At 48.7% G+C, this 69,246-nt stretch overlaps 3 protein-coding genes across 9 annotated transcripts in view; 2 read left to right on the top strand and 1 right to left on the bottom strand.

Moving 5' to 3' along the window:
- The window catches only part of BANP (BTG3 associated nuclear protein), a 115,158-nt gene extending 110,892 nt beyond the window's left edge, over positions 1–4,266 (bottom strand). For all 5 annotated transcript variants that reach the window (XM_053987149.1, XM_053987150.1, XM_053987152.1 and 2 more), the window contains exon 1: positions 3,825–4,266. The gene's annotated coding sequence lies outside the window, so the exon portion shown is untranslated. The remainder of the gene's footprint in view (positions 1–3,824) is intronic.
- Positions 4,267–12,076: 7,810 nt separating this feature from the next.
- CA5A (carbonic anhydrase 5A) lies at positions 12,077–31,405 on the top strand. 2 transcript variants are annotated; one of them, XM_053987157.1, is made up of 7 exons: positions 12,077–12,228; positions 19,025–19,222; positions 23,021–23,139; positions 24,124–24,219; positions 24,674–24,736; positions 25,979–26,134; positions 27,063–31,405. In XM_053987157.1, exons 1-7 carry the CDS (start codon positions 12,105–12,107, stop codon positions 27,195–27,197), a joined length of 891 nt encoding a protein of 296 aa, XP_053843132.1. In that variant the 5' UTR covers positions 12,077–12,104; the 3' UTR covers positions 27,198–31,405. The 2 variants fall into 2 exon arrangements, with proteins under 2 accessions (XP_053843132.1, XP_053843131.1); XM_053987156.1 differs by lacking the exon at positions 12,077–12,228 and adding an exon at positions 17,841–17,967.
- A 3,798-nt stretch (positions 31,406–35,203) lies between these two features.
- On the top strand, positions 35,204–67,579 carry SLC7A5 (solute carrier family 7 member 5). 2 transcript variants are annotated; one of them, XR_008438779.1, is made up of 11 exons: positions 35,204–35,868; positions 46,462–46,587; positions 54,306–54,411; positions 54,788–54,832; positions 56,266–56,389; positions 57,489–57,592; positions 58,193–58,289; positions 58,726–58,875; positions 59,688–59,865; positions 61,560–63,553; positions 63,586–67,579. XR_008438779.1 is itself a non-coding variant. In XM_053987148.1 (10 exons), the coding sequence occupies exons 1-10, from the start codon at positions 35,286–35,288 to the stop codon at positions 61,613–61,615; spliced, it is 1,569 nt and encodes a 522-aa protein (XP_053843123.1). In that variant the 5' UTR covers positions 35,204–35,285; the 3' UTR covers positions 61,616–67,579. The 2 variants fall into 2 exon arrangements, 1 of the variants encoding a protein (XP_053843123.1); XM_053987148.1 differs by having other exon boundaries at positions 61,560–67,579.
- Positions 67,580–69,246: the final 1,667 nt, after the last annotated feature.

Below are 69,246 nucleotides of genomic sequence, written 5' to 3'. Positions count from 1 at the left end.
GGAAAAAATTCCTGATCCAGCAATTCCAGAGGAGGCAAGGACAGCCCCCGGTGTTGGCACAGGCTGCTGCTACTACAAAAGCCAACATCAAATACAACCTGCTCACTCCAAAGTCTTCTAATGGATTTTCCTGCTGCAGGCATCAAGGAAAAGAAACCATTCCAGCTGCCAAACCAGACCTTAGCACTGCTGTATAACAGAGAGACACCAGGATCTTCAAATTCTTGCCAAAAATAGGAATGAAAATAAACTGAAGAGCATCATTTCAGCAGGGAAACATGAACGGAGCAGTTCTTCAAAATCTGAATTATTTTCATAGGATTTCTGAGGGTAGGAAAGAGCTCTGGGATCGTGGAATTCACCCTGTGACCAATGCCCACCTTGTCCCCAGCCCAGAGCTCTGAGTGCCACCTCAGGAATTCCTGGGACACCTCCAGGGATGGGCACTGCAACCCTCCCTGGGCAGTTCCAATCCCTGACCCCCTTCCCATGGGGAAATTCCTGCTGCTGCCCACCCTGAGCCTGCCCTGGCCCAGCCTGAGGCCGTTCCCTCTCCTCCTGTCCCTGTTCCCTGGAGCAGAGCCCGACCCCCCCCATCCTGCCTCCAAATTTTGAAATTTTCATTTACACCACCTGATCCTGGCTTGGCAGCTCCCCTCCCCGTAGTTAAAAGAGAAATCCCAACTAAGTTCAGGTTTAAACTCCCCAAACCTCCAGTTCAGAGGGTGCTGGAGGATCAGCTTGGTGTGTTTCTAGCTGAGGGGCAGGGATGGAAAGGGGAACTCCCCAGCTGCCATCAGTTCCCTCCACTCTTCTCTCCATGATAAAACTCAGCTTTTCAGAGGTTTGAACTGAATATTCTTCCCTGAAGTGCTCTAAGTCAGGGGTTACAAACAGGAAGCAACATCAAATGATTCTGTTCAACAGACACCACCACAAATTATTTTATTTCAAGTCCCACGTACCAAGGGTGTGATGAAGTTAAACCTTTTGTATGTTTTTTTTCAGTCTAACTGGTTGCAAAATTCACTATTTTCCAGCACCTTTAAAAACCTAAACCTGCAAGGAAACAAGTGGTTTATGTGACTGTGAAGATATTTTATTCCTTTTATTTAACTTGGGAAAGAAAAAGGAAAAAAAAAGTGATAATTAACCTTTCAGTAAGTATGGATAAAACAGAAAATAAGGTTATTTCAACTGTCAATAACTAAATATCAAGTTTCAAACTAAAGGAAATCAACCTGTGACCAAAATTTTATTGGCAAAGTTCTGCATATAAAGACATTTTGTGGTTTTAATTCCAACCACTGGCTTTGCTCTGTCTCCTCCTACACGTGGCTCAATCCCAGCAATTCCAGTTCCAGGGTTCCTTCAAGGAAAGAGATGAAAACCCTGGAATTCTGGCACAGTAAAGGAAAACCTGGAATTCTGATAAAATAAAGGAAAAGCCTGGAATTCTGACAAAATAAAGGAAAACCCTGGAATTCTGATAAAATAGAAGAAACCCCTGGAATTCTGACAAAATAGAAGAAAACCCTGGAATTCTGACAAAATAAAGGAAAAGCCTGGAATTCTGACACAATAAAATAAAAGAAAACCCTGGAATTCTGACAAAGCAAAGGAAAACCCTGGAATTCTGATAAAATAGAAGAAAATCCTGTTAAATAACCCTGTTAAATAAAGCTGTGTGTTGCTCCTGCACCTACAAAGCTTTACAAGATGAGGGGGAAGCTCAAGGGAAAAACCAGAGGCAAACTCCAAACAGGAGAACACCTGGAATTCCCTGGGTGGGAATCCCATGGGACACCACCACTCCTTCCCAAGGCAAGGGAACTCCACAGTCAGCAGCTCTGAGCTCTGACTAAAAGCTCATTTTTCCTCCCCTGATTGCCCAAAATTCCAAGAAAAGGATGGTAAAAGCAGCACAGGCAGGAAAGGAGACTTTTCCAAACTTATTTCTTGGAGCAGGTGCCTCTGGAAGCTGCAGCTGTGAGCATTGCTAATTAGCACCACACCCTTAATGGTTTTATTAAATTACTCTGGATGTTATTAATCAATTAGCCCTTTAAAAGAACCTTAATTAACACCTGCTCTGGAAGCACACAGCTTTCACATGGCTGGGTGATTCAGGCAGAACACCCAGCTGCAAAAGATGATCAACTGAAAAAACAAAGTTATAAAATGTTTTTGTCCTCTGGAGAAGATGGAATGTTTCCCAAATCCAACCTCCATCTTTTTATTCTCTCAATAAATTAATTAATCTTTCCTCCTAACATCTATTACTGAAAATGAAACTACTTCCATTTATTGAGGGGAAAATTTGCTCGAGGTTTCAGAATCAAAGTCTTGTTATTCTGGTGCATTTCTATAAACAACTATTTAAAACATATATAATTTTATATATATATATATATATATATAAACTTCCTAACAGAGAAAACCCTCTGTTTCAAGAGTCACTGCTATGAAATTCAGACACTTTTTTTTGTCTGATATTTTAAAATCTTGGTTGAAATATTTAAAGCTACACAGATGTCAGGTTTGCCTCCTGAAATCTTGCTATCTGTTGGGCACCACACCTCAGGTATCCTCACACAGAAGGCAAAAAAAGTACCAAAAAAACACTCCAAAACACCATTTTAAAGCTGCTTCCACCAAAGCAATCTCTCAGTTGCTAATAACCCTTGTTTACTTCAAAAATCTTCCCTGGAGAGCTCCAAAAATAAACTGATCCATAAACTATCCGTGCCATAGCAGGATAAAATGACTATATTTGGTGAAGTATACACAACTTGCCACTGTGGATGGATTTAAAAATAAAACAAAAAAAAAAAAAAAAGCTGGGGGGGGGAGGGAGGAAAAGGAGGCAACACTTGAATTGCAAATACGGGCATAGGGATACGAGTGTGTTGAGAGAATCCTGGGGTAGTTTGGGTGGGAAGGGACTTTAAAGGGACTTTAAATCTCGTTCCACCCCCTGCCACGGCAGGGACACCTTCCACCGTGCCAGGCTGCTCCAAGCCCCGTCCAGCCTGGCCTTGGGCACTGCCAGGGATGCAGGGGCAGCTGTGCCAGAGCCTCAGCACCCGCACAGGGAGGAATTCCTTCTCAACACCCCACCTAAAGCACTCTATGTCAAACAGCTGGCTGCCACGGAGGGGACAGAACCCACCGAGCCTGCTATGGATGTGAAGAACCCTGCCAGGCACTGCAGGGCCACACGCGGGGCTGCTCCCTGTCCGTGCCCACCAGGGCAGGGCGCGGGGGAGCGCTCGCAGCCCAGCCCGAGCCTCGCCCGGCTCCCAACACATCCCGGGGGGACAGCGGGACACCGAGCCCAGCACTGCGGAGCCCAGCAAGGGGGTGAGCCCCGGAGCGGAGCGGGGAACAGCCAAACCTCTGCGTGGAAGGGACATTAAAGCTCATCCCGTTCCACCCCCTGCCACGGCAGGGACACCTTCCACCATCCCGGGCTGCTCCAAGCCCCGTCCAGCCTGGCCTTGGGCACTGCCAGGGATCCAGGGGCAGCCCCAGCTTCTCCGGGCACGCCGTGCCAGGGCCTCAGCCCCCTCACAGGGAGGACTTTCTCCCCGCTATCGAATCACGGGCGACCCCCGTGAGAGCGATGGGAGGGGGGGGGGGGGTGAGGCGGAGGGGGGCACGCGGCCCCCCCGCCTCGGCCGCTCCCTCCCCGCCGGCTCGCGGCCCGGCGAGCCCGGCGGGTGCGCGGTGTGTGTGTGCTCGGTGTCCCCGTGCGGGGCCGTGCGGGCGGCCGTGGGGGTGGCCGCGTAGCGGAGGCTCCCGCCCGCGGGGCGCCGCGTTACCGTGTGAGGCGGGCGCCGAGTTCTCGTGGTGTTTTGTGCGGCGGCTGCGATAATGGCGTCCTTCCTCGCGAGAGATCCGGCCCGGGGCCCCGCGCCGCGCACGCGCCGCGCCCGCGCGCGCGATGCCCCCGCCCTTCCCCGCCGAGGCGCCGCAGCGGGGACCGGACTACGAGTCCCAGAGGGCAGCGCGCGCGCCCCCGCAGGAGCACGCCGGGACCTGTAGTACGCGCGGGTGGCGCGGGGCGTGCCGGGAGATGTAGTCTGGGAATCACGGAATCCCAGGCTTTATCCCGGGATCGCTGAGGGTGGGAAAGAGCTCCGGGATCATCGAGTCCAGCTGTGCCCCATCCCCACCTTGTCCCCAGCCCAGAGCTCTGAGTGCCACCCCAGGAATTCCCGGGACACCTCCAGGGATGGGCACTGCAACCCTCCCTGGGCAGTGCCAATCCCTGACCCCCTTCCCATGGGGAAATTCCTGCTGCTGCCCACCCTGAGCCTGCCCTGGCCCAGCCTGAGGCCGTTCCCTCTCCTCCTGTCCCTGTTCCCTGGAGCAGAGCCCGACCCCCCCGGCTGTCCCCTCCTGGCAGGAGCTGTGCAGAGCCAGGAGGGCCCCCTGAGCCTCCTTTGCTCCAGGCTGAGCCCCCTCAGCTCCCTCAGGATCCTCCAGCCCTTCCCAGCTCCCTCAGGATCCTCCAGCCCCTTTCCTGCTCCCTCAGGATCCTCCAGCTCCCTCAGGATCCTCCAGCCCCTTTCCAGCTCCCTCAGGATCCTCCAGCCCCTTTCCTGCTCCCTCAGATCCTCCAGCTCCCTCAGGATCCTCCAGCCCCTTTCCAGCTCCCTCAGGATCCTCCAGCCCCTTTCCTGCTCCCTCAGATCCTCCAGCTCCCTCAGGATCCTCCAGCCCTTTCCCAGCTCCCTCAGGAATTCTCCAGCCCTTTCCCAGCTCCCTCAGGATTCTCCAGATTTTTCCCTCTCCCTCATGAATTCTCCAGCCCTTTCCCTCTCCCTCAGGAATTCTCCAGCCCTTTCCCTCTCCCTCAGGGTTCTCCAGCCCTTTCCCTCTCCCTCATGAATTCTCCAGCCCTTTCCCTCTCCCTCAGGAATTCTCCAGCCCTTTCCCAGCTCCCTCAGGGTTCTCCAGCCCTTTCCCTCTCCCTCAGGAATTCTCCAGCCCCTTCCCGGCTCCGTTCCCTTCCCTGGACACGCTCCATCCCCTCAATGTCCACAGCGCTCAGCCAGCAGAGCCGGCAGATGGAACAGGAATCTGCGCCTCCAAAATCATTCACACCTTTCCCATCATCTGCTCCTTCCATCGGATTCCTCCTGGATGTCACTGTCGTGCTAAGGACAGAAATGTCACCGTGCCCAGAGCACGCTGAGCAGCAGGCAGCAAGTGGGGATTTGCTAAATTGGCTCATCAGCCTCGCTCTTCTGTCACTCCTGTGTGTGCTGTGAGAACAGGAGGGCTGCGCCAAGGTGGGGAACGCGCCGTCAACCTTCTGGGCATGATAAAAATATGCAAAAAAGCCCCCCAAAAAAGAAGCACGGAGGAAGCGTATGCAAATGGCTCTGAAAGAGGACAAAGATTAGACGATTTTATGTCTTTATATAGCACAGTGCTGCCCAATAAAGACCAACCACGCTTCACTTTTCAGCTTCACCAAGCAGCGACTTTCAGACTTCTGCATTAAAACATTCCCTAAATAAGATAAATAAAAATTCCTAAATAAGATTCTTATTAAGGTTGTGAAAAATCCATATTTTATGATTGGCTTTACGCAATAGTTACAATGAATATTATATGTGTAATGTTGGAAAGTTATGCTGTATTAATTCTCTCAAGTAGTGTGTTGAATGTATTTTTAGGTTATAACACAATGTTAAAATAGAAGCTATACTATGTAAGATACTTTTTAACTATCTCAAGAAAGAGATGAGATAATCAAGGAATTCTTCGCACAAGGATAACAATTACAGAAACCCCTAAATTTTCCAGAGGAGAGGAATTTATGGCTTTCCTCATCAACAGAAACGAACTTCTTCAAGCCTGACTTAGACTCAAAGGCGCCTGGGAATTAACAGAAACTTTTTGACAAGTACCAGATGAATTTCTTGTTTTAAATAAAATATATGCATAATCATGAAGTGTTTTGTATATGCAACAGGCTATTGTTTTTAAGGTGATTTCTTTGTTCACAAGGCATGCTTGTCGTGGCTTAAGTGCCCGAGAGCATCCGGACGTCCGTAATTCTTTGCTTTTTATTGTCTTGTAATTGTCCTACTTCTAAATTTTTATTACTCTAATTGTATTACTATTTTTATAACCATTTTATTATTATTAAACTTTAAAGATTTTAAAAACCAAGTGATTGGCGTTTTTCACAAGGTTCTTATTGTTCCACTCTGGTTCAGCTGTAAGTGGCTCCCCAGACACCTGCAGGCCTCGTGTGTTGGGAAATTGCTCCCTCATGCAGGTTTGGGAGTGCTCAGCTGAGCCTGTTGATTTATTTACCGTGTTCTCCCCCTTCACAAGCAGATTAGGCAGTTCAAAGGTTAAAGTACTTAGAATCTGACTTTTCACACCGGGTTATTTCACGCTTTGCTGCACCAATTTGCCCTGCAATGGTTTTGCTATAGGGTTTCTGCTGGACTCAAGCACTTGCAGGTCCCAGCTGGAAATACAGGGATACAAATATCCGTGTTCCAGCTGCTGTGGGAGCTGCTGGTAAAAGCTTTTGCCATCCTAAAAGCTGCCCTGTTTTCTCGTATTTTCATAATCTTGCCAGCCCAAAGATTGCTAACTCCTGTTTGCTGGAGGTGTGAGGTGCTTCTCCTCTGGAGAGCCATGAATCGTTTCCCAACACAAACACAAAAGCTGTCATTGTCATAAACCAGTTATGGTATTTACCCAAAGTTAATTTAGCTCCAATTAACTGTGGAAATAGTGGCGGGATCCGACTGATGTCTGTGACTCTGATCAGAGATAACAGCAGAATAAACAAATAAAACAATTTATCCCCAAGGGAGGCTGCAGCACCTCCTCCTGCCCGTCCGCTCTGATCCAGCAGCTGAGAATCCACAGTTACCTCACCCCTTGGAAGAGTTTTTCCCCCTTTACCAAGGAAATGAGTTTGGATTTTTTTTCCAAACCAGAAAGCATTTTTTTTAAATTATGGATGACACCAATAAATCATGGAAAGACTCCTTTATGGTGGTTTACCTCGTGTTTCCTTGAGACTGCAGAGCCAGAAATCTGTGTTTTCTGAAACACAAGGAAAAGGATCTTTCTGTTAAATTTGGAGGCCCAGATTTGGCTTTTTAGTCTTTGACTCCCAGTACCAATGAGTGACTGACCAAAGGGTAATTGCTTCCTGTGCTTCACAATCTCCTGAGCTTCAGCTGCTGCCAAAACTGAGCTCCTGTAACTATTTCTGCAATAATTGAAAAAAATTCAGTGTAATCCCCATTTGGTGAATGAGGGTTTCACTTTACCCTGGGATAAGTCTGCCTATGAGCAAATGCCAAGAACAACTTGATACACTGGAAGGTTTATTCTGATTTAAACCATGATAATTTGCTCAAGTGCCTACATCAAATCCATTCTTAATTTCCTGTCCTCATATAAAAGCAACTGAGAACTTCAGGCTGCAAATACATCATTTAATTTTTTAATTTTACAGCAGAAAATACCCCCTGTTGCCCTGTTAGTCTGTTGTCCCAAATAAAACAAGGGATTTCTTTGTTGTTTTATTTCCTCACATTTTCATGCTTTTTTTTTTTTTTTTCAGTCTCTTGCATTTTATGTCTGTGCTTTGCCATGTTATGAGGAGTAATTTGCTTCCAGGAAGTATCCAGCTTATTCCACCCTGGTCTCAGCATTCATTTACTATTGTTTACTAAGGAAGTTGCTGCTTTCACATGTTTTGTGTGGATCAGGAGAGATTGGGATCTCATTCATTGGTTTCCTTTTTTTTTTTTTCATTAAGGAAAAAAACCCTTCCCATAGCATCAAAGGTAAAAAATTAACACACTGTGCACACAATTTTGCAGCTGCAGCAGAAAAATAAAGGTTGCCAAACAAAGCTTTTGTTTAAACAAGTGACAGACATCCATAATTATCCTCAGTGCTGAGCATGAGGACACAGGAAAAAGGGATGGGGAAGATGTGAGCAGGGCACAGAAGTCACTCCAGAGTATTTGCTGGAAGAATAATTTTGTTTCCAAAGGATAAAATCCTCATCCAAGTAAAAAGAGTACTTGAAGCTCCCCTGTTTATTCATTTCTTTCTGCTTGGGTTTATTAATTTTCTCTATAATATCTCCTTGTAACTGGAAAGGGAAACAAACCCAGCCTTATGAAAACACAGCCTGTCCTATATTGTGACAGTGATGCTTAAGGAAAAGTTACATAAAATACCTCTTTAACCAAGAGAATATTGGTATTATTTGTAAATGTGCTGTAGCAGCATATGAGGAGAAGCTCATCATTTAATTTTCAGGTGCCACATCCATTTTCAATCCCCTGAGATTGTTCTGTGGTTTGTAACACAAAACAGGGCAGCATCAAGTGGGTTTTGCTCCTGGACCTACTTCAGCTACCTCTGTATCAATGCTCTGATCTCATTCTGGTTTCTGCAGAGCAAACTCCATTTTATTCAATGAAAATACTCCTAATTCTCATGAGCAGGGATGGAAGAAAAGGCCCTGCATCCCCTCAGCAGAGACAGAAACATTGTGACATGTTTTGCCACCCGTCTGGTCAAAGTCCATGGTCCTGTAGGGTCACTTCTGCCAGTCTGAGGAACAAGGTGAGAAGGGTCAGGCACGATCTCGATGTTCTCTTATTTATTTACAGACTCCTCCATCTCCCTGGACACATCCTGGGAAAAAAGAAAAAAAATGATGGGAGGCTCCTTCCCTTCTGAGAAATGTGCCCCTGGCACAAGCCCTGTGTTTGCACTTGCCTGGCTGGGATCTCCAAGGATCTCTCACAGCTTCTTCTCTGCCCTTTTACCTCCCCCACACAGCTGAGGTTTGCCCAGTTTGCCCAGTTTTGCCCCAGACCACTTTTATTTGGTCAGGTACCATTATCATCTGAGTACTTTTGGGGGGATTATCAAAGCCTGAAGGGCATTCATTCCACCTACAGATTTTAGAGGATTTTATCCTTCTATGACTCTAAGCAGAATTTCACCATCTCCTCATTCTGGACGTGCATCCATTTCGACACATCCAAAATTATTTTTAGCTCTAACATTGCAGGTGTGAGAGGTAAAATAAACTGAGTGGAGATGTCCAGCTGTGGCCAGGGTGGCAGAATGTCCCTGAGCAGGTTTCCACACAGCTCCACGTGGCAGAGGCAGGAGGGCAGGGCTGCTCTTCGGGGCAACCCAGGTCAGCCAGAACCTCGTCCAGAGGCAAATTCCAACCCTTGGGATGGTGAAATCCTGCATTTCCCTACAACCTGGGCACTGAAAAGCTCTGGAGACAGAGTTTTTCTCCCATTCCAGGTGTTCCTCAGTAGATCCTGGAGTGCTCCTTGGCAGGGATGAAGGTCCATGGCTGTATCAGACAGAATTTCCCAGCACATCTCAGGAATTCCCCCTGCTCAGCATTTATGGGGACGAATCTGGAATGTTCTGTCCTGTTTGGGGACTCCAAAGCAAGAGAGAGAATGAACAAGCAGAGGTGGTTCCCAGGCTGCTAAGCTCAGCTGGATGAATTGTCCCAGCAAAATGTGGGCATCAAAAAAAAGCTTCCCTCAAGTGAAAATCTGCCATGGGAAGTGTGAGCCAATCCTCAGGGAAATGAGGGGCAAAGCCTCCCAGGGATGGCCTGGCTCCTGTCACACTAAGTGACATTTTTTAGTCACTCCATAGAGGTTTCCACTCCTCAACAGCAGAACTCCCAGGCAGCTTCCCACAACCTGAGTGTCCTGCCAATTAGACAATAATTAGGTGAGGAAAATGTTCATTAGTAAATCACTTCCATGATATCTAATTACAGTAAAGCTGTAACAATGTTTTTTTGTGTTTTTTTTTCTGAATTACTGGGTTTGACCTACAACACTGGGGCAGGAACACCCTTCCAAGCAGGATGCCTGGGGATCAGATTCCTTGGACACACTGCAGTGAGGAGGTGACTTTCCCTCTGCAAGTAACACAATTAATATGAACAATGGTAATATAAAAACCACCAAGGGCTGGCAATGCTCTAGTAAAAAAAACCCCTCAATTATTGATCCTCTCTGCTCAGACTGGAGGCACTGACAGCAAAAGTCAGATGGGTGACAGCAAGAAAATTCTAAATTTTCCCTCGTTTCATTTCTGTGAAGAAAAAGAAGCCCATTTTGATTGTGTACAGTCACATTACCCAGTTGTGAAGAACAGTTGATGTTTCAGTTCTTTGGGCAGAACTCAGAGCTGACAATACAGGCAGTGCTGGCAGCTCAGGGAATAAATGACAAGCAGGAAGGAAGACTGCTACACAGGAGGGGTTGGAATAACAAATAGCACAGCTCAGCTGGCCACTTCAGGCTACCAAAGAGGATTCCCTGAGCCTGAGCCCTGCCCTGACACCCTGTGTGGTAAGAGACAGGCAGATGTTTCATGAAAATATCATCAAAGAGTTTCTAATTCAAAACACCAGTTTGCTAAAAACAAATAAATAATAATAAAAAAATTTTAAAAACCCCAGGACACAAAGCAAAGCCATAAAAATATTTCACAGGTTAATTTGCTTAATTTATGAATTAAGAAAAGAGGAGGGTTTAATGGCAGAATGTTAACACTCTTTTCATTATCACTTCTTGCTCTGTCATTGATGGAGTCTGGAGTTTTTGAAGTATACACATTCAGGTATTTAATGGAGAAAAAGAATCACATGGGTTGTGTAAATGCTTTCATTTTGTCATGAGCCTGAGGGATTTTTAAATTAAGTTTTAATGACCCCCCCATAATCCTCACCTGCAGCCTCCACCCACCACGATGGGCCAGGAGCCATTTAAGCCTCAGCTTTGGGGCTGGGCTTCTTGCCTTCAGGTTTGTCTCTATTTTTGTCTCTGGGAAGGAATTGGGATATTTTTTGCTACTTGACTTTGCTGCTGTTTCTTTGTGCTCCTGAGTTGGGCCTTGGACCTGATTTGTCACTTTGTCACTCACAGGGGCTGGAAATGCCAGGGGACCCTCTCCTGTGCTGGGTTATCCTTGACTCCTTGTCCTTAGAAAGGATAATTCCATCTTCAATGGCTCTCTGTGTTCATTCCCATTGGACTGGTAATAATCTAAAATATTGGGAAACTTTTATGGGAATAATTCCTCTCTGTGCTTGGCCTGAAAAATTGCAGCTCTGACTTGGATGTGTTTGTGCCATTGATGTGGATTTTTTCAGTCGGAGGAAGAGCAACCATCTAAAGAAAAATAAAGTGTGGGATTTCCAGGCTGGATTTTCACATAAGGTAACAAAGTTACTGGAAGTGCCCCTGGAGGAACCAGCAAGAGAGTAACATTCTTGTTCTCATCTCTGAGAAATATGGGTCAGGAAAACATCTCTGTCCTCTCCCAAACTAAAATTTCAGCTCTGCCTAAGTGTGAGGAGAGGAATAATTATGTGTCCTTATGGTACTGTTTTTAGTCTATACAAAATCAGGGAGTGTTTTTGTGACAAAACTTGTTGGCATCCCTTGTTCTGCAGCTCCTCACCTGCAGGCTGCAATGCTGCTGTAGTAAATGCTCAGAGCTAAAATGTTTCCTTTCCTGGGCCCAGCCTTGCATAGCTGCTGGATTTTTGGGAATTCCTCAGTTTGAGCCCCAGCTCGGGGCATCTGAGCTGTTCCTGACAGCACCTCTTGGCTATCAGTACTCAAATATACAACTATTCAAATTCACAGCGTGTATGCACCGAGGAGCGATAAGAACTTTCTCCTTGCATGCCAAAGAGGAGTTTTGTGCAATCCTTCTGTGTTCTTAGAACCAGCTGAGGGGGAGAAAACACCTCTGGGAAGCACATGTGGAATAATCATCAACTAGCCAGCCTCTGGAGAGAATGCAGAGCCAATGAAGAAGACAGCACAGGGACAGGTTGAAAATTAACTCCTGGGTTGGCTCCACCTCTTAAAACCGGCAAAGGGTGCTCTCAAAATTATTTATAAAGAAGCCTGGCGACCCCTGAGTGGGGCTCTGCACCCATGTGGGGTTTGACTCTCTGTGATGCTGATGCACTGTTAGGCTGCGGGAGGCTCTGCTGAGGGAGCAGTGAAGGTTTGGAGTGCCCGGTGGCAGCGATGAGTGGGGTGAAGGTGACAGCCCTGGGGCGTCTCTCCAAGCTGCTGAAAACCCTCCGGGCTGTGCCAGCACGGCCCTGCAGCCTGGCTGCCTGCTCCCGGAACAACGCCAGGAATGCTGCCTGTAAGTCACTGCAGCTCCTCCAAATCGGTGAAAAATGGGAGAGGCTGGGGTGGGAAGAGAGCTGGTGTGGGTGAGTGTTGTTCTTATTTATTTAGCGAATTAAAAAGGGGGATTCGGGAATGTGGCTGAAAGATTGAAGAAAAAAGACTGGATAGAATGAAAGTCAAAATACTCTGTGGAATTTCAGGGTTCCACCTTGTTTTTATTTCTGCTGTCAGTGGCACTGGGATTTTTGTGACTCTAACCTGTGACAAAAAGCAGTCGTTACTTGGGAGGCTTGGCTGCTTTCAATGAAAACTGTTCATGAGCATAATTCAAAACACATTTAGCACAAATTGATTCTGACTTGGAATTTCATAGCCACTGCAGTGTTTGATTTGGAAAATGAGGCCTTGAACAAGCCACAAGCCCCTCCAAATGTGCTGTACAGACCTCCAATAAATCACTTTGAAGTGCAAGACACTCCTGGAGGATGTTAAAGATTTAGATATTTAAAATACTGATTAACTTGCTTTCAGATAATATGGGGCCAGCCAGAGATTGTGTCTATTCACTTCTGTGCAGATAATGCCAGCTGGAGAATAACAAAGAGCAATTTCTTTTGGCTAGAAAAACCTTTTGTTTCTTATTTTTTTTCTCCTCTGTAAATTTGTTCAGCATAATAACTTCTGCCAAAGAACAGAGCTGGGTTCCTCTTTTAACACTTCATGGTTAGCCAGGGTAAGAGGGGATCCCATTCCAAGAAGAGATCAGACAGTTTGTTCCATCCAAGGAGCACTGCTGACTGAATGAGCCACAACTGGTGTCTATTTTTACTCACATTCCTCTTTGCAATTTAAGACAGATACTGTTTACTCCTTCAGCCTTTCTCTCCTCTGTGCCATTCGTGCAGGAAATGCCAAAACAAACTGATTTGGGAAATCCCTGTCTTTGGAATGGCTGTTTTTGGCAGGCAGGGCGTGGACAGGAGCTCTGAGGGAGGCAGCCTGGGGGTTACTCCACAGTTACTCACACCAGGTTTAAACAACTCAAAGGCTGACAGTTTCTGGAGCTTTTGGACTTCCCTTGTGACCCTGCAAGGACAAAGGGCTTTTCCTGCACTTCACTGTAGAAACAGTGAGGAGAATTGTGGCACGGATGTCAAAATTCCCAGTGGTGTGGAGGACCTGGGAGTGTCTGTGCCAAGCTCTGAGGTATCTTGTAATGACACATGGAGGTGGAGGATTCAGACATTCATTTTTCAGAATAATTGCTGGAAATGCTCTCCCTGGGGATTTCAAAGCCTAATTTAGTAATTATTAGCAGAGCAGGTCTGAAACTAGTTTTTCCTTTCTTGCCTTTTTAGAAGTAGTTGCAAGAAAAACAGAATACTTCAAGTTTTGGGTTTTTTTTTTCCCAAAGAATTGTACAAGTCCTGCAGAGCCACAAAATCCAGGTGTGCCATCTCCAGGCCTGCACATACAACTGCAGTGCCTCCCCAAATTGTCCAGGAGTTCTCTTCCAAGCCCTTTCCCCGCTGAGTTCCTAAGCCTGCATGCATAATTTCAGCAAATGTTTTTTATACAGGAGAAGATAAAGCCTCTGTTTGCTTTACCTTGCCAGCTGCAATTACCTCCCCCTTATCTGGGCTCAGCCACTGCCTCCTCAGCCAGGCTCCTATCTCAGCCAAACAATGTGGAGGCAGAGGAGAACTCAGCATTTCCCAATCTGCTGTGCTCCCCTGTCGAGCTGGGAGCACCCTGTCAGCTACATCTGTTTGATAAAAAGCTCTGGGCTGTTTGGCAATAAACTGGCCTAAATCCCAGCCCCCATCTGATATCAATCCAGCAGAACTTTCAGCACCTTGTCACCATGGGCCTGAGCCAAGCAGCGCTGTTATCATCCAAAATCTTGATTCAGACCAAAAAAAGCTTCAAGGAAATCAACCTGTCTTGGATTTCCTCTGCAATATTCGGTCCCAGTGGCTGAAGCAGAACTGTGGTCCTTTAAAGTTTAAAAGGGCTCTTTACTGAGTTTCAGCAGCATTTATATTTTATTTTCTTGTTCAGAATGTGTTGCTATGGCAAACAGGGCTTTATTTCCTTCCTTTGGGTGGGGTTTCTCACCTCTTACCACCACACTGTTTGCCCTGGTTTATCTCATTTATAAAGAAATCAAAGCACTTGATTCAACAGGTATTTTTCCTTTCAAGATTAAAACTTCTTTTTTCATCTGTATCATGATTCCCACTCTGAAACTTTTGACGCTTACACCAATCCTAAATGGACTTTAAAAGAACTACTTCAAAAGCTGCAATTAATTATGGAAAATTATCCGAAAGATTGGGACTATTTGGATGGCTCTATATAGCTGGGTAAAGTGGGAAAAAAACACAGGGCAAATGTAAGAAGCCCCCAGACACGATGAGATTAAATGGAGCACCACTGTGTCTGATGGGGATTTATAAAAAAAATAAATCAGGCACAGATTAGGTCTGTTTGTGGCAGATCCCTTTTCACAGGTGATTCACATCTTGGTTGGGTTTTTGTATGACAAAATTCAGTTTACCAGTACCAGAGATGTGTGTGTGACAAAGCCAAATGCCAGCCCAGACCCCTCAGTGAGCAAAGGCTGCAAAATGCACACTTGGTTCTAATTCTCACCTTTTTAAAAATTAACTTCGGCCATTTGAAAACTCGAAGGTGAGGTTTCTATTTCTCTTCCCACACAAATTCTGCATCACTTGAGCTCATCCCTCAGGCTCTTCCCTCTCTGGTTGTGGGAACCACTCTGGGTTCAGGAACAAGAGAGAGCCCAGCTGGAACCTCGCAGCTGGCCCAGAAATGTAACAATTTGGGGGAAACAACAGGGATATTGTGATCCTGCCTGCTGCTGCTCTCTCCAGCTCTTGCTGCCGGAGAGCTGCGTCTCTCTTGCATAAATCACCACCCTGAGCTGGGGCATGGCCAAGGGAGAACTCGTGTCTGGAATGGTCTGGGAAGGATTCTCACTACCTTGGTTAAGTGCTGGGAACAAGGTTTAGGGCTCTAGGATTTTTTTTTTTTGCACAGGTAGTTTTGTCTTTCTGTCTGCACTTTTGAAACCAAACCAACTCCCTGCCACTGAGCTCCTGTTTTGAAGGGTTTTCTTTGAAGGATTTTTAAAATTCAGTGCTGGAGTTTTACTGAACTTCATGCTCAGGAAGAAGTAGCATGTGCAAAACTGGATGGAGATTCTGCGAGTGATTCAGGAGGGAAACAAAAGTGTTGCAGTTATTTCTCTTTAGTTTTGTACCTCACCAGCCCATGATTTCTGTGAGCATGCTGGAAACTTCCTTTTTGTTGTGCTGTGCAGCTCACAAGAAGTGACTTGCTCTATTAGTGAAAAACTCTGGGGAAAAAAACTTCACGTTTTTCAAAACCTTGCAGGATCAAACCACCAAAAAACTTCGTGAAGTTGGGTTGTCTTAATGGTGGCACAAGGTAAAGCAGTGGAGCTTGAGGCTTTTTATTTCATCACCTTTAACATACAGAAAAGGGATGGTTGTGATTTTCTGTAATTGCACAACCAGGTGCAGATGTAATTTCTAAGCTGCCCAAGATTATCAGTTGTATTTAGAGGACACATCCTGGAAGAATGGACAGAGGGAGAATGGTGGAGGGATGACAGCAGTTTGTTGGTAGATGAGAATAAGCCCCAGCACCTCTTGTTTATGCTGAATATAAAACCCCTGAAGCCCATCTGGGCTGTCCTGTTGTCCATCAGTAACTTCAGCAGGACACATCTGTGCTGAAGAGTTGCCCAACCATGATCAATAGGCTGGTAAACTGTGATTAAGCCTGACTGAATCATGATGTTTATGGGCAGCAGGTCTTTTCAATCTCATTGATTATCCATCTACAGGAAGCATTCTGTTGAGAATAGTAAATTAGCCACCCTAAAAAAACGTTGGGAGTCAAACCAAAAATTCATTTGCTTGCAGTTTTGCTACACAAAAGAGACTTTGCAGGGAGGAAGTAAAATGAAATTTAAACCCAGTTTAACATCCTGACATCACAAGTTGTTTGTACATCTCCTGATGATCTGTTTGTGATTGTGCAGCCACTCAAAGCAAATCCTTGGTCAGATTTCAACCTGCTCTTACTCAACTCAGGAGTTCTTTAAACACGTTGTACTGTGAATGCAATGGAAACTTCTTATGCAATGTGGGTAAAACAGGGCAAACACTTCTTGGTTGACTCTGGTTGAGTAGCTGGTCCTGTCTTCATTTCAGTAAAACATTCTTAGTGTTACATCAGGTTCCTTGTGAAAATCCAAAAGTACAAGATAAAAATATCCCCAAAAGAGAAATGCAGAATTTCAAAATGATTTTAAGAGAGTAACTAGGAAATACAATTGTGCAGCAAGATGAAGGTCAGGAGCTAAGGGTGGTCTACTCCTGACTGCCCAAGAGAACGGGCAAAAATTGGAATTCTTGCTTTATCTCTGTGCTTTCACTGATGCTTTCAGCTTTATACAGGCTTTCCTTTTTTTTTTTTTTTTTTTTTTTTTTTTTTTTTTTTTGTTATGTGTTCATTACTGGCAGCTGGAACAGGAGGACTGATGACAGTTTTAAGCAGTTTCATTGAGATTTCTCTGCCTCAAGCAGTGTCAGGTGTGTCAGGTGAATACTGAGCTCAGTTGAGTTGAGTTGACCCTTTCACCACCCAAGGTGAGACTGTTTTGGCCTCTTGCCTTTGTGAGAGCCAAGGAAAGTAAACATAAATATTAACTTTTCATAACTTTTCCAAATGTGGCTTGGAGAGGGCACCCTGCTGTGCCAGGGCCACCCACCTCTGTGCATGTTTTTTGGTGTGAGGGAATAAACACTTTTTTGGCGTTAGGGGATGCACTTGGTGTGAGGAGAAATACTTTGGTGTGAGGGAATAAATGCTGTTTTGATGTGAGGGGATGCTTTTTGGGGTGAGGTGATGCTCATTTGGTGTGAGGGGATGTACTCCATGCAAAAGAATCACTTTTGATGTGAGGGACTAAATACTCTGTGTGAAGGAAAACACTTGATAAAGGAGAAACGCTTCGATGTGAGGGACTAAATACTCTATGTGAAGGACAACATTTGATAAAGGAGAAACACTTCCATGTGAGGGAGTAAGTACTATTTTGGTGTGAGGGAATAAATACTCTGTGTGAAGGAAAACACTTGATAAAGGAGAAACGCTTCGATGTGAGGGACTAAATACTCTATGTGAAGGAAAACACTTGATAAAGGAGAAACACTTCGATGAGAGGGAGTAAATACTATTTTGGTGTGAGGGGACACTTTTTTTGGCTGAGGCGATATTCTTTTGAGGGGATGCTCTCGGTGCGGAGGAATCCCTTTTGATGTGACGGGCCACGCTTGCTGTGAGGGGACGCACTGCTGACAGGGCCGTGGGGACCACCCTGAGCACGGGAAATGAGCATCCCCACGCCGCACCGAGCTGCTGCCGCTGCCCCGGGGCTGTCACGGCGTGAGGAGCCGCCGAGGGCAGGGCAGGCCCAGCCCGCCCCCGGGCCATGGCGGGGAGGCCGTGCCGGAAGGGGCCGCGCCGGGCCGGGCCGGGCTGGGCGGCGGCTCCGCGATCTCCGCCGCGATGCTGCCGCTGCTCCGCCGAGCTTGGGCGGCCGCCGTCTCCTCTTCCTCCTCCTCCTGCTCCTCACGGCGGGGCAGCCGCCGGTGCAGCCTCGGCGCCTGCTGCTCCTACCGCCTGCGAGACGCCCGTGAGTGCCGCTCTCCCTCAGCCCCCTCCTTGCCCGCCCTGCCGCTGTCCCGCCATCGCTGCCAAACTTCGTGCGGGAGCCGCGGGGCTCTGCCTGGCTTTGTCCTCGGCTGAAACGTCAGGAAGTGGCAGTGCTTCAAATGCAGGGAGTGTTTTGCGCCGCCTTTGCCTGAGTTGACCTTACGGAGCTTCGTAGTTTGCACCTCACTGAGGGGAAACCGAGGGGAGAGGGTGGTGGTGGTGGGGAAGTTATTCGGCCCCCCTCGTGTGAGCGGTTTGAAGGTTTAATTCCTCTCCAGCTGCTCGTTTAAAAGACCTTGAGCAGTGGTATCTAGTGAAGTAGCCTGTAAAGTGATGCTCGAAGCATCACGATTTGGGGTTCAGCAGAGGCACTGTGTGCGGGTTACCGGCTGAACAGCTCCACACAGGCGGCAGTTCTGGTTTTAAGCAGAATAAAGTCCTGTGGAAACCATTCATGTACCTGACCTGCTTGTGCCCGTTTGAGGGCTCCGGGCTGCCCCCAAAACTGCTGGGTTTGGGTTTGACAGGAGTGGGGTCAGCAGGAGCTGTCTGCACGAAGCAGTTTGGTCAGGATTGCTGTGGTTAGGGTTAGCTCCGGCTGCAGGAGCTCTGGACCCCCCCTTTGTGGAGTAACCCCGTGCTTGTGTTTTCTTTTAGAGAATGTTTTGCTTCCCAGTGGGAATTATCCCATGTCTGGAGCGCTCCCAGCTCAACTGGTGGTGCTGGTGTGGAAAGAAAGCTGTAAAACAAAGCCACCTTAAAATCTGTCAATAATAGGAAATTGTTGTCTTTTTCTGGGAAATAAGGGGACGGTTTCTTTGCAGAGCATTCTGCAAAGGCAGAAGGTACTGACACGGTTCTAAGTCAAGTTACTGCACTTCCCTGTATGGCTTTGAGTCATGCAACTGGAATGTTTTATTTTTCTTTTGCTTTCCTGGGCACCAGCTGACTCGAATTAGCCTTTGGTGACACAGCACCTTCCCTTGCCAGAAAGTTCTGTATCCTGCATCAGCCTGACTCTCCTCCTCGTCTTGCAGTGCATCCGCTGTGGCAGAGCCCGCTGACAATTCCCGGAGGCACCCGCCAGTCTCCCATCAACATCCAGTGGAGGGACAGTGTTTATGATCCCTTCCTGAAGCCTCTGAAAATCAGCTACGACCCCACCACCTGTCTTCACATCTGGAACAATGGCTACTCCTTCCTGGTGGAGTTTGATGATTCTACTGATAGATCAAGTAAGTGAAAACTCAGGGGGAAAAAAAATCTATTTAAAAAAAAATCATCTATTTAATGTCTCAGTAAATGCTCAGAGAGGAGAAATACTTGTGTGATGTAAGACCTGATGTTGAAAATGAATGTACAGTTAAAAAAAGCTGGGTTTACAGTGGTAAGAATCATGATGAAGAAATTCTACACAGGCTTCACATTTACAGTGTTTTTATTACCATGGGCATTGTGCACAAATCCCCTGCTGTATGTTGAAACTCCTTTCACAAGCCTCAGTGCCCTGTCTTGTAGGGTTTGTAATGAACTTTACCCACACGAGTCAATCTTCAGTCATTTCTGTGTGTACCTACTCAATTTGAAACCGATTCCCTCACTGCTCTTTGTTGAGGTAATCTGCCACTTATCTTTTGTGGTGTTAATAAAGATATTTACTGCGCTTGAAATAATCAGCAGCTAAATGAGTTGCAGATGTAAAGCACACAGGCTTATCTCCGTGGGGTTTTAGGGAATGAAATAACGCTGAGCTCTGCCCTCGGGAGCAGGTGTGTGTGTATCCCTGTCGTTTTAGGGGAAGCAGGAGTGCATGGAAAATCCAACCGTGCATTCCAGCAATTCCATGTCAAGAAACCTGTGACCTCAGCGGCTCAACCTTTTTAAAGGTTCAACAGAGTAAAACAAATTACTTAAAATCAAGATATTGCTCCCAAATCCCAGATTTTCTGTCCACTGTTCCTTCTAAAAGCTGCCTTTACCAAAGGCTATTGCAGAATATGAAGATATTTCATAAGGGTGGGTGAGCTGGTAGCAATTGTTCAGGGCTGTTGTGAAGCACATGATTACCCAGCTTGTCCTGCAGGAAAAAACTGAAGGACCCTGAGCAAGTTTGAACCTGTTGGATTGGAGTAATTCATGTTTTAGATGGCTGCTCACCGTGAGAGCTCCTCCAGCTTCCTGAGGGATTTAGCAATGCCCTCGGGGAGGGAGCCTCCAGCACGCAAACACTTTGTCTTCACAACACCAACATTTCTGGATGATGTTTGGAAAGAGGCTGATAAAACAGTGCAGCAAAAGCGGTGGTGGTAGAATGCAGGGAGCTTGTGTGATGTCTGGGGCTTGTTTTGTTTTTCTTGTTTCTAGCTGTTCGCTCTGGAATAATCCATTTCCAAGAGGGAATAATCCAAGAGGGAATATCCTTGCCCTTGCTCATTTAAGCACTGGTTTCATGAAGAATTGCTGATTTTTTCAGTGAGGTTGGGTTAGAGGACAGACATCACTTGTTACCTCATCAGTGATTTTAATTTACTAACTTTAGATTGGCTTTGCTTTTCATTGAACAGCCTCTTGCTTTATAAGCCACACCCCACTCTTAGTTAAGGATAAGATCCTGAAAAGTGTTTAGGAAAGGGGAAGTGCCTGTAGGGAGTCAGAAAGATGCAATATTTAATTGCACAGGAGCAGTTTTTGTGACATAAAGGCAAGGCTGGAATCATCAAGCCTTTGCGGCTTGTGCTCACCTCTGAAAGATCTTACCTGCTTTGTGTGTAAGACTTCCCTTGAGGTAAATCTTTCCCTGTGAGCATTTGCTGCCTTTTCATCATCCTCATCTTCCTTGAATGAATTCAAGTCCATGAAGGGTAGGATGGCATCAATCAGTCAGTGACAGGGCTCCAAAATGACAGAGAAGCAACAGACAGTGAGGAGTTGCTGTATAACCCCCAGTTTTCAGGTGCCTGCCTCTCTCCTCCACTTTCTCTCTTTACTCTTGCTGTTTCTGGTTTTTCTCACTGCCAGCTTCTGTCTAACAATCATAGAAATCCAGAGAAGAAAGCTTGGGAACAAACAAAAGCACCACAGTCGAAACAGAAGATGAGAAAGACACCCAGGATAGACAAAAATGCCTGAATCCTGACATGGGGTTTGCAAGACTTGGGCTAAAGCTGAAGGTAGAGCAGGAGGAAGAAGAGGGTGAGGGGAAGGTATGTACAGCATGTGGTTTGTCTGTGTGTGGTGCCACCAGAAATGAGGCTGAAACAGAGCCAGGGCTGCAAGAAACACCTGATGTGATTCTTGTTGTTAGAGCCCCTTAAACTTCAGTTTTGTTTTGAAATTGTCAAGGTTGTAATTTGAGAAGAAATGCTTCTGAAGGGACTGAAGTTCTTGCTTGTTTCCTGTCATTTTCTGGTGGTCACTACAGGAACCTGAGTCTCTCCGTACGCGTGTCTGTGCCTAAAGTTATTTGTGAGGCAAATATTCAAGTGGATGTGGTTACTAACACAAATTTGTAGTCACTTGTGAGTTTGCATCGTCACATACTCAGGAGTGGATCGTGTTAGAGCACAGAAACTTCACTTCTGAGAGGCTTGGCTGTGTGACCCACATGTTTATCCCACCCCTTTCCCAGCACAGAGTCCCAGTGTGGTTTGGGTGGGAAGCACCTTAAAGCTGATCCCATTCCACCCCCTGCCCTGGGCAGGGACACCCTCCACCACCCCAGGCTGCTCCAAACCCTGGCCTTGGACACTTCCAGGGATGGGGCATTGTGATTTCCCAGTGATGGCCAGCATTGCATTCATGCCCAGAGCTCAGGAGCAGGGGATGAAATTAATTCAGTGTCACTTTGCACAGCTCATTTTAATTGATTCCTTTTTCACAGACAGGCCTGGCTGGTTAGGAGTTCAAACCTGCTGGCTGGCTTTCAGGAAAAAAAATAATACAAGAAAATCTCTTAATGCCTCTCATTGTTTTCTCCTTAGCATGGAAGTGATTAACTTATTTCCAAAAGCAGTGTTGGGATTAGGGTTGTTTTGTTTATACCAAGGTTTGCTGTATAACTTCCCATGTCCTACAGTTCAGTAGAAATCAGCAGATGCTGATGCTTTAGTGCTGGTTGAACCCTTGGAAAAGCTCTTTTCCAACCTAAATGATTCCCTGATTCCATAAGTGTTATTAGCCCTTGGGAAGCAATTAGAGTTTCTCATTTACCAGATGCTCTGATTTCATAATTAGCAAGATGACTTTGCAGGATGGTTTTGGTCCAGGTAGGAGGGAATGAGTGGAAGCAGAAAGCTGGGCATGGACTTCTTCATTCATGTGCTTGCCGAAGGATGGGAGGCCTTCTGAAATGAGGAGAACAGACTGAAGTTTTACCTTTACTATTTGATGAAAAGGACATTAAATCTTTCAGAAACTTGCCCAGTGGCAGACTGGATGTTTAAATCCTTCCTGAGCAGCTTGTAGGCACAACCAAACATATTTCTGGCTGACCTTTGCTTGTGCAGTCTGGAAGGTGTGTTAAAGCAGAGTAAGATGTTTGGATTTTTGTAGCTTGCAGGAGACTTGAACTTTTGACTCAATATACTGATTTGTCTGGCATGGTTTGCTTTTTGAAGTCTTGTCATGAGAAATGTCAACATTTTTCACAGATCCTTGTAGGGATGTCATTGAATGCATTTCACAGATGTGTCACTGCTGTGTCACCTGGTCAGGCAGTCCTGACACTCCTGCTCTGACAGAGGGGTGACAATGTGACACTCATCACTCTGACTGTGCCAAACTTGGTGTCACCTGGGAAAACATTCCCTCGAGGGGAGATGGATGAGGAGACTTCACTCATCTCCAGTTTGATGCAGGGAAAACCAGGAGGAATGTGTTTGCTTGAATAATTTGGTCATGGCAAAGTGTAGATAGGCACTGTTTGAGTTGCTCCACCTGATACTTTTTCACAGGCAATTTTTTTCTAAGAATTTACTTGTCTGGCCAATTCTAAATCCTATTTATCAGCGTGTGTGTCTTGTTTTGTTTTCTAGTCATCGTTGGAGGCCCCTTGGAAAACCAGTACAGGCTAAAGCAGTTCCACTTCCACTGGGGAGCTATCAACGACTGGGGCTCAGAGCACACAGTTGATTGTAAATTTTACCCAGCAGAGGTATGAGATGAAATCCTAAACAATGCAAATAGTTGTCTCGGGTGTGTTTGTGAAAACTCCCAAATTGAGGAATTGCAGTTTATTTTGAAGTGCTACAGCTCATGTGCTGTTTTAATCTATAAAAATTCATCTTCTCTATATATTCTGGAGAAGAACAGCCTGAAAATTGGACATCATCCATAACTGAAAGTTAAAAATCACTTTGTTTATTGTTACTAAACCTTTCAGAGATTGTCACCCACAAAGCATATACTAATTACTCTTATAAAACATCACTTTATTTTCTGTTTGCAACGGTTGAACAGTTACTAAAATAGCAAAACTTGGATTCTTAAGTAACTGCTAAGAAAGAAAACGTCAGTAAAAAGGATGAAGTCAGTGAAAATGTGAAACTGACAGCTTTGACCACAGTTCTTTGCCAGAGGAGAAGAATTTGTCAAGTGATGATGGGTTATTTTTAAGGAGAGTTTCTCCCCTGTTGGTGTGTTCATGGTGGTGCTGCCAGCTTGGCGAGATCCTCATTAACAGGGAGACTGTGACTAAGTTTTTGGGCTGGGGTATTTATTTATCACACAAAACCCCTCAATGTACTGGCTGTCAGCAGTGCAGAGGAAGATTGTTGTGTGCAGGAGGATGTTCCTCAGGAGTGCAGGGTGCTCTGCTCCTCCTGGGAAGAGAGGAAAGAGGTGGAAGACTGAACTTTGTCTGTGCCTTTGGCCAGCATTCCTGGAGACAGACTCCCATGGACTAAATCCCTTTTATAGATGGGAAGTTCGGTGGGTCTTACCTATTTAAAGCAAAAGCCAAAAAAGAAAGGGAGGGACTGTTATTTACCAAGAGCACTCTGTTCCTTGTTTCTGTGGTTTCTGAGGAGCTCCCTGCAGTGCCTCACCCTGCCAAGGAGCAAATGCAGCCAGGATCAGAAGTCAGGTGTGGTGTCCGTGCTCTGTGCAGGGGTTGATTTCTCCCTCACTCCTCTTTCAGCTGCATCTGGTGCACTGGAATGCTGTGGAGTACCCGAGTTTTGAGGAAGCTGTGATGGAAGGGAATGGCCTGGCTGTTATTGGAGTGTTCTTAAAGGTAATTTTGTTCTGTAGGACCAGCTGTGAATGGGGTCTTTCTGTTTGCATTCTGTTAAAGCAAATTTAGGGCACTAAGGGAAGGCTGAGAGGGGATCCCATCAATCCATATCAATGTTCCCAAGGGGTGTCAGAGGATGGTGCCAGACTCTGTTCAATGCCAGTGACAGGACGAGGAGCAATGGCCAGAAACTAAAAAAAGTTTTACCTCAATGTGAAGAGCTTTCTGTTGAGGGTGGAACAGCTGCCCTGGGAGGATATGGAATCTCCCTGTCTGGAGACATTCCAAACCCACCTGGATGTGTTCCTCCAGCTGCCCCTGCCTTGGGCTGGATGATCCAGAGCTCCCTTCCAACCCTAAACATTCAGTGGTTGTTGTTATGAAAGAATACTAAGGCTGATAGGTAGAACTGATTGATTACTGATCAGCTTATTGATTCTCCCTGTCCCTGCAGCTGGGAGCACGGCACGAGGGGCTGCAGACCCTGGTGGAGGCCCTGCCAGCAGTCAGACACAAGGTCAGTGCTCTGAGGTGTCCCACCCACTGTCACCCAGCAGAAAGAGCACCTGGAGAACCACAAAACACCCAGAAAAGCTTTTTTCCTTAAATTTTACCGAGAGGGTAAAATTGAGCTGATCTACAACTTGGAAGTGGGAAGGGAAGCTGATTTTTCAGGAGGAATTGGATACTTTAAGCTTTCAAAACCTCTTGAAGAAATGCTGCTCTTGAGATTGTTTCTCCTTTCAAGGACATGCTTGAAGTGGGGGTTTATCTACTGTGGGATTAAGGCTTTTTGATTTTTGTCTGATCTTTGAGGAGGTCATTTGCTTTTTTATAAACACTGAATTTTCTGCTGGGGGAATGGGATCGTTCCTGGCGGGCTCCTGCCAGGAGAGGGAGTGCTGAGTCTCTGACAGAAGCATTTCTTGTTCTCTTCTGAAAGTAGGGAAAAAACCACATCGACCTCTTCAGCTTCTGATCTCATCCAGCTGAAGTCGCTGTGCCTCTACTTCTCACAGGAAGGAGTTTTTAAAATGCAAATAAAACAAGTTTTTATATCAGAGCCGTGACAGCTCTGCCAGATAAACACCAAACATGTCAGTTAAGTGCCAGAAGACCTCCCCAAATCTGAATATACATCTATTGTGACAATATAATAATTTGCAGCATGTGAATTTAAAAGAAAATAAGCCAAGATCTCCCAGTATATCCTGAAAATCCCCCTGGAGCAATGTTTGTGTGGGAAATCCTGGGTTTTGAAGCTCCTACATTATGTCTGATATCCCATATGTGGGAATGAACATTCTGGAGATGGGACTATTTGATTTAAATAAAACTTCAATCCTCTTCCTGATGCCTAAAATCACATGGTGAAAAGTAAAACACTTTTTCTTTGCAGTCTTTTAAGGATCTGGCACAGCTACCTGAACTTATTCCACCACTTATTCCCTCTTTTTCCTGGTTGCATCCAGCTCCCACACAGCCTTAGGCTGTTGATCCTTCTCACTCCTTGTTTCTTTTGCACTGAATTCTTAATGGCTTGTGGGGAGACAGCAGAAAATATTTAACTTTTATCTGCCCTTACACCTCAACCCCAATTCTAGACAAATTTGAGGGATTTAAAATAACAACATAACTAATATTCCCAACACCCCTTTTTCCACACATAACACAGTTTTTAACCTCACTTTTTCAGCTTTGTCAGTTTTTTTCTCAAAACAACATCCTTAAAAATAGTTTTTTTTTCCCTAATATTTAGGACACTGTGATCGAGTTTGATGTCTTTGATCCCTCGTGCCTGATCCCTTCCTGCCCTGATTACTGGACCTACGCTGGCTCCCTGACCACTCCCCCCCTCACTGAATCAGTCACGTGGATCATTAAGAAGAAGCCAATCGAGGTGGATGAGGATCAGGTAAATCTCAATTTTCCTTTCAGATCACACCTCTTGCTGCCACAGAGATGCTCAGAACCAGTTGTTTACCAGTAATTCTCTGTGAAAACACAAAAATTCTGTTGTTTTCAGAGATCTGTGACACTTTCAACCCAGGATTTGGGGAGGAATCCTGGCATTAACAGCCACTAATACTGAAAGACCTCTCCAAGATGTTTTTCCAGCTTTATTCAACTTTTCCATCTATTCTCAAGAGTTTTATCTTGATCTGTGATACACAGTTCTGGAAGCTGCCCCTTGAAAACTTGGGGAGTTTCAGGAACTTACTGGAATTCTCATAATTTTGCTCTCCTTAGCATGATGCAACCTTTTTTTGTGGAGGGAAGGAAAAAAGGGAAAATTTTGTGACATGGAGATTGTTAACAGAGAACTGCAGGCATAGTGTGGCATTCCTTTAAACTGAAATTATTCTCATCTTTTCTTTTTTTCTTGGCTCCTTACTCTCATAGCAAGGACTTTCCATTGGAATGGCCTTGTGAGCATTAAAAGCTGATCTGCTGTTGCTTTATTGTAATCCCAGTTATAAATCAGTGAGAGAACAACTTGGGGATTTTTGGGGCTCCCTCTTTCCTGGGTGCAAGGGAGGCTGTAAATGGAGGTCGGATGAAGCATTTGAGTGGAAATTGCTCTCTCAGGTGTGCCACATTTGGGATTTAATTTCCATAAGGATGGCAGATGACTGATAATTCTCTCATGCTGGTGTGGATAACGGGACAATCTTTCCCAGCAGTGTGGGTGCTAAAACCCCTCAGAACACAAACCTAGCGCTACCTTTGACTTTACTTCCCTCTCCAAGAATAAACTCCTGTCTTCTGCCATGAATTCCCAAAGTGTGGGGGGGGGGGGGATTCCTGGGAAGTTGACTGGCGTGGCCGTTTGTGGTTCCCAGCTGGAGGCCTTTCGGACGCTGCTGTTCACGTCGCACGGGGAGGAGGAGAGGAGGATGGTGGACAACTTCCGCCCGCTGCAGCCGCTGATGAACCGCACCGTGCGCTCGTCCTTCCGCCCCCAGCTCAGCCCCTAGCTAGCTGCACAGCACCCCCAGCCCGGGCTGCACAGCATTTTCCAGCATTTCTCCTTCCCTCCGTGCCCTTCCACTGCCAGTGCTCCTTGACTGTCCCCAGGGAGGCTGTGGGGTGTTGCACTACGACACGAAGTAACTCGCACACGGACGCTAGATGTGAAAAGGGGAAAGAAAAGAGCTTAAAGAGAGGATTTTATTTTCTGGCTCCACTCTCTATAGAATAGTAAAAGTGGCAGTGGATTGGAGGGTGAAATTCCCACCTCTCCAACTACACTGGTTAAGCTAACAGTCTATCAGTTCTCTCTACTTACAAAGAAGAATGTAAAACAATCATTATTTCATTGAATGGTGTGAGAAGATTCAGTAGAAATATGTCAACATCAGAAGGCATAAGAAACTTTTAGAAGAACTTTAAAACTCTCAAAAAAAACAAAGTAACAGTGGGGTTTCTTAGTTTTGCTTTTTTTTTTTTTATGAAGTGAGTAATATTAACCCTTAACGAATTGAATCGTTCTGAGGCAGGGGTCAAGAAGGAAGTACTAAGACAGTTAAAAATAAGGATAGGAGAGCTGGTCCCCTGCTCCTGCTCTGAATTGCTCTGGGTTTCTTCAAATGCTCTTTCAGTGCCTTGCATGAATTAATAATCCTGGGTAAAAAACGTTAAGAAGCAGGAAGTGGGAAAAAAAGAAAAATATCAGTACTTTGGTATCAGTACAGGACTGATCTGGTCCTTTTGGGGAATTGTTTGATGTCTGGGAAAAGAGCTGGAAGGGAACTAGCTTGTCCCAGAGACATTTTACCTTTTTCCTTTCTCTTTGGATGAGAGAAGGACAAAAATGACATTCCATGTTTGATATGGGTGCCACAGAATGCCCACTGTAACTACACCAGGAGCCAGAAGACTTTTTCTAAAACCTTTTAATAACTGTAGTAGAAGCTTTTGGCTTTGGCAGCTTTTGTTTGTGTTAATAATCCATCAGGAGAAGGGAGGAGAAGTGAATTCACCAGTACCTCAAGACTGGCAAGAGCAGCAAATTAAGTCAAAATGTCCAGTTGATGCCAGGAAACTGATCACATCAACAGAAGGCAAGATTAGATAAGGCCCAGCTGACCCTCCCAGTGGGATTAGGAGGGCAAAAACCCAAACCAATTCCTCCAACCAGTGCTAGGAGAGTGTGGACAAAACACAGCACTGAGAAAGGGCTTTTATTTCAGTAACTCACAGAGCACCAGTGCTCTCTTCAAAGTTTTGCCTTGAGATGTATTTTCCTATAAAAACACCCAGCTTCAGGAGCAGTGGGGACCAGTTTGTTTTTATTGCACCTTATGGTAACAAGGTCCAGTGGGGGTTGGGATTGATTTGTGGACCAAGCAGAGCTGCTGTGTGAGCTGCCAGCTCCGAGCCTTTCCCAGGAGCCCCGGGGATCACTGACCTCTCACATCCTACTGAACCTAATTTTCTCTCAGGCACCTTTCTCTCTGGCCCTTCATGCTCTGCTGTATTTAGCAGATTAAATTCCTGCACCACATTTCTGATGAGGAGCAGCTCTGTCTGTGATCTCCATGGGTCCAGTCTCTTTCCTCCCTCTGATTCCTGGTGGGATTCAGTGAAGCCACAATGCTAAATCCAAACCTTTCCAATTGGTACTTTGGTTTTTTTTTGAAGTCCAAGTATTCAGTTTCAAAGCACTTTAACACTTTTCAGCGTGACCCTGATGATTTTAAGGGTTTGAGATAGTGCTGAACCAGCTGAGTGCCCAGATCCTGCCTTTTCCTTCCTCTCTAGCTCTACCTCAGGCTGCTGTTCTGGTGCCACAGTTGTGCCTTTGTCCCCTGCAATGTGGCTTCTTCATTTGAGTGACTCTGGGTGCTGAAAGGAAGGAAATCTCCCTCTATCCCAGTGTAGGATATTTTTCCTGTTGGGAATTCAGTGGAGCTCTTTGCTTTCACCACTTCCCCCAAGCCCTCCCTGCCTGGGGGAACATTTCTGTTCTGGTTGTGCCATCTCCCTTTGGATGGAGCTGGGATTATCCTGGGATGGTGGAAGGTGTCCCTGCCATGGCAGGGGTGGCACTGGATGAGCTTTAAGGTCCTTTCCCACCCAAACCATTCCATGATTTTCTGATTCCATGATCTCAGTTGAACTCTGCAGGCTTTGCCATCATCACACAGATTTTTGGCTACAAATCCACATCAGTGATGATTTTGCTGCAGAATGATACATTCCAAAACAAAGCTGGAAGGAATATCTACAGTCCAGGGAACAGGAAAAGAATTATTTTACTTTTTGCCTGAATATATAATAATTATGATCCAGTCATTAAATCTGAGATATTTATTCAGTGCTGTTCTTGCAGACACTGGAGAAAGATGGCAGCAGCTCAGATATTTTCTACTCATTAATAGAAAAAGTTGTAATACAAAGAGATCTTAATGTTGCCTTTTATTTAAAACCAGAGCTGTCTCAGCAGCACTGGGCTGTGGATGCATCAATCTCCTTATCACTTATGAATGGATCTTTTAAAAAGCTTTTGTAACTGCTTTTGTAATTTCCACTGAGTTTTTGGATTTCTCTGATCCACTGAGGAGAATCACCAGCTGATCCAGCTTTCCCAACAAACCCAAAACCCAGATTATTTTAGGGATCTGCCAGGGTGTAACTGTTTAACTTCAGCTGCTCTGGAGTTCTGTAGCAGCCTCACGCTCACTGAGTTCTCCATGGTTTGCTCCACTCAATCAGATTTTCCCTCCTGGATGTGTAAATCCCTTTTGAACCACCTGCATCCATCAGAGGGAATGTGGGATATCCCCTTCCCAGTGATCCAGTTAAAGTTCTCACAGAGATTTATTTAAAGTTCTGACAGAGATTTACTTTGTTCAAGTATTGCCATGGAAGCTTTGTTAGGGAACAGTGAATTACCCAGTGATACAGTTAAGCTGTGTCCATATTTCCATCAAATCACACCTGTTATTACTGACATAAAATGAAGAAATTCCAATTTCAGCACTGATCACTTCAAATACCGGGAAACAGGGTTAATGTAGATAAAAAACAACTCTACTATGCTACAAAAAAAAAGTTTTACATGGATTTTGTTACATTTATTTTGCTGTTTCTTGAGTCCTGCATTTATGTGTAGTGTTTTTAGCATCTCCTTAAGGCAGGCAGGAGCTCAGCTGCAGGCAGATTGTTGGAATTAATCTGGAAATGAACATACTGAGGGTCTTTTGTTTGTTTTTTTCCAATTCTAATTTTCTGTTACAATGACTTTATTGACCTTGTGAATGTAAACTTTAGGAAAATAATTGTGTTTAAATCAAGAGATGGGATAGAATTCCTGTGCCTTATTCTCTCAGTTCTGTGTGGAAAGATGATTTGATTGTTGGGTTAGAGCTGATTTTGCACAATTAAGTTAAAAAGGAATCTTTGGGCTCTTTTGGGTGGCACAGTACACAAAAGGGTCAAAGCACATATTTGTATTTTCCTTGCAAAAGAGTCACTTTATTAGTAAATACTGCCCTGGGAGGCATTCCTGGGGCAGCAAGACCCAGGAATTAAAGACTGTCACAGGAATAATTCTGGGACAACTCCCTGCAAAGGGAGGAGAAGGTTTGGAGGTCTGTGCTGGTCTGATTCCAGCTGCCTTTCAGGATTCCTCTGGAATGCTGCTCTCACCTTGTCCTGGGTGACTCCACAGTGGGGACAACTTCCTCTGAGGTTGGAATGTTTGATCCCTGTTCCTGCATTCCAGAACTTTCACTCTTCAGGTGTTCCTGCCCACTTTTGTGCTGCCTTTTCTGTCAGGAACGACAGGAGGGTCTCCCCTGGTTTTGGAAGCTCCAGAATTGGAGTTTGCTTTGATCTCCACAGGGTTTTAGAGGACTGGAATTCTGCTTTGCATGAAGGGTCCCCTCATGCCTTAATTTGGGATGTTTTAATTTGTATTTCCTGACACATCTTGGCTTTTCTTTTTTCTTTGTGCATCTCGTTTTTGTGGCCTTTATGATGTTGTGTATTTAATGTGTGTTACCTGTCTGATCATAACTGAAATCACTGTCTGCAGACAGCACCTGGAACAGGGAATGCTTTATGTTTTCCTGGGATGCAGGCCCTTCCCCAGAGTTTTTCCCTAATGTACAGAACCCTTCAGCTGCATTTTACACTGTTACATTAGTGTGCAACTACAATAAAGGAACAGAGAAACCCATACCTGTATCTTGTTGTATAATTAATCTTTTCAATTAAAAAAAAAAAAAAAAAAAAAGTCAGATTTCCTGTCAAAAAAAGATTAGAATTCCTCTTTGGAAATGCCCCAGTTCATTAGGAGCAGAGTCTGATCAGCTGTCAGATGTTCTGTGATACTTCCAAGCTCTGCAAGACTGCTGAGCTGTGTAAGAATGAAAGCACAAAGAGCTCTGTGTGCTGCTGAAGGGGATCCCATGATTGGTCACGCCCAGCCAGATGCCACAGGCCATCTCCAGCAGCATTCCAGCCTTTCAGGATCTTTCCTGAACTCCTCCACTGCCCATTCAGCTGGACCTGTCAGCTGAGCTCCTTCCTCTGTCCTGTCATAAAACTGAGCCTTGAGCTGTGTGGTGTGACTCAGCTGGTGCTTGTGGCTACAAAAATGCTGTCAAATAACCCTGAAAAACCCTTGAGGTCCATTAAATCACTGATGCCAATTAAAATTTGATCTAAGAGAGTGGGTTTAGATTAGATATTGGGAAGGAATCATTCGTGTGAGGGTGGGAGGCCCTCACTCAGGGTGCCCCTGGATCCCTGGAAGTGTCCAAGGCCAGGCTGGGCAGGGCTTGGAGCAGCCTGGGACAGTGGAAGGTGTCAGGGTTGGAACTGGATGAGCTTTAATGTCCCTTCATCCCAAACCATCCCACGATTCCTGAACACTGGGTGAAATAAGTGTTAATTCCTGTCTCACAGCTGAGCCACACCTGGAGTCCAGCTGTCACCCAGACAGGTTTTGTTTAGCTGGATTAATCCAAAGAACTTTCTTTTGGTAGGAAAAACAGGAGATTCCATTCCTGGTTAAGGAACGCCCCTAAAATAATTGTAGGTAATGTTTCTAGAAGCTTCCCCAAGTGTCCTGGTGGCTGGGCAGCCCATTTTCTTCTCAAGAAAGAGTGGCCTGGGTTAGGAGTGAGGCCAGCTCTGTTCTTGTAACCATTTAATGGTTCTAGAAGCTGCCACCACTTCCATTTACCCAGGAAAAGCAGCTCTGAGCTCTTTAATCAGCACAGCTGAGCTGTTTGAAGAAATGGGGGATTTGCTGCCAGCAGGGTGGCTGGATCAAGGCAGCTTTTCCAAGTAACTGGTTCAAAACATCCCCATCCCTCCTCACAAATGGCCCATTTGCTCCTGCTCCTGCTCACTGTTTGTGCTTCTGACAAATCATTCCTTCCCTCCTCCTTTTTGATGTGCCAAACTCTGAGTGTTAGCACATGGAGAGCTGATGGGATAATCAAATAGTCTTCAAAGATCCTGCGGAAGAGCTTGGGGGCCTGAGGAGAGGCAATGCTCGGGGCCGGGCTGATAACAACACCCGGCACTGGCAGGTGCTTTGAAGATACCGGCTCGGGGAACACACCCCAGTGCCAGGCTGGTGTTTTCTCAGCGATACAAATGGAAAAACAATTGCAGAATGAACTCCCGTGCAATACTTTGCAAGAGAGTCAAGCACGAGGTTGGCTTGGAACAGAGCAGTTCAGTGGCTGCTGTCCCGCAGCCTCTGGAGCCTGGGATTTCCAGTCCTCAGAAGAAATTCCCCTTTTTTGGAAGAGTTAGAACGGGATAACTCTGTCCCATTCTTGTGGGAGTTCATGGAAATGTCTGTGTGGGGTTCATCTCAGGTGTAAAATGCTCATGGTGGGATTCTTGGGGCCAGCAATTGGATTTGATCCCTGTGGGTCCCTTCCAGCTCAGGAGATCCTGGTTCTAGGTCATTATTGGCCTTGAGGAACTTGGCCTGGAGCACTGCAGAAGTAAATCCCTTCATACATGATTTTATTCTCCCAAATATATAACTGAGTTTGAGTGTTCATCTGAAAACACCTGAAGCAAATACTTAATTTCAATCCCAGTCCTGTCTGCTGCATCCTGATGTAACAAGGCTGGCACAGGGATAATCCCATACGTTGTAAGTATCTGATTATTTTCCTGATTTCATGGTCCTGGGATAAATCATGACATGCAGTAACAAAAATGGCCTGCAATGGTAAACTAGTAAATGAAAAAAAGGCTTTTGGGGTTACAGAAAACCTGTGATAAATGTTTTGTGGTTTCTTTTTAATTAATTCTCAGAGTCTTTTTCAGTCTCTTCAGGATTCCATTTCTCCTTGAGCACTGGAGGAACGTGCTTACTGCCAAGGTGATTTCTGTCTTTGCTCTCTTCCAGAATTTGGATGTTTACCTAAAGTCAGCAGCAGATGTTTGAGCCCCTGAGCAGCCACTAGATGTCAGGTTTGGATTAGTGCTCCAAGGATTGGGCTGGTTGGGGTTCTGGCATGGCTGGAAGTGGTTGTGATGGAAATGAAATGTAACTGAAATGTGCCCTTTCCCCCCAGAATGTCCATCTCACGTTTCCCTGGAGTTCTCTTGGAGAAAACTTTCCAGCCCACCTCCTGCCTGTCTGAACCGTGCACAGGGAGAGCTCCAGGAGGATGAACCAGCCTTGGGTTTGGAGCTCGGGCACCACTCCTCGTGTGACAGCATTGCCTGGGAAGCAGCTCCTCACAGGTACCACTTCCACCCTCAGAGGGAATGTTTGCAATCAGAGCTGGAGCCTCTGAGCTCCTCTCCTCCCACCAGGGCAAGAGGGAATCAGAATTTGCTGAAGGATTGGCTCCTTGGGCGTTATTGTAGTACCCAAGTGATTCTCCTTGGATGCAGAACCTCTGCCTTCAGAGAGGCACACATTGCCTTTTTTGCCTGCATGACTGCCAGATGGCTGAATTATTTTATATTTTCGTTTCGCAAACAAGCATTTTGGTGACTTTGCCATCTGGCAGATTTGAGATTGGTGACTCATTAACGTTTCAGAGAAGCCTTTTTGGCGATTTTGGTGTCTGCCAGGAGGGGCTGATTCCCGCAGCGCCTCTGCAGAGGTGCAGGGGATGCAGCGCCGGGGCCTTGCCCTGTGCTTGTGAACTGGGATGGAAAAACACGGCAGGATGGGGCTGGGAGAGGCAGGATATACATACACACATCTGTATATCCTGTATATCATACATATGTGTCTGTATATCCTGTATATCCTATATACATACATGTATATCCTGTATATCATACATACATGTCTGTATATCCTGTATATCCTATACACATGTCTGTATATCCTATATATCATACATGTATGTATATCCTGTATATCACACGCACATGTCTGTATATCACACACATGTCTGTATATCACACATGCATGTCTATATATTCTGTATATCACACATACATGTCTGTAAATCACACGCACATGTCTGTGTATCACACATGCATGTCTATATATTCTGTATATCACACATACATGTCTATATATTCTGTGTATCACACATACATGTCTGTATATCACACATGCATGTCTATATATTCTGTATATCACACATACATGTCTGTATATCACACATACATGTCTGTATATCACACATACATGTCTGTATACATAGGCAGGGACGCGCTCTCCTCTACAGGAACTCTCCCCTACAGAGCACACCGAACGCACAGCCCCGTGCAGGGCGGAGAAGCGCCGCTGACTCCCCTCCCCTCCCCTGCGGGCGCCGAGTGCCACCCGGGGCCGCGCTGCGGGGTGGCACTTGCCTCCTTCTGTCCCCTTCTGGGGCTCGGGGACGGTCGGAGGGGCCCGGGCTGAGAGCGATGCGGGCCCGAGCGGGCACCCAGCGGCTGCCGCTCATCCCGGGGGCGCTGCAGCATCCCCCGCTGCTCCTGCCCTCCTCCTGACGCTCTCCTCCTCCTCCTCCTCCTCCTCCCCCTGGAAAGCAGCCCGGCCCCACCGCCGGAACAAAAGGGGCGGCCGAAGGTGGCGGCGTGGCCGCTCCCGCTGCTCCCAGCGCTCCGCCACCATGTCCGCCAGCGGCGGCAGCTCCCCCGGCAATGCCGTGAAGAAGCGGAGCCCCGCCGGCTCGGCCGCCTCGCTGGCGCAGGAGGAGGAGAAGCAGGCGACGGAGAAGATGCTGGAAGGGGCGCAGGAAAACGGCTGCGCCCGCTCGCCATCGCCCTGCGGCTCGGCGGAGGGGGTGACCCTGAAGCGGAACATCACCCTGCTGAACGGCGTGGCCATCATCGTGGGCACCATCATCGGCTCCGGCATCTTCGTCACCCCCACGGGCGTGCTGCGGGAGGCCGGCTCGCCGGGGCTGTCGCTCGTGGTCTGGGCCGTGTGCGGCGCCTTCTCCATCGTGGGCGCGCTGTGCTACGCCGAGCTCGGCACCACCATCACCAAGTCCGGCGGGGACTACGCCTACATGCTGGAGGTGTACGGCTCCCTGCCCGCCTTCCTCAAGCTCTGGATAGAGCTGCTCATCATCCGGCCCTCCTCGCAGTACATCGTGGCTCTGGTGTTCGCCACCTACCTGCTCAAGCCCATCTTCCCCACCTGCCCCGTGCCCGACGAGGCTGCCAAGCTGGTGGCCTGTCTGTGTGTCCGTAAGTAGCCGCTCGTGGCGTTCAGCTGACAGGCAGGAGGGTTCGATGGGATTTAGGGAAGGAATTCCTCCCTGGGAAGGTGGGGAGGTCCCGGCACATGGTGCTCAGAGAAGCTGTGGCTGCCCCCGGATCCCTGAAGTGTCCAGGTTGGAGCACCCTGGTCTAGTGGAAGGTGTCCCTGCCCATGGGACGGGATGACCTTTAAATTCCCTTCCCACCCAGCAATTTCATGATTCAGTGACCCTCTGCAGGTCCCTGCTGTCCTACTCCACGTGGTTCCTCACTCCCCATCACCTTCCCCTAAAGATGTGCACATCTCTCCTGTGCTACGCTGGCTGCCTCCTGGGGTTTTTTTTTTTGGCTACTTTGAAAATGTGGCCCCACCCGTAAGAAATTGAACAGAAAATTCCCCAAATGCCAGCTGTGGGCTAGTGAGGCTCTCTGATTCCCAAGCAATGCAGCGTGCGTTTTTCCTGGGAGCTGGAATAAGATTTCTTGTGCTTTCCCACAGGACCGAGCCCGGGCAGGGTAAAACCCTCTTGTCCCCAGGTTCTGCAGGGCCGTGTGGACGTTGGTGTGCGGCTTTGGGTGAGGATAACAGTTATCTGTCACCAGCAACTGGTGCTGAACACGCCCCTGAGCTGCTTTCAGCACCAGTTGTGAGAGGAGATAATTTCCCGGCCGTGTGTGCGCCGATACCGCGCTCAAAACCTGCTTTTGTGGGGTTTCTTTCTGCCGGCAGACGTGTCTGTCTCTGGGGCGGTGCCTTGCAGAGAAGTTCAGCCACGGTGGGGTGAATTCAGGGCCAGTGGTGCCCACCTGGCACACAGAGCCCTGCCAGGGCACACAGATCTCTCCTGATGCACTTTTTATCACCTCCTTGCTATTTTGGGGTCTGCAGTTTTGCCATTCAAATCCTATTTTCTGTTCCTCTGGTGACTGCAAAGTCACCCCATCCAAATTCCCAATCCTTTAAGTACAGGACCATGCCCTGCCTCTTCCCTCCTCATTTCCCATTCAATCTGTTCTGCTCCACTGGAATTTAATGCCTTTATAAAGATTTTTATTGGGAGAAGATCTAATTTTTGTGAGGGTTTTATAAATCATTTATCCACTGTACAAAATCACAGCCAGGTGATCTCTGTATTTTTGCATTTTGCGTGATGAGGAGGAAGCTGCTCGTTGGTTGCTGCCCTTTCCTGGGATTGTGTGAGATTCCTTCTCCCTCCGAGGATCTCAGGCATCCCAAAGCTGTGGCACATGGTCATTATGGGAAGATATATTGTCTGGAAATGTCTCAGAGCCAGCTTTGGGAGGTAAATTATATGGCTGATTACAGGATTGATAACAGGCATGGCACTGGGTTGTGCTTTCTTCAGGCAAGATTGAAACTTCTCAGTCCCCTGCTGAATTTTTAGGAATATAAAGGTACCTGGGCAGGCTTGTGGGTTTCCATCCAAGTTTTTTACTGTGTGGAGGGTGTTTATTAGGGAAATGTAATCATTTAACTAAGAGAGCTGTGAACTGGTCAGGGAATAGTCCTGCTGCTGGGTGTGTTGCCTTTCAGAAGTCTGATCTTCGAGCTTTGCTGCTGGTCTGCACTGTGGTTTCCTCAGGGACACACAGGAGAGGGGCATGGATGCACGTGGAATTTGTGTTCCTTGCTGAAAAACCAAGGAATTAGGATATAATTTAAGGTTTTCTTGCTGCCTTATGGCAAAGTTTTGCCCTGCAAGCACAGATGGATCTGGCAAAGCCTTTGAGGACGTGCTTCTAACCATAAGTGACTTTTCATCTTCAGGATCATTCCCAAAAACGGGTCTCTGTTCCTGTTTTATTGCTCAAAGCCCAGGGCAGGGTTAAACAGACCTGCCCTTGTTGGGATCTGTTCACTGGTGAGGGATTTGCAGCACGAAACTCCTTGAAGCCAGCTCTCATTCCTGTTTATACTCCTCCAGGAAAAGTCTCCAGCCTTCCTTTGGTAACAATTAGGATTTCCCTGCGGCAGAATTTGTTCTTGAACCTTTATCCTGAACTGCCAAGGGAAGGCTTTGGAGTTCTCCAAATCTGCATCATCCCCATGTGTTTCTCCTTTAAGCTCTGTTCCCCCTTGCACCGCTGGCTCCTGGTTTATTTATGCTTTGGGTTAAGTCTGGGGTTGTCTCCTTTGCTCCAAGAGGTTTGTTCATCCTGCAGTGCCTTCAGCAGGGCAGCTTTTGGCAGCTTTGATTTTTGGAACTTTGAATTTTAGAATCGGCTTTTCATCTCCCCAGTGCCAAAACCACACCGTGACCCAGGAACAATAAACGAAGTAAATCTGCTCCAAGGGCTCAGGCAGCCACACAACACTTGTGAGGACTCACAAACAGCTTTGTTCAAGCAAGAACTGCCCAGAGAGAGACTTCTTAGTCTTTTCAAAAGCTCTGGAGTAGAAAAAAATGACCTATTTGTGCATAGGCTGTAGCACATACGTGAATGAGTTACCTCAAAATGGGGGAGAGCAGCTTGGGAAGCAGCAGAGGAATTTGGGACCTGGGGCTGGAGTACAGTAGCCAAAATGCAGCCTTGCAGAACAGTCCCAGCTCTACTCCTTGCAAAGTTTGTATCTCCACACGAAATGCACTTGGCTGCACAGTTTGTAGTAAGAGGAGGAATAGCTAAAGTTGTTTGTTTCTACTTTGCTGCTGTTGAAGAGTTGAATAAATCATGTTCAGAATTCGCCACCGTGAACTTCAGAGAGTGAATTAAATGCATTAAGAGAATCTAAATCACAGGCTTGAGTGAAAGGAGAAAATAGTTGGAAGAGGGAATTTTTTTGAAGGTGCTGAGGAAAACAAGGTGGGTGGTAAGAAGAATTTACCTACAAATAGGTATTTTCTGCCCTGGAGATTGTAATCTACACACAGTTGGTATGCAGGGCTTCTTTCTTGGGCACCGGGAGTGCCTGTGGTGTTTGCCACAAATAAAAGCTGGGAATCCACTCCAGGGAAGTCTTCCTGGAGCAGAGGGGTCAGGCTGTTCATCCTTAGCCTGGCTCATTTCATGTTCCCCAAAAATGTGGCTGAAGACTTTCCAGGCTGCAGGTTACTTGGGTGATTCAGAAGCTTGAGCATCTCTTTTATCTGTGAGATTAGATGGTTGATGCTTTAAAACTCCTAACACAAAATCCATCTGAGTGTTCGGTACACAAAAATTGGAAGTTCAGGAAACAGAGTTTGTGCATTTGTGTGAAAACCTAGGAATAAATTGAATTCTCTCACTTCTGAGCTCATCTAAACCAGTTTTACCCCTTCTGTAGTGGGTGGAGGGACAATTATTAGTTGCTCAATTTGCATATTTGACGATCTACACTACAATGTTAATATTGGACACTACAAAGAATTAAACCTTGGATCCTGTGCTCTGTCTCAGGTGTGAGTGGCTCAGGTTTTCTTTCCCTCCTGCTGCCACTTATGTGAACATTTATTCAATTCAAGCTGATAAATCCTAACAAAAATCAGTAAAAATCACCAGTACACCCCGTGTGTTCCAGAGAGGGCTCAGGGATGGAAAGTGTTAAACTGATTTATTAAAGATGCCGTGGATGTTCCTCATTTCCCACTGTTAATTTGCAGGTTTCCTGCTTGCACCTTCCCAGGTCTGGGTTGTGGTGCACTGAATTCATTCCCTGTGGATCAGGGAGACAGGAATGAAGCTGCTGCCAGCCCTGAGCTGGTTCTTGGTGTTCCACAGCCTGAGCTGTTCATCCCACACATCCTCACAGCCTGAGAGCCACATGCAGCTTCTTCTAAAATTCCCTGATTTCCTGACAAGAAAATCTGCTCCACAGTGGAAAACTGGGATTGGACTCGATAACTAATCCTTGTGGATCCTTTCCAGCTCAGGATATACTGTTTTAATTTTGTTCTTGCTCCTCAGTGTCAGAGGAGTTTGACAGTTTGCTTCTGAATTCGTGTCTCACTTGTTAATTAGATATGCAAATCTGGCACTAATAACCCCAGCACAGCAATATCAAAGCCAGGGAATTTTAATTTTCCTCAAAATTTATCTAAACTTCCTTCACTGCTTCTGAGCTCTGCTGTTGGGCATTCCTCCTGCAGGGCTGGAATTCCAGGGAATGCTGCTGAGCTCCTCATTTGTCCCTTCTGTTTTGAGCAGCCAGAGAGTGGAAGGATGAGCAGAAGCCAGGGCAGAGCTGAGGCAGGTCTGAGAGGCCTTTTGCTGTGGAAGTGCCTGACACTGCTGAGAGAAGGAATCCAAGCAAGAGTAGCTGCCAGGCTGTCCAGAAGGGAATATCCAGTGTCAGCATTCCACCCAGAAAGCACAGATCCTGTGGGAAGCAGGAGTGTCTTCATTTGACATCAAGGTTTTGCTGCCAGGCTCGGCTCTTTTACAGGTGTGTGGATTTTCACCTCATCAGGTATTAACTGGTGAAAAGCAAACACAAAACACACTCAGGACCTGTCTGCCTGAGATGGGTTCATTCTGCAGCACTGCTGCTTTTAATTAATCAGCCACGACAAGCTGGGAGTGAAGCTTTGAAGATTTCTTTTTCCTCCTCCAGAAAGGTGGATTAAGGGGCTAAAGCTCCATCAGCAAAGTGCCCTTGGTGGAGTGGAGTGGAAGGAAGGAAGGGGTCTGTGGAATCCCTGCTGGATGGCAGAGGCTGCAAGGCTGAGGTTGCTTTTTTAATCTGTGTTTGATTAGAGCAGCATTAATGAAAACAGGCTCTGACACTTGCAAGACTCTCCAGAAATCAATGAGGGCTTGGAGGGCTCTTGAAACACACAGGGAGCAGCCAGTGCAATTCCAGCATCCTTCTCCTGGCTCTCACAACAATTATCCCATTAAATGTTACTGTGTTTGAAGGATTTATGTTATCACTGAGATCATTCGGGGTGTTTCTCCTCTGGCATGAACAAATTGGGAAGGTTTTTGTGGAAAACCCCTCCAGGGTCAGCCTCAATTAAAGCAGCATCACTTGTTTAGAGTATCCCAAGAGTTCCATAGTCCCAGGGTCAGATGTGGCCACAGGTCCAGTCCAAGGGATGGGAAATTCAGTTTTTCCAGCCAGGATGCAGAGCTGAATTCTGTGCACATAAAATAGCAGCAGGTGCTGCTCCCTGTGAGGGAGATGCTTCTGTGAGGTGAGCATGGAGGTAGTTTGGGATGGTTAATTTGCTGGGAATGGGAGAAATAGGGAGAAAGAGCTTTTCCATATCTTTTCTCCCTGTATTTGGTTTGTTTTCCTGAGGTAAAGCGTCCTGTCGGTGGAATTGCTGTGTCATGTCCTCTGGAAACCTTGACAGTAAATCACAGCCTTCTTCTAAGGAGTCAAAATAGCAATTCCTGCTTCTAGATAGGAGCCACCTCTCCCAACACTGAGGATTCCTTGGAGTTTTCCTGTGTCAGTGTCCTACTGTTACTGTGGGATTGGGGTGTGGACCTGTTCAGGGTGCCTGGGGTTGTTTGTTGGGACATCCAGAGCTCTTGGCCAAAGGGTAGATTTGGAGATGATCCTATTTTTAAACTCCTTGGTAGGGCAAGTTTGCCTTCTCCTTTGTTGATGCACCTGTTCCTTTTTTGGGAAGAAGAATAAAAAGGGAACTGGGAAGCATTGCCAGGGATGTTGATTATTATAGTAGATTTTAATATAGACACCTTGGCTCTGGGGCCAGGAGCTTTCCAACAGCCTTATGTGCCCCCAGGCCTTTCCCTTTCCCAGACTGACTGCCCTGGGTGTTAAGTTTCTCCAGGGATTTGTCCTTGCAGAAATATCTCCAGTTTTTCCTCTGCTTTTTCCCTTCCCCACCTTGCAGGGCACCAAAGTCTTCAGTCAATACCTGCCAAGTTGAAGCATCCCAAAGCGTTTTCTGCCTGTGACCTTGCCTGTCCCATGTTGGAATGTGCAGTTGGAAACAATCACCACAGATTTTTGGGAGACACTGTGGCATCCCAGCCACTGAAATATAAAATTGGTGGGGTGTTTTTGCCGTGGTGAATTGATTTTCCCATGGGTTTAATCCACTCTGGTCAGTATAACTTAATTTTTTCTTTGTCCTGTGTAGATTAACTGTCACCTGCACTTCATGTGGAGGGAAAAGAGCAGCCTTTGCTGTGGGGTGGAGAAGGAAAGGAGCTGGAGCTGTTCTGGGAGTAATTGTGAGGGAAAATCAACATCACTCAGTGGCAGATGGTAAATGGGAGCATCATCTTACAGTGGCAAGGGCCAGGCACTTTGGAAATGTGAGTTACAGACAGAGTCATGCATGATAGAACAGTTCACAGTCCTTGTTTTCCTGGCAGGGAAGCTGATGGAGGGGATTTCTCTTTATTTCCCCTTCAATTTCCCTTTATTTTCCAGAACTTCCCAACCTGCTGTGTTATCACTGAGTACTGTGATGCCACAGACAGGAATCCCATGGGAATTAAGAGCAAGTTAATGAGTTTAGTCCCTTAAAGGCAGCTACTCCCACACATTTATCCATGTTCCAGAGGTGTACGTGGAATCACACTGCCAGCACCACAGGTCGGGCCCAGCAGGTGAAATTAGGGACAAAAGGGACATTGTGCAAGTGTGTGTGACCCCGCAGGCAGCTGTGCCAGTACCTCAGGAATTCATTCCTGTGCTCATTCCAGAAATTCCACCTGCAAAGCTGCTGAGGAGGATCTGGGACTGAGCAAGCTCCTGTCAGCCCCAGCCAGTTCCAGGTGGGAATTGGATCTTCGTCCATCTCCGTTATCCTGGGAAGGCTGCAGCTGTGCCTGTTGGGCAGGAATGCTGCCAGGGCTGTTGCATCAGAAGTGGCAGGCGAGGTTCAGCTGTGTCCAGCTCCATTCCCACTGTTTGCTCTGGCACAGCCTCACTCTCCCCATCCTGCCTTTCCCCGGGCACACAGGAGCTGTTGTTCCGTGCTTTTGTTGTGGATGTGTTCGAGGTGGGATTGGTCCATTTATCTGTCTGCAGTTTTTCCTGTTGTCCTCTAGGAGCTGTGTCTGGGAAAGAGCTTGGGAGGCAACTTCAAAGGGATACAGCCATAAAATGGGAATTGTGGGTAAAGTCCTGGGTCTGGTGTCACATTAATCAGTTTGTCCTTGTTCCTATCAGGAATGGGAAATTCCCTGGCTGTGCAGGTGAGTGCCAGTGGAGCAGGTTCAGTGAGATGCCTGAAGCCAGCAGGGACTGCAGGACAGAGGAAATATTGAAGCCAGACCTGCTGGTGTATTTAGAAACTCCAGTTTCCCTCTGTGGTTTGAGTTGCCTTGGAATGAGGCTGGGCTGGAGCAGTCTCTGGAGGGTGAAGGGATGAACAGCACCTGGAGAGCAAAACCAGGATCTCTCCTGCCAGAGTCATGAGTAACAAATAACCCGAGCTAGATTAAGTGTAGGGGAAGCTTTTGTTATTGTGAGGTTGGGGAGACCCTGGCACAGGTGCCCAGAGCAGCTGTGGCTGCCCCTGGATCCCTGGAAGTGTCCAAGGCCAGGCTGGAATGGATTTGGAGCAACCTGGGATAGTGGAAAGTGTCCCTGCCCATGGGATTGGAACAAGAGGAGCTTTAATGTTCCTTCAACCCAAACCAGTCTGGGATTCTCTGAAAAGTCACCCCCTGTCCATCTGCCATCCCTTCAGCTTTCTAACACTTATTATCCCAATTAAGTAAAGCTTTGGAGAGGGGCTGCTGGCTCAGCCAGGCGTGGCACGTCAGGTCATGCTGAAATCCTTGTTCCTCGAATGGTTCCTGAGCACAGCCCTGATGGGTCACTCCAGAGCTCTGCCTGGCTGCTGGCTGGCAGGGGCTGGAGCCTTAGGAAAACACTGCAGGAATGAGGGCAGCACAGCCTGCTCTCTGTATCAGTGCCCTGATTTATGGTGGAGCTGTGCAGCTTTGCTGTGTTTTTCCTGGAGCGATTCAGCCGAGGTGAGGGAGTGCTGCCAGGAGGATCCCACAGCCCCTGCCTGCCAGGGCAGCATCTGGGATCAAAGCAGTCAAACTTGCTGCCCTAAGAAATCCCAGCCTCCTCAACAGCTCAGCAGCCACTGGAATTTGTCCTGGAGTTTTAGGGAAAAGCTTCCATCCTGTTTGTAGGATTCTTCCTGATGGGTAAGACTGGGGGATTCTTGGCCATTCCTCTGTTGGAGGTGTTGAAGTGGAGTAACTCCACTGTGCTCCTTTAGGAGAGACAAATACTATTGTAAAGGGGGAAAAGCAAAGCAGAGGAAATGTGACTGGAAGGGCTCTGACTGGTGACCACGCCAGAAACTTCCAGCCCTGTTTACTCTCTGATCCCAAAGTGTTTTCTCATTTTTGGGGAGTCTGTTTATCTGGCACTGGTGGGGCTTTGGGGCTGAACATGGACACTTGGACTGTGTAGGAAACTTTGGCCTTTCATTTTCAGCACCACCCTCCAGGGGACTCTGTGCTGAACCAGAGCAGGGAAAACAGCCCCTAAAAATCAGTGTTGAAGTGGGGGTGAAGCAGTTATTGTCACAGACACAGAATGCCTAAATGGGGCAGGGAATGTCACTGTCACACCTCTCAGGGCTGTCCTCACCACAGCAGCAGCAGCGTGGTTCTAGACGGGTGAGCTCATCCTCTAAATATCCCTCTGTAAATAAGGGCAGATTTATTTTTGTCGTAATCGCTGGTCAAAGGGAATCCTGCTCCAGAGCTCGCTGCCCTGAGGATTCACCGGAGGTGCTTTCACTGGCTGAGTTGGGACTTTTGCTGTGTTTCCTTGTCCCCTGTAGCACTGTAAGGTCACTTGGTTAAGCTGTGTTTCCTGCTCGCTGCTGTCTGACCGTGGCCCTCAGCCCTGTCCCCAGAGGCAGACGTGTCCCAGTGTCCCTCTGTGGGGACAGAGCTGTGACCCCACAGGACAGGGCTGCTCCAGGGGCTGGGAACTCTCCAGACCTGTCCCTGTTCTGTATCTCCTGGAGGGGCCTGGCACAGGGACAGTGTGTGGCATATCTGTCACCACAGTCACTCCCCCCTGCTCCTGGCCAGAGCCCAGCTCGTGCTGTCCTGTGACCCCAGCGTGGCTCTGCTTCCCCAAAACCAGCTCAGGGTCATTTCAGTCCCAGCCACACTCCCAAAGGGGCTCCAAGGGCACGGTACAAAATCCATCTCCAGTCCCTGTTCACTGCTGGCTGTCACCCCTGTGGGATGGGTTGGATCATGTGCTTTCCTTCCTGACACACGCAGCTCTCACTTCTCCACACTTGAGGTGCTCCTGTGTTGGAATGGCAGCAGATCCTGGAGATGGGAGGGTGGGGGAAGGAGCCAATGATCCTGGAAGCCACTGGATCCTGGGACACTGGCACAGGCTGCCCCTGGATCCCTGGCAGTGCCCAAGGCCAGCTTGAATGGAGCTTGGGGCACCCTGGGGTAGTGGAAGGTGTCTCTGCCCTTGGCAGGGGTGGGACTGGATCTGTGAGGTCCTTCCAAGCCCACCCACTCTGGGATCAGCTCTGGGCTCTGAAGTGGGTGCACAGCTCCAGCCCTCAGGAGAGGGACTGGGATATTTTGGGGAGCAGCTGCTTGGCTCTGATCAAGAGCTGCTGTGAAAAGGAGCTGCAGGCTCTGGGAAGGAGCTTTTGCACGAGGGCAGAGGGAGCTGGGGAAGGATCCTGCAGGGAAAAGCCTCCATCTCCAGGAGGAGATCTGGGGATCTGCTCCTCCCTGAGCTGCTGGTGAGTGCTCAGCCAGGGGACAGCAAGGGATCACTGGGCTGGAGGGAGGGCATGCAGCATGTGGGCACTGTCACCCTCAGTGTGACATCTGCCTGTGTCCATAACAAGCAGCAGGCTCTGGGGAGGGAGCAGGGCACCAAAATAGTCAATGATTTGTGAGGGCAGCAAAGCTCTGCCATTATTTGCTCTGCAGCAGGTGAAGCCCAGCCAGAAGCAGAGGCTTTAATCAAGGCCTGGGTCAGGCTGTGCCCTTCCTGGCAGGAATGTCACGCTGGCAGGAGTGGGATACAGAGGAGCTGGGGGGGAATGTGACAAAAAAAGGTTGGAAGTAAACCCCAGTAGTTGCATTAACCACAGGGCAACTGGTGGGCAGCAGGAGCTTCTTAGCAAGCAAATACTGCTGGAGGGGGCTGCAGTCAGTCCTTTTATTTACAAGCCCTCAGGAAAGTTTTCCAATGGAAAAAGTGGCAGTGCCACTTTTGGAGCATGGAGCAGTGCCATTCCATGTCCCAAGGACCACAGGCATTGTTCAAAGCACGTGCTGCCAAAGTAAAGGGTGCAACTGAGGAGTGTGAGGCTGCAGAGCTCTCAGTGAGTTTCTCTTCTGGGAAGAGGATCTGGTTGGTTGTTTTAGCAGAAGGGAATCACTCACTGGTTTGGGTTGGAAGGACCTTGGAGAACATCTCAGTCCACCCCCTGCCATGGCAGGGACACCTTCCACTGTCCCAGAGTGCTCCAGCTCCCATCCAAGCTGGCCTTGGGCACTGCCAGGGATCCAGGGGCAGCCCACCCTCACAGGGAGGAATTCCTTCCATAAATCCCACCTAAAGATTCCTTGTGATTTTTGGTGCATTTGGCGTGTCTCCCTGCGTGCTGACCTTGTCCCTGTGTGTCCCCTCAGTGCTGCTGACAGCTGTGAACTGCTACAGTGTCAAAGCTGCCACCCGTGTGCAGGACGCCTTTGCTGCGGCCAAGCTGCTGGCGCTGGCTCTCATCATCATCCTGGGCTTCGTGCAGCTGGCCAAGGGTGAGTTCTGTTCCTTGTTCTCCTCCTGGGGCTGTGCAGGTAAAGCAGGATGAGGAGCAAAGCCCAGGAGTCCAACCCCAGGGCTTCCAGAGCTTCACAAACCTCCCTGTTCTCTCAGGTGCTTGGGGGATGTTTCCAGCTTTGCCAAAGGCTGGGGGTTTGTATTTTATTTGTGGGATTTTATGTTTTATATCACTGCCAGCCTTGATTTCATGCTCCTGAAACCACTTACAGTCTTTCCCACTTACACAGAGACTGTGGCTTCTCCCTTTGGGATTGCAGGGAGTGAAAATGTTGGTGCTGCTGCACTGGGAAATCTCTTTGTAACATTTTGCTCGCAGAGAATTATCTGCATGTGCAAACCACTCCCAGTCATGTTAATCCTTCCACAAACCCCCCTGCACGTTTCCCTTCATCGTGTTCCAGGTGTGCAGTGGCTCAGGCCAGCTCTGGGTCACCCAGGGACACAGAGCCCATGAGGAACAGAGATTGGAGCTCTCAGCTGGCACTGGCACCTGGAAAAGGAGACAAAAATAGGAAGATAAAGCAGATTTTCTGGTGGTTCTGCTGGTTTGCTTCATGCACCCATAAAATCCTCTCAAAGCAGGGAGATGGTTTGTTCCAAACCCATCTGGGTTTGTTCCAAACCTGGTTAACTCACAGTTAAACCAAAGTGTGGCTTTTTGGTGCAAATTGTGTGGGAATAAAGGTGTCTTGGGGAACAGTCCTGTCCTTGTTTGCAAAAAGGGGATAAAATCTCCAGGGAATCGTGTCCCTGCACAGGGGTGTGTCTGTGTGTGCCTGTGGCTCTCTAATTCCTGTCTCAGCTCTGGGAGCCAGTGCTGTCTTTGCAGAATTTCTTGCTTTGTCAGAGGTTTTATTTTCTTCCAGCTCAGTGCAGACACTCAACAGGGACATTGTTTGAGGCTTATCACAAAACACAGCTCCTCCCTCTGCCCAGCTCCCCAGCCTGCTCTGCTGGACCTTCTGATTCCCTCCCAGGAGGAAAAGGATAAATCTCTTTTAGTTGGTTAACATTTTACCATGAAGATTTTTACAACTGGGCTTTGTTTGCAGATAGAATCTTAATTTGCATCTTCAGAATGTGCTGTTCTTTTGGCCTTTTTGGGGAGGCTGAGCCACTTTCTGCCCTGCTTCCTCAGGTGGAAGTCCATGAGATTTCCCTTGTTTTCTGTCTGTAAACTAGAAGGGATTTCTGCCCTGTTAAATAAACCCCCCTTCCCCTCCTGTGTCCCAGGAGTTGTTTAACTTCCTTTAAAGTTTGTTGCAGTTTCAGGTGGTTGTGGCTGTGCAGACCTTGCAGGGCAGAGAATTCCATAATTTATTTTCCTGCTGATCCACCTGGCAGGGAGATCAAAAGCAATTCCTGGACAGTGACACCTTTGGGATGAAATTTCCCAATTTGTCCCAGGTGACCATTCCTGCTTGTCCAGAATCCCACAGCTGGGATTCTGCCTGGCCTCCATCATGGATTTTATTAATCTCCTTAGGGAACTTCCAAGCTCTCTGCTAAGTCCTCGAGAATGTGCAAGCTCCTTTCCTGTCCCTTCCTCAGCTCTCACCTGCAGTTTGCACCTTGCTCCATTTTCCTTTCAATCATTCCAGGTCACTCTGTGCTTTTAGCAGGGATACAGCAAGAAAATGTCTTTTTTCTTCATTTTCTTATTAAAAAAACCACCAAAATTCTCATTTTCAGTGACAATGGGAGAGCACTGCCCTGTCCTCCAGCTTTGTTCCACACAGAGCCACATTTCCACACCCTGTGCCCATTCCAGTGTTGGTTTTTTTGGACAAAGAGGACTCTTCCCACCAGCAGCTGGGTGACCCCATCCAAGCTGGCAGCAGTTTTGGGGTGAGATCTGCACCCAGCTGGTTTTCAGGGGGAATGGGGTTGTGTTATTCCCAGGATGTTCTGGACAATGAACTGGTTTTACTGGTTCCTGTCCCACTGCTGGTTTGTGTTCCCAGTATCCATAAACAGCCCAGAGGAGCAACAACACCACATTTTTTGCTCAAATGTGGAAATTTCTGTGATTTCACAGAAATCTCTCTGCATCAACCTCCCACCTTCAGCTTTTGGGTTTTTCTGTCCTCTCCTTGGCTCTTTTCCTGGTTTGCAGAAGATGCTCTCAAGGACAAAGGGCTCTGTGGCAGTTTTGCCCACAAAAGAACATTTCCCTGTCAGCAGCTGTTTCCCATCACTCCTTCCCTGCCCTTCCCAAAGGAGGAGGCTGGAAGTTGGTTTCCTACTCAGCCTTTCAAGTGCTTGGAGGTTGACTCAGTGGAACTGAGCTGCTTGGGATGAAATTATTTTATTAATCCAAGAATGAAACTTCTAAAAGCCTTTTTGGGACTGGAAATGTGTGGTTTGAAAAGTCCTGGATTTTGGTATTGGTTTGTAAAATCTTGTGTATGGCCCCCAGGTTATAGCCTGTAAATAATAGAAATAAATTAATTAAACTTAAATAAATAATAAATAGCTTATTTAAATAACTTACTTACAGAAATAACTTAATTAAATAATAGAAATAATTTAAAACATAGAGAGGATCAGAGTTTTTTCCCTCCAGTATTATGAAAACAAGATTTATTTTGGTTCTCTTATTTTACCAGCTCTCTCAATTTACTTTCTGTCCAGCTGGGTATTTTTTGGCCATATTCCTCAGCTGAGGGGTGGGATGTCTGAGGCTGGATCATGGAGAAGGTTTGGACAGCAGCTTTGAGGGATATTTTTGCCCTGGATGTGACACAGAGGTTTGTGGTTTTGTCCTGTCCATACCCACACCTTAAAACTTCCTTTAAAAACTGACTGAGGTGTGAAATTGTAAAAAAAAAATCTGGGTATTTCTTAAGGACACCCTTGTGCTTTTTACAGTTGAGGAAGTTCAGGAAAGGTTTTGATGTCAAAAAGCTAGAAATAAACATATCACAGACATGTTTGACATCTATTTTTTTCCTGTGGATGATGCCTCAGGGTTTCTGGAATGTTTCTGTGCCCTCAGGCAGCTGGAGCAGGGATGCAGCTCCAGCCCTTGCTGTGATCTCTCACCAGCAGCTCTGCTTAAAAACCTGGAATTGGGCCTTTGGGACTTAAAGAAATAGAATTTAACACTGATTTTATTGAATTGCTTTTATTGGATTTATTGTCCCTTTATTTATTGTCCCTTTTCTTTATCCTGGCTGTAAAATTCTTGGTCTGTGGTGCCTCCAGGAGCTGTTTGGTGGCAGCAGCATTTTTCTCCCTGCCTCCCTTCCTTGGGCTGTCAGGGATGCAGAGCTGCATCTGCCAGAGCAGCACGGGGTCAGTTAAGGACAGAGCAGGCAGGTTTAACTCCAGAGCAGAGCTTAGGCTGGGCAGGAGATTTGGGTTTAATTCGCACTTTTTTGTTCTTGTTTTCCTTGTTTTTGTTTTTTTTTGTTTTGTTTTGGTTTTTTTGTTTTGTTTTGTTTGTTTGTTTGGGTTTTTGTTTGGTTTTTTTTAGGCTTTTTTTTTTTTTTTTTTGGAGGTTTTTGTTTGTTTGTTTTAGCTTTTTGTTTTTTGTAGAATAATGGAATAATTTGGTGGGGAGGGAACCTCAAAGCTCCTCCAGTCCCATCCCTGCCATGGACAGGGACACCTTCCCCTGTCCCAGGGTGCTCCAAGCCTGGGAGGAAAAGAAGAGAGACTCAATTTTCCTTCCCTCTCTCTCAATCACGGGATTCTTCACCCAAAAAAAAAAAAAGGCAGGGAAAAAAATGTGGACTGGGAACTACCAAAATAACCCCCAGGGAGAAATACAGAGGCCAAAGGCGTGTTTTGTAGCAAAAGGGATTTGATAAATGAAAGCAGCACCCAGATGTCTCAACCCCACAGTGCCAGACATCTCCTTGCACCTGCAATACTAAAAATGGCATTTTAAGAGCCAAGCTCTGCTCGCTGAATCATCCTTCTGGTACTTTCAGAACCCTCCTAGCAGAGTTCTGGATTTCCAGCCACAACATCACTTTTAAACAGCTTTTTCCAGACAATACTGGGGTGGGGGTGGCAGAGCTGGCTGGGGTTGTGCCCTGGGGCAGAGCCTGGAGAGGTGCCCAGAGCAGCTGGGGCTGTCCCTGGATCCCTGGCAGTGCCCAAGGCCAGGCTGGAGCTTGGAGCAGCCTGGGATGGTGGAAGGTGTCCCTGCAATGGCAGGGGTGGGATGTGAGGAACTTTGAGGTCCCTTCCCACCCAAAGCAATCCAGGATTCTGTGGGCAGCCAAGGCTCCTGGCACAGGGCTGGAGCGGTGACAGGAGCCTGGAGCCCGCCCGGGATCCTCCCTGGAGCCAAAGCCGATGGATAGGGAACATCCTGAGGGAGCAGGAGGATGGCAGGGACAGCACTCCCTGCTGCTGCTGTCCCCTGGCATCCCGAACGCCACCGTGCTTGGAGCCTTGCAGGGAGGCTCCTTCCTCATCCTCCCCTGGCCGCAGGGACAGCTGCCACACCGTGCCCCTCTAAATCACAGCAGCCTCCTGCTGCAGATTAATCCAGTTAATCAGATTAATCAGGTGGCAAACGCTTCTTTTCCTGACTCGGTTCCCTGAATTGTCCCTGTTTTTCCTCCTCCTGTGGGGCTCTGGGTACAGACACGCCGTGCTGAGGGCCCCCTCTCCCCATGGCCGTGTTCCCTCTCCTCGCTGTTGGGGCAAGTTGAAAATATTTAATTATCCTGCAATGCTTTGTGCAGGAGAAGATTGCTGTGCTATTAAAACCAGACTAGACATGACTGGGGAGCAAATGAACATTTTTGAAGGAAGGGCCCGGGCACGCAGCGCCTCAGCCGGGCCCTCCCTCAGCCCTCCCGCGGCAGGGCCCCGGCTGACCCGGCACAATTACCGCGGGCTTGGCAGCTGGAGGAGCCGCAAATGGGCTTTGTGTCACAGCTCGTTACCTTAATTTGGTTAATTGTAGAGCAGAGTGCGGTGGAACAGCCGGTTCAAACCAGGCTCGGGCTCTCCGGGGTGCCGGGCATGAGCAGGGCAGTGCCTGGAGCCCGGGATGAGCTGGGGATGCCCCGAGGCCGTGCTTGGCAGCCTCACCTGCACATTTGTAACCCTTGATTTCAGGCAGATCCAAAAGCCTGGGGCTGGAATTGTCGAGGCTTGAAGGATGGAGTGCCTGGGAGCTTGTGGAGATGGTGCAGCACAGCCGCTCTCCCTGCTCCCCCAGCACACCCCGGCCTGCCTGACTAGGTGGGGTTGGATCAAAGGGCCAAATTAGGATCAAACCGAAATAATTTCGGGATTTTTCGGCAGGGCTTGTTGAGGGGATGAGGGGTAAATGGTTTTAAACTGGCAGGTTTAGATTAGACACAAGGAAGAATTCTTTTATGCTGTGGATGCTGAGATATGGGCACTCCTCTGGTTATTTGATTGTGTCCTGACACGTTGCTAAATCCATTTGACCCTGGGGCACAGAAATGGGAAATTTAACAACTCACTGAGAGGTTTTGGGGAGCTCCAGCTCTCCAAAGGTGAGGTGGGAAGGGCAGTGAGGTGTTGGCCACCTCAGGAGAAGGAACATTTGGCCTGAGGGGGTTTTGCCTGTGACAGACAAGGATTTTGGAAAGGCTGGTGTCCAGCTGTGGACAAGAAATGGAGTGGTGCTCGTGCTGCTCCCAGATGGGAGCATCCTCCTGGGTGGTGAAGGTGATGGTCCATGGCTCAGGTGGGAACATGGAGAGCCTGAAACCCTGGAGAAGAGATATCCTGTGGGGTGTCTGAAATGCTGGAGAGCCTCCTGCTCTCCCAGTCCATCCATGTGCTGTTGCAGTAGCTAATTGCAGGCACTGTGAATAAAATGTGTCTCTTATTCCCATAACAAAAGGCCTGGAAAGAACCAGACTGGTAATTATTCAGGAAGGGCAGAAAATGAGGTAGGGAAAGCTGAGCCCGAGGGATGCAGGGGATCACATTCCACTCCTCCTGCTCAGCCCTTTGATTCACCTGGGCGAAATTGGGATTCTGTGCAGAACCTGCAAGGCAGGAATTGAGGTTAAACTCAGCCTTTTATCAGTCTCTGCATTTTCTGGCTCTCCTGTTGCACTCATATTTGTTTTTAAAAAAGGATTGGTGCATTTTGCTGAGGAGGATCAAATACATCCAGCACATCCCAAGGGAGATGCAGGGAAGACCTTTCTGGTGCAAGGAGCTGCTGGGAAAGAGGTGACTCCAGCAGAGAACAGCTGGGATTGGGATCTGGGCAGGAGGAGTCTTGCACACCTTGGGTTTCCCACTCTGGGTGGGTTCCCAGGCTGTGGATGAGCAGCTCACACCCACAGCATCTCCCTGCACATTCCCAGCCAGGGAAAGGCAGAGGGATGCTGCTTCTCTGGGGAGCAGAGAGCATTTCCCATGCTGTGACAAGGAATGTCTTTCTACCCTGGCCAGGATTCAGCAGGAGGGAGAAAGGAGAAGGGAGCAATGCCCAGGGTGGAAAGGATCAGGATGGAGCTGGAGGGTCAGGGAAGGAGGAGGAAAGAGGAGATGGAGCTCTCCCCCCACACGGGGCAGCTCCACCTCACTGGCAGAGCTTTGGAGCAGCCCAATCAATGACAGATGCTCCAGGATGGTGCTGCAGGAAAGAATCCTTCTTCCCCAGCACTGGGAAGATGAGTGGGAGCTGTTCCAGGGCCACGTTTGTCACCCAGCCTCTGCAGCAGTGGCACTGGGGAGGGAGAATTTCCAGTGAGGCAGGAAGAGAGGCCACCCAGAGGGAAAATTCCTGGTGTTGGAGCATCCCTGAGCTTTTCCAGCAGCACCTCCTGGGTGCCCAGTGCCGAGGGATGAAGGGTTAAGCTGCAGGCCCTGCTGACTGCCTTGTGATGCAGTTGCTGGGGGATCAGGAGAGCTCTGTGCCCTAAGAGCAATCACATGGGCTCCCCCAGGGTGCAGAGGTGCCCCTCTGGATCCCACCACGTTCCCTGCACTCCGTCTGGGAGCGTGGCTCTGCCATCCCTGTCCCACAGCCAGCCCCTCCATCAAAGACAGGGAACAAAACAACTGCAGAGCATTTGAAAGCAAAATAAATAAACCTGGGGCTGCTCGGGGAGAGCTGGGACCAGAGGCACAATCAAATCTTCTATTTCTGGCGTTTTCTTTCAAAAGCTGATCCACAACAGGAACTTTTGATCATCAGGCCCTAAAGAAGGTGACTTCTGATATCCAAACCCCCAGAACCTGACTTCCCTCAATCAAAGGGATTGCCACAGGCCTCTGCTTTATCAGGTGGCTGGTGGGACTGGAGGAAATCCTAGGTTTCTGGGAGTTTGGGTGGCTGGTGGAAGTGCAGGAAATCCTGGGGCTTTATCGAAGGCCAGCAGCCTGGAGTTGAGAGGACAATGTGACAATCTCTGTTTGCAAAGCATCTTCCAGCAGGAAGGTCCCCAGGATGTCTCTGGGACATCACCTTGGCGACAGCACGTCGCAGCGTGAGAAAGTTTGGAGGAGTCAGTCCTTGCTTGAGATGAGTTTTTGGGGTCATCATTTGGGGCTGAACCCAGCTGGATTGATCCTTAGAAAACTGGAGGGAAAAGGTGCCCGTGCTCAGCATAACCCAAAAAGCAGCAGGGTGATAATTACAATAATTTCATCCTAAGAGCAGCTCTTGCCTCCAGGTTTCTCTGGAGGCCTTTGGGGTTCAGAGCCCGTGGCACTGAGCGGGGTTTGTGTCCTGCAGGTGATGTGGAAAACCTGACCCCTGAGAAATCCTTCGAGGGCACCAAGGTGGGCGTTGGGAACATCGTGCTGGCTCTGTACAGCGGCCTCTTTGCCTATGGAGGATGGTAAGGCACAGCCCTGTCTCCCTTCCACACTGAGCTCAATTCCAGCTCCAATTCCAAACTGAAGCTCCTGCAGGGCTCCTTTGTCAGTCCTCTGAGCACCTGCTGCTGCATTTGCTGTGAAAAGAGGCCACTTGTAGCCATCCTCATCATGGAATGATTTGGGCTGGGAGGGATCTTCAAGATCATCCAATGGGCAGGGACACCTCCCACCACGCCAGGCTGCTCCAAGCCCTGTCCAGCATGGCCTTGGATATCAACCATCCTAAGTTCTCCCACAGGATCAGTGCCTGTGCCCCTCCTGGAATCCCTGTGCAGATGAGTTAAACTGGAGGGGTTTATTTAACCAGAATTAACCCCTGTCCTTTTGAAATTACAGGAATTACTTGAATTTTGTGACAGAAGAGATGATAAATCCCTACAGGTAGGTGTGAGTCCTGGCATGACTTCCCTGGGGGAAAAGCAGCTGTTTTGGGGAAGCCTCTTCCTCATGTGTTTAACAGAGGAGGAAGCCAAGGTCTTCATCTGGAAAAAGAGAAAACAAGATGAATTAATGACCTTCTACCTCCTGGAATCAGGGAAAGGGAGCAATAATCCCTGCAGGAGCAGGGCTGTTGTTTTCCCTGCTCTCCCGTGCCGTGTTATCAGCGCTGGGAGAAATCTCTGCTTCCTTGGCCTGACACCTCTGTGAGTTATGGGCCAGGAAAGAGCACTCAGGGCTTTATTGCTGCCTTGGTTCAACTCCCACTGAGCATTTGTGCTGCTGTCCATGTGTTTGTGCTGCTCTCCATGTGTTTGTCCCGTGCTCTTCCCATCCTGTTGAGCAAGAGCTGCTTCCTGCTCTGCCCGTGCCTCTCGGGGTTATCTGGGGCCCTCAGCAGAGCAGGACAGTGCTGAGAAATCCCTTCTGCTCCTGGGAAGGTGCCTGGGAGCTGCTGGGAGCTGAGGCTCGGGGGCACTTGTGCAAGAGCCCATCCTGGCTGACCCTGGGGGTGCTTTGGTCCTGCTGGGAAGCAGAGGGCTGGATCCGCCCCTTCCCAGAGAAACAGCAAAAGGGGGGCTGCATTTTGCAATTATTTTCATGTCTGCTGGATGCAGTTGTGGTATTTGACTCTGCTCCTGCAGCTTGGAGCTCTGCTGGAGCAATTAGAGTGGCACCAAGCAGGGTTTCCTTTTGCACTTTCCCTTCACAAATGAAATTAAACTGTTGGGAAAGGCAAATTTGGACCAACACAGGCTGTTCACAGACCCACTTATGCTGTGCCTGAACTCTTTTCTTTGAGTTCCCTCAGTCCACACAGCTGAGTTTAGGTAGAGCCTAAAACTGCCCCGTGCATCCCTGATATTCCATCTCCCCCAGGAATCCCCCCAGCACAAGGGAGCTCCTTTGCCCAGAGAGAATCCTTGTGCTGGTGCCACTGGGTATTTTTAATTAAAGATCTTGGATTCCTGCTTGCCAGGCAGCCAGGGCCTCTCCATGCAAAAAATCCTTTCTGCCATCATCCTTCCCTCTCCATCTGCAGCCTCCAGGCTGTTCAGGGCCCACTCAGTCCTTGAGGCTGGAAAAGAAAGACCTTTAAGGCTGTGAACCAGCACCATGTTCACCACTTAACCATGGCCTCAAGTGCCACATCCACGTGTTTTTTGAGGGATGGGGAGTCCCCTATTCCTTGGGCAGCCTGTTCCCTTGTGGATATCCTCTGTCCCATGGGAGCAGTGTGTGCCTGGGACACTGCACACCAGGAAAGCCAGAGAACAGCGTGGCTCAAAGCCAGCGAGCACGGGAGGGTGGCGATTCCTGGGATCAGCAGCTCCCTCCTGCGAGCTGCTCCAGGACAATGGATGTTTTTTTCCTAGAAACCTACCCCTGGCTATCATCATCTCCCTGCCTGTTGTCACGCTGGTGTATGTGCTGACCAACTTGGCTTACTTCACCACGCTGAGCACCGAGCAGATGCTGACGTCCGAGGCTGTGGCCGTGGTAAGATCCCACTGCTCCAGCCTGACTCATCCCAGGGCAGGTGAAATCAGCCTTGGAATCACTGCTGACATCTCCTGCTTTGTTCCAGGCTGGTCAGGGCTGCTTGCAGAAACCCTGATGTTGAGCAGGGAAGAACAGCGTGATCCCGAGGGGATTATCCTGGGCAGCAGTGAGGGTGGCACTCAGTGCTGCAGCTTCATTCATGCTGGCCTTGTGACTGCCCATCAGTTACCAGAGCTTGATATTTATTGGGAAAGGTCACTCAACCAACACTGAACTGGATTGTTCTCTCTCAGTTGTCTTCCTTGTTTTAATTAAGAGAGAAAAATAATACTTCTATTAGTTAAAATGCCAGTGTGGTCAGGAACCCTGATGGCTTCAGAAAGGAGCAGACCTTGCAGACTGAGCCTGACCAGGATTGTTCAGGGCTTCAGGGGGAATCTCCCAGCCCAGGATGAGCTGAGCCCCTCAGGTGACACCGCTCCATCCTTTGGCTTGGGACCGAGGCCCTGCTCCAGCCACAGCCTGTGCTGCAGGGAATCCTGGAGTGGTTTGGGTGGGAAGGGACTGAAAGCTCATCCCATCCCACCCCCTGCCATAGGCAGGGACACCTTCCACTGTCCCAGGTTCTCCAAGCCCTGTGCAGCCTGGCCTGGAACAGCAGAGGCTGGAAATGGATCCTGTATTGCTGGTGCAAACCCGCAGTGGAGCAGCACAGGCTCAGCCTGCGACAAAAAGCTGCAGGGCCAGGTCCCTGCGTGTCCCCAGGGCTGGGTCCCAGCTCCTGACTCAGCACTTGGCAGGAGCTGCTGTCTGAGTTTCCTCACAGTTTCCGTTTGGTCTTGAACTTTCCGATAGCTGGCGGATAAATGTCGTGTCCTGGCCCCGAGGGAAGGGCTGGCTGCTGATGTATTTTAGCAATTCCACAATCTGCTTTTTCAGGAAAGGGGAGCAGCACATGGGAATATGGGAAACTCCATCACAGCTTCAGCACTGAGCTGTGGCATTTGTTGAGATTTCTCCAAATACTCTTTGTAGGCAGCTCTGAGTTTTTTGGGACACTGTGAGTGTGAAATGTCTCTTGTTGTCCCCCATTTAGGATTTTGGGAACTACCACCTCGGTGTCATGTCCTGGATCATCCCTGTCTTTGTTGGGCTCTCGTGCTTTGGGTCTGTCAATGGATCTCTTTTCACTTCTTCCCGGTAGGTTCCTTGCTCAATCCTGTGGGTTTTGTTTACAGGCTGTGCTCAGTTCCTCACCCTTTGGAGTTCTCCTCCAGAGAGTGGCTGTGGGCAGACACAAAGTCTGGAGGGCCTGGAGGCCAAGTGGGGAATGCAGGAAGACAAAGTCAGACTTTAAACCAGATTAAAGGCAACCTTTCATGGTGTCAATCTTCTGTTCCTCAGGCAAAGTCCTGGTGAGGTCAATAAACGGAACCAGACCCAGGCTCAGGGCTCGAGGCTGCTGAGAAAGTGGCTTTCATGAGAAGCAGAAAGTTGAGAAACTGCAGGGATGAGAATCCCTTGGGAAGGGGTGAAACGCTGGGCAGAGGCAGGACTGACATGGTTCCGGCTCTGACACATCCCTGGGTTGCCTGAGGAGTCACTTAATTGCTGTCCCTGGAGAGCAGGATAGAAATCCATCCTTCCTGCATTCCTCGGCCATGTCCAGCCTCCCTGGTGAGCAGGGACTGGTGTTGCAGATCTGCCTCGGGGCCAGGCTGGCCCCACTTGTTCTGTGCTGAACACAGAGCCCTGCAGGGCTGTGACTGGACTGTGTCCCCTCTCTGTGTCCCCTCCCAGGCTGTTCTTCGTGGGATCCCGAGAGGGGCACCTGCCTTCCATCCTGTCCATGATCCACCCCCGGCTGCTCACCCCCGTCCCGTCCCTCGTGTTCACGGTGAGCCCTGGGGCCGGGCTGGGGGATGGATCAGGGCTGGGATCCCACTGGAATGGAGCCACAGCCATTCCTGCATGTCCCCACAGGACATGGACCCTTCCCATCATGTCCTCATTGTCCACTTCTGTCTTGAATTCTTCCCATCTCTGGAAGTGTCCAAAGCCAGGCTGGACAAGGCCTGGAGGAAGCTGGGATAGGGGAAGGTGTCCCTACCCATGGACTAGAGGTCCTTTAAGCTTTGAGGTCCTTCCAACCCAAACCATTCCATGATCCTATGAAATGGTTCCAGTCACCAACTGAAAATAACTTAAATAAGTAAAAAATAGTCAGTGTGATCCCTTCCCTGGCAGGTATTTCCCCTGAATACCCCGTTTAGTGTTGTAACATAGGTGGTTTTGCCTGCTCCCTTTCCTAATGGCCTTTTCTCTGAATTCAGTGTGTCATGACCCTGCTCTATGCCTTCTCCAACAACATCTTCTCAGTCATCAACTTCTTCAGCTTCTTCAACTGGCTGTGTGTGGCCCTGGCCATCATCGGGATGATGTGGCTGCGCTACAAGAAGCCAGAGCTGGAGAGGCCCATCAAGGTGAGAGCTGGGTGGGCACTGCCAGGGGACCCCTCCCCAGCACCAGGGGAGGCTCAGCTGCTGGTCCTGCAAGGAGAAGGGGCTGGGACTGCAGGGCAATGTTGTGTTGTAGCCAAAGGAGGTGTCCCTGCTGCTGAATCCATGCAGGAGCACAAAGAGCTGCCTTGGGGACAGCACAGTGAGGGAGCTCTGGGTGACAGGGACAGGGCTTGTGGTGGGATTACTCTCCATGAGTCCCAGGCTGTGGCTCTCAGTGTAACACTCTGTACCCCTGTGGAATTCCCCTAAAATAGTTTTCTGCTAAAGCAGCCAGCCTGTGCCAAGCTCTGTCCCCGGTGTCCTTGGCCAGCTTGGCAGCCCCGTGTCCCGTCTGGGGGGAGGCCAAGATCTTGTCAGCCCCCGGTGCCTCTCCCCCAAAAGCTGTTTTTCCCTCATGCCATGGCACACTCGGGTCTGTGCCAGGCAGCAGCACCCACAGGGAAACAAACCCACGGGCCTGGACTGGTGACTTCCCAAAGGGAATCTTTGCTGGCTCTTCCCTTAGGTTTTGGGGTTTTCTTCTCAAAGCTGGGCTGCTCTGGTGGGTGCCCTGCCTGGAGTCCCCTGGAAAACAGCCCCAGCTTGTGCCTCTGCTGGCTGTGATGTTTGGTGCTGATGATTTGGATTTGGAATTATGGAACTGAGGTCCAAAAAGGTGCTGAGAAAGGCTCTTGGCCATGGGGGAACAATAGTTCTGTCCCTCCCAGGCTGGATGAACTCCTGGAAAGCCTCTCCTGGCACATCTCCTAAGCTGTCCCTTGCTCCCTGCTCAGGTGAACATCTGCCTGCCCATCTTCTTCATCCTGGCCTGCCTGTTCCTCATCGCCGTTTCCTTCTGGATGACGCCCAAGGAGTGCGGGATCGGCTTTGCCATCATCCTCAGTGGGATCCCCATTTACTTCTTCGGGGTCTGGTGGCAAAACAAGCCCAAGTGGGTTCTCCAAGGCATCTGTGAGTATCTCCAGGGAGGAGCAGCTTTGGCTCCCAAAAAGTTTCCCAGTGCTGTGCTGCAGGGCTGGCTCTCCTCCCTCTGGAGGAGCTTCCAGAATCCTGGCTCTGCTCCATTCTTCTTTCATGGGAACAAGTTTATCCTGATGATTGCCATGTGTGCCAGGCATCCAAAATGCATCCTGATGTGCAATAATGGCAAAGTCTGTGACCAATACCATGGTTTTGGGGGGTTTTAATCCTGGCAAAGAGGTTGTTAGCAGCAGAGCAGAATTCTCTGCTCCTGGTAAAGCCCAGGGCCAAGCCTTTGCTCAGCAAAGAAACCCTTCCCAGTGGTGTAGGAAGGATTGAGCACAGCTGGCCTCAGTTTGACAGCTGAAAATCCACAATTAGTCCCAGCCCATGGCTTGGGCAGTGCTGGCATTTGGGATCCAGGCAAAGCTTTCCTTGGCATCCCCTCTGTGCAGCGGAGCAGAGGGAAGGGAAGCTCTCCTGGATGTTTTTTCTCAGGTTTATTTTTAAGGTATCTGCTCCAAGGTTTTCCACCAGCTGCCACAAGGCCAGGGTGTGTTTGGAGGGATGGAGAGGCTGTGCTTGGCACATGGAGCCTCAACAACTGAGCCCAGAAAGTCAATCCCTGCTGCTGCCCGAGTAACTGAGCTCAGCAGCTGCCTCCCCGCTCTCCTGCAAGGGGCTGACCTAGAAAAGCAGGCAAGGAGAAGTGCCCAGCCTTAGCTGCATGTTTCATGAGGAAGAAAAAAGCTTTCAGCAGCACTCAGCACTTGTTCTTCTTCTTTTCCCCCCATCTCTCTCTCTGTCCCTCTGTCCCACACTCACTTTTTTACCCTGGATATTAGGCTCAGTTCCTGGAAAAGCCATTTTTGCAGTGCTTGGGTGGTAAATTACCATATTCATCGTTTTCCTCCACCAAAGGATTGAGAGGAGAATATTGAAAATATTCTGGGAACAGACAGTGATAGTTCTGCAAATGTCCAGTGAGAAACACAGGAACTTTAAATGTGATTTATTGATATATTGCAGGTAATTGGATCACCTCCAACTGGTCTGAGTCTCACTTGGTTGTGCTTAGATTAGTTTTGCCATGCAGGAATAGTTTGTGATCTCCAACCACAGCAGAGCAGCAGGGAGCAGAGGAGCATTTGGATGGGTGGGATAATAAAATTACTCCAGTTTAGCACCTTTTCCTGGGAAATCTACACCTGGAATGGTCCTTTTGGTCCCACCTGCCCTGGGCCAGGCAGTGGCCTCTGCCCTGTGTGCAGGACAGGGGGCTTTGGGTGGGTTTGTCCTTCAGAAGAGGCTGGGGGCTCACAGGGCTTTCAGAATTGGAAGTAAAAGCTTCACCTTGGATTTTCCATGCTGATTCCTGACTCAGTTTTGGCTGCTCACATTCAGAGCATCCACAATTAGTATGAGCAGGCAAGGAGAAGCTGTGGCCAGGAGGCCTGGAGCAGTGCAGGGTCCTTGCTGCAGGAGCAGAGCTCCTGGTGTGAGGTTTGAATTCTGGGATGGAGCAGGGAGCATCCATGGGATGGAGCAGGGAGCATCTGTGGAATATTTCAAGCCTCCACTTGTACTCGGACTCAGGGTGGGGAGGCAGAGGGCTCAGCCCTTCCCTCATGGACCCAGGTTTCTGCTGGGGGTGATCCCTGACCTTTCCTTTGCTTTCTCTGCAGTCTCCACCACCGTGCTGTGCCAGAAGCTGATGGAAGTGGTTCCTCAGGAATCCTAGGCAGGAAAAGCAGGGACTCTGAGCTCGAGGAAACGCACAACGTTATTCTGAGATGACACAAGGATCCGACCCCTCACTCCCCAGTCCCAGGCACTGGAGCTGCCTCCTGCTGCCACCACTGCCCCAAGGCTCTGCTCACCTCCTGCAGCCCCTCCAGCCCCTCCCAGCCCTGCAGAGCAGCCAGAAGAAGTCCTTGGTACGAGCCAGGAGGAGGAATTCCAAAGGGCAGTTCCAGAGGGGTGCTGCCTGTGCTCCCTGTGTGTGTGTGAGGGCTGTGCTTGGTTCTGGGGGCTCCTTTGCTTTGGCTCTGGGATCTGCTGGAGCCTGTTTGAGTGTTCAGAGTGCCTGGTGGGGGCTGGGGCTGCCACAGAGCCCTGGGGGGGTCCTGAGCTGCCTTACCTGGCCCAGGTGGGGGGTGGGAAGCAGGGGATGGTTGATGTTGTCTCACTCCCCCAAACTCACACCCCCATGTGCTGCTGGACACTGGACGTGGGGGGGCCTCATCTGAGTGTCGCTGTGCCCCTCACTTGGGGCCCTGCCACCCTTTGGATTTGGATCTCCACTCTCAGATCCAAGCCAGCGCCCTGCTGCTGAGCCAGTCCTCCAGGATGCTCTTCCCCACAGTGCCCATCCCTGGGAATGAGCACTGAGGGGGGGAGGTCCTGCTGAGAAACCCAGGAGCTGCAGTCAGCAGAAGGCCAAGTCCTTGGCTTGCTCATTCCATGCTTTTCTGTGCCAGGCTTTCATCCAGCATGGGATGAGCAGCTCTGTGCTCTCTCTCCTCATGGCCCTGCTCAGGGAGCCATGTTTACCCCTAAAGCACGTGCTGAGAGAAATAAAGGGTGGGGATTGCCCTGGCACATTCCCTGGGCAGTCTCTCCGTGCTCTGCCTGGCACTGTTCCCTTTGTCCTGCTGTGTTTCCTCTGGAATGTGCCACGGAGATGGGACCAACTGGCTCTGGGCTGTGGAGAAGGGCAGATGTCCTGGCTGGCTGGAGCCACCTCGGGCTGCTGGAGATCATGGAATGGTTTGGGTGGGAAGGGACCTTACAGCCCATCCAGTGCCACCCTTGCCATGGCAGGGACACCTTCCACTATCCCAGGCTGCTCCAAGCCCTGTCCAGCCTGGCCCTGGGCACTGCCAGGGATCCAGGGGCAGCCACAGCTGCTCTGTGCCAGGGCCTCCCCACCTGTGAGTAATGAAAGTGAGTTCTGCTCCAAGGAGCAGAGCCTGGGCCTGATCCTCCTCCATGCATCGGGTCTGGCTTGGTGAGATCCCAGCACCACCCTCCCGTTCCAGGAGTGATCCCTGAGCACCATCCACGATCTGCATGTGAAATCCTGGTTTGCTGTCGTGGGTGGTGCCATCCCATGCCTGAGCAGCCCCAGAATTCCTGTAGTTCCCAAGTAGGTCAGCACTGTCCCCTTAGGGACACGCTGCTTTCTTTGGTCCAAGTGTCACCTTTTGGAAAGCTGCAGTTCCTGAACCATTTGCTCATTGTGCCTCTGTGCTCCGACATCACCTGCAATTCTGATCTTTTCCCCACTGGAGCTGCTTTGCTGTCTCTGTTGCAGATCTTTGTGCTTGTGCTTTGTGCAGGTGGCTTGGTGAACTATTTCCCATTTTTTGTAAACTTGGCCGTTGGGAAGCCGGGCTGCTCCAGGAGCTGTGGCTTCCCGCTGGATTCTCCATGTAGCAGAGTTCTTTGGGGTGAAGGGGCGTGAGGGACACCGTGGTTCTCACTCAGGCTTTGTCCTGGGAAGTTCTGCAGCTTGTGCTGGGGCAGGGGCAGCTCCTGCCCAGCTGTGTGGCCGTGTCCAGGTGCAGCTCCACACTCCCACTTTGCCAGCCCCATGTCCTGCTCCGAGGCAGGAGCAGGGGAGACAATCAGCTCTTTATTCCATGGCAGCTGGGGTGGAGATTCCCAAATCAGCTCAGTGACAGTGTGGAGATTCCCAATCCAGCTCAGGTGACAGTGTGGAGATTCCCAGTGACAGTGTGGAGATTCCCAAATCAGCTCAGTGACAGTGTGGACATTCCCAATCCAGCTCAGGTGACAGTGTGGAGATTCCCAATCCAGCTCTCTGGGAGCTGAGTTAATCCAGGAGGATTTGCACCTGCTTTGGGAATATCCAGAGGGCAGACCCCAAGGTTTTTGGCCAGTGCAATGAGTTGGAGCATCTCGGATCCAATGCCCATGGAGAGGCTTTGGCATAAATAAGGTCATGAGTCACAAAACCTGAATTTGAGTTTTGGCTTCTTCCAGCTGAAGGCTGAGATGGTTTTGAGCAGTGATGGGAAGTCAGAGCTCCTGCTAGACCTGCTCCATGGAGAGGGGACCTCAGTCTGTCACCTGCCACTCAAGCTGCAGGTTTTTTTGGCTGTGAGGTCTCAGGGCAGCTCCTGCAGGGTCTGGGTTCAACGTGGGGGCTCTCAGTGCCAAAAGCCACCAGCAGAATTCCTTGGGATGCAAAGCAAAGGCATTGGAATCTCAGCCACCTCAACCCAAAGTCAGTTGGCACCAAGGGCCCTCCACAGAGAGCTCAGGAGTGGGGCCAGACCTCCCAAAGGTTGGCTTGGACACATTGTCCATCACAGTGTGCTCCTGGTGACCCTTTCACACTGTTTAAAGAGAAGCTGTCACACTAAAAAATATTTTTTAAGCAATCAATTGATTTTAATTAAATCCTTAACTGGCTTGCTTTGCTTTTTGTGTATTTCCATGATTTCTCACTTGCTGCTGAAGATTTTTTCTTGTACTAACCTGAGGCTCTGGCACTGATCCCACCTTCGTGGGCATCTCATCAGCATCTCCTTGGCAATAGAGGTTTAGGAAGAAACTGAACCAGGTACCAGCACAGAGCCACAAAAAGGCTGAATTTGGTCAGCCACAGCTCACATCTCAAAGCTGATCTGCAAAAAGCTGATTTTTTTAACCCTGGAGTCATTGATCCCCCATAGCTGCCCTCCACCAGAACGTGGTGATGCAGCTGGAAGAGCTTGGGTTGGTTTTGCCTGGAGGTTTGGGAGATAATGAGGGAAGGGGTAAAACCGAATTTCATTTTAGACAGAAAAGACAAAAAGTAGTTTCTGCAATCATGGAAATGGCTGCCACAGCTTCTGCTGTCCAGCGTGGCAGCTTTTCCCTTGGATCAGCAACATCTGCCCCCAGCTTGTGCTGTTCTGATGGGTTTGGGTATGGAAAAGGGAGAATTCACCCCTGGGAAAGGCCTTGCTGCTTGTTTTCCTCAAACATGGAGTGAGATGTGTCAGGGAGGGCAGGGGGAGCGACAGAGAGTTCCCAGAGTTTCCCATCCTTCCCAGCACTGGAGATGGGATTTTTTCCTGTTGTTTTTCTGTCGTGCTCTTCGGAGCCTGTGGTCAGGCAGGGAGGGAGATGGACCCTCCCCACAAGGACCCTGCAACCACAGTGACCTCAGGAGGTTCCATTGACAGCTCCCTGCAAGTCCAGCTGGAGCTGTTCTGTCCATGGAATTCAGGTTGGGAAAGACCTTGAAGGTGACAGAGCCCAACAGCGGCGCCGTGGCTGTGCCGTGATCCCGTGCTCCTTGAACTGACCCCAGCTTCCAATTCTTGCTCCTCTCTGGCTGTTTTTGAGTTCAGGCTCCCAGGCTGGCAGTTGTTTGGGGTGTTCACAGAATTGCATCCTGCAGGGATTGCTAAACAGCAGGAGCTGCTGGCCAGGCACTTCCCTACCCGTTGGGTTCCTCTTTTCTAAATGAACCCTTCCTCCAGCTGGGAGGGGAACCAGCCCTGCTCAGCCCTGCAAAAACCAGGGGTAATTTATGTCATCCTGGTGGATTTTTAATGATTTTTTTTAAACTTCCTGCAGAATTTGCAGTGTTTTCCATCTCAGATTCCATGTTCTGGTAAACAGGCTTTTGTTTGGAACGGCCCCCTTGGTGGCCACAGAGTTCAAAGGGACTCTGGCACAGTTGAACAAACTTTAAAGGCCCTTCAGCTGGATTGAAACTCCTGGGAAGTGGCTTTGTTCTTGTCCAAGTCCTCTCCCAGTGGGTGGCTCAGGCAAGGGAATAAATTGGGCTCCTCCAGGGGCTGCTCCGTGGTGGGTCTGGGGAGGGGCAGTGGGGCTGTTCCCTGGAGCTGTGATTCCCAACCCTGCAGAGATACTCCCAGTGGCAGAGTCCTGGTCTGGCTGCAGGGAATCCCAGGGAATGTTTCACTCTGGGAAGGTACCTGTGCCTTCAGCCGAGGCCACGGCGCTCTCGGGCTTTACTAGAAAATCAGATTACAAAACAAATCCATCAAGAAACTGCCAAACGTTGTCCTTACACAACGCCCCCGCTGCCTGGGGCTGTTCCCTTGGGATGCCAGCTCTTCCTCCATCCACTCTGCAACCTCATGACAAGAAATTGGGAAAGGGCTGGAACAAAGCAGCTCCTGGAGCTTGGCAAAGGGCAGCCCCAGGGCAGGGTGGCTCCGGGCTGGTGCCGAGCTCTGGCTGTGATTGAATCCCAGCCTTGTACCAGCCCTGGGAGCATCCCCAGCTCTGGCATGAGCCAGAGCCAGCCACGCCTGGCTGCCAAGCAGGGAGATCCTGCAGGGGTGGGAATCTGCTCCTCCATCCATCCCTGCTGGGGTGGGAATCTACTCCTTTATCTCTGCAGGGATGGGAATCTGGGAATCTGCTCTTCCATCACTGCAGGGATGGGAATCTCCTATTTCATCCATTCCTGCAGGGGTGGAAATCTGCTCCTTCATCCCTGCAGGGGTGGAAATCTGCTCCTTCATCCCTGCAGGAGTGGGAATCTGCTCTTTTATCTCTGCAGGGATGGGAATCTGCTCCTTTATCTCTGCAAGGATGGGAATCTGCTCCCTCATCCCTGCCAGGACATCTTGGAGACCTCAGTGCTGAGGGAATCTCCAGGGGCTCCTCATCCCAGGTGACTCCTTGAGGAGTTACACCCATGGTTGTGCTGGCTTTGCCTGGGCTCAAGTTCTTCCCAGTTGGAACTGGAATTGGGTTGGGAATGTGTGGGGGATGCTGCTGGTGCAACCAAGAGCTCCCAGTTTGGTGATGCAGTGGTAGGAAACGTGGCTTGGGGTCGGTGATCCCAAGGATCCCAAATCCAGAGAATTATTCCTTGCCTGAGAAGGGGCGTTGCTTCCTCCAGCTGTAGAAGTGTTAATGAGTAAAAATAAAAAGTATTTTTTTAAACACTGAATTAATTTCTAAACTGCCTAAAAGAGACTTTATAGCTACACCTGAGTTCTTCCCCAGGGCTGACGTTCAGCCCAGCACAGGAGCTCTCCCTCATCCCAGGTGAGGCTGTGCTGGGATCCACGGCAGGCACAGGGAAAACTCCTGATTTGTTCAGAGGACAGGGGAGGTCTGTGTCCCACCAAAATCCTTGGAGAGGGAGGATCTTGAGTGGTTCCCAGACCTCGCTCCCACCCTCAGAACAAAGTGAGGGTGACCTTCACTCCTGGTGGAGAATCTCACTTGTCAGAGACACTTTGTTTTGTATTTTTGTTGGTTTTTTTTTTTTTTAAACACAGAAAAAATAAGGCTCTTAACACACACAAGGAAACCTGAACCTGATTTACGATTTTGTTATATTTGGTTGCTTTAAAAAAACCTGTTTTACTAATTTAAATATTGCTGTAGATGACACTATATTTATTTGAAAGGGGTAAATATCTTTTAGTCTTAATTCTTCTCCAATAAGCGCTGTGTATTCCCAATGTTTGTGTTCCTGGCAGCACAGCAATCCCCTGACTGAGGGCTGGGCAGCCAGCAGCTCCTGAATCCAATGGCCTTGGACAACAAGATGTCTCTTGCAATGTAATTTTTTTTTTTTTTTGGTAGTATTTCTTGATTCTTTTATGTCTGTGGTTTAACAAATCTGTTCAATGTTTGGGTTGTTCTATGTTTTGGGTTGTTTTGTTTTGTTTTTTTAACAAAGAAAGCTGAATTACAACACTCTGGTTGCTGGTCTTTGCCTCGAAAAGTTTTCTTTTTCCATGATTATCCCACACCATCAGCACCTGGGTTTCCAAATATTCCTCTTGCAGCTGGATTTAGGAGCAATGAGAGCATCCATGCCTCCATCTCCATCCTCCTTTTTAAAATTCTAGTTCATTTTCCTGAGGTTAAAACTAGGGGAATGGGGAGGTGGGAGAGCTTTGGGCACGAGGAGGGAGCACAGGAGGAATATCCCAATTCCCAGGGTGTGTCCATAGTTCTGTGCAGCAAAAGGAATGTCCAGCAGTAGGAAGGGACCAAGTTTTTATGGGAGAAGTGCTGCACTTCCTCTTCCCTGTCCATTCCAGCCTGGAGAAAAGGAGTTTCAGTGGGAAAGGAGCAGGGCAGGGATGCTCAGGCTCCCAGGGCTTGTGGAGGATTTGATTTTGGGTTGCAGAGGACACAACTCCAAGGTTTTCCTTCCTAAAGGAGAGGGTGGAGCTGGGGCTGTTCCCTTGGGACACAAACACATCCCAGAGGAAGAAACGGGCAGGAAAAGCTGTGGAGAAATCCCAGTAAAGTGAGACTTGAGTGGTGCCACATGGGCTGAGCAAATGTCACACAGATCCCACAGCCAGTTCAGGTGTGACAAGGAGGGACTCACTGAGCTTCCCATGGGGTTTGGAAAAGGGAATTATGGTTTGGGAGAAAGGGAGCACTGATAGAAGTAGTTGCTAACAGAGGGAGGTCTGCAGAGCTCGCCCAGGGATCATCTCCTGCTTCAGGCCACTGGAGCACACAGGGCCTGCAAAAGGACATGGACAGGCTGGCAAAGCCTGCAGAACAAGGGAATACAAAGCCAGGGAGTGAAATCCCACTGGATCTGGGCAATCCCCATGGATCTGTGGGATGCTGCTCCAGCCCCACCAGTGACCCCTCCAGGGCTGGGCTCAGGGTGGGAGCAGGACAGGACCTGGACACCCAACAAAGGCAGGAAGTGTCTGCACACCCTGGGGCTGGGATGTGCTCAGAGCACTTTGCTTTGTGCACCCAAGTTCCCACAGCACAGATAAAAGGGTTTTTTACCTGGGGGGCACTCTGTGAGTCCAGGGCAAACCTGGGGTGGGATCACAGCTCCTGCTCCACGCATTCCCTACAGGTCACCATTGCTGGTCACCAGACTGGGCCCTTTGGCTCTTGGCTCCTCCCTGCTGACCTTTCCCTGGCGCCACTGTGCCCTCACAGAACCATGGAATGCTTTGGGAAGGAAATGACCTTAAAGCTCCTCTTGTTCCCACTATCCCAGGTTGCTCCAAGCCCCTTGAGCACTCCCAGGGATGGAGCAGCCACAGCTGGAAACTCCTGGACGTGGATTCATCAGTGGTACCACCGTGGCAGAGGAAGGCTCCTGGAGGGCTTTTCCTGGGAAGGACTCCTGGAATGGGAGCCACATGTGGTCCCAGCTCTGTCCAGTCACGTCCCAGCTCTGCTCTTGTGGCTGCTGGGCTTTGTCCCGGGGGCTGGAGGTGATGGGAGAGGGCAGGCGTGGGAACACATCCCTCTGGAAAACACACAGGGAGCAAGGCTGACATTTTCCCAGCCTCAGACCAAACCCAGGATATTTTTCTCCCCAAACCCAGGAGCTCCTGTGTGGGAGGGCCGTGGAGAACACAGGGAATGCCA

This window comes from Vidua macroura, chromosome 11 (genome assembly GCF_024509145.1).
Source record: "Vidua macroura isolate BioBank_ID:100142 chromosome 11, ASM2450914v1, whole genome shotgun sequence".
Classification (NCBI taxonomy): Eukaryota; Metazoa; Chordata; class Aves; order Passeriformes; family Viduidae; genus Vidua; species Vidua macroura.
The sequence above is the reverse complement of the archived record's forward strand: the minus strand, read 5'-3'. Positions and strand labels throughout refer to the sequence as shown.

What these genes read in the sequence shown, in the direction of transcription:
- CA5A (XM_053987156.1), top strand. Translation starts at nt 17,841, where the DNA reads ATGCTGCCGCTGCTCCGCCGAGCTTGGGCGGCCGCCGTCTCCTCTTCC. An exon ending in TTATTGGAGTGTTCTTAAAG is followed by an intron (nt 24,220 to 24,673) that starts GTAATTTTGTTC and finishes CTGTCCCTGCAG; the next exon opens with CTGGGAGCACGGCACGAGGG. An exon ending in TGCCAGCAGTCAGACACAAG is followed by an intron (nt 24,737 to 25,978) that starts GTCAGTGCTCTG and finishes CCTAATATTTAG; the next exon opens with GACACTGTGATCGAGTTTGA.
- SLC7A5 (XM_053987148.1), top strand. Translation starts at nt 35,286, where the DNA reads ATGTCCGCCAGCGGCGGCAGCTCCCCCGGCAATGCCGTGAAGAAGCGG. An exon ending in CTTCGTGCAGCTGGCCAAGG is followed by an intron (nt 46,588 to 54,305) that starts GTGAGTTCTGTT and finishes TGTGTCCTGCAG; the next exon opens with GTGATGTGGAAAACCTGACC. An exon ending in CTCTTTGCCTATGGAGGATG is followed by an intron (nt 54,412 to 54,787) that starts GTAAGGCACAGC and finishes TTGAAATTACAG; the next exon opens with GAATTACTTGAATTTTGTGA.